The following is a 72,089-nucleotide window of genomic DNA, read 5'->3' as shown; positions in this document are numbered from 1 at the left end:
AAGGTGGCTATTCGTTGTTCCTTAAAGAGAAATTCAGAGAAGAGACACAGAAAGAAATGGCTGATCCTCCAGTAAACATGTCCCAGGTCAGTGGTCATGTCCACTTTATTTCTAGAAATGTTGTATCTTCAACAAACATTACAAACTTTTCATTTTCTCCTGATGATTTGCTTCAACTTGATTATAAAACACATTGAAAACTCTCAAAATCAGATACTAAAATTAACCAGACTGAAGGTCTATAGAACTGAATGAAATAATGTATGGTCACGTTAGTCACTGAGAACTAAACGTCTAGAGACACTCATTTAATAGTTTTAATCTAATAATTTGATGAATTTATAACCACCAAAACCCCAAATCCCATGACAGAACTAGGACTGGGACAGCCATGACCTATCTCTCGTCATAACTGGATGTCATTACCTACATTCAGTTCTTCCTCATTCCCTCATATTTAGCATTGCATGTTTTTTTTCTCCATATTCTACTGTGCTCACATATACACTGTTCCCATATAGATATATTATTGGCTACATTCTGCATATGAGGGAAAGTGTAGTTTCTTCTGACATTGTATGACCTTACTTAATATTACACATTCCAAGCCCACCCAGCCATTTTTTCTACAACTTTTTCCTACATTTTCCTCCTTAGCTGAATAGTATTTTATTTTTCCATTAACTTACACATTTGTTCCCTTTGGATCCCAATTGCTGTTCTGCCTTCTGTTTCCCTCATCACGTAGTCCCTCCCTCCATCTCCCTTCAGTTTCTCTTCCGAGAGGGTAGAAGGCCCCCTGGGTTTTCCCCACCCTGGTAATCAAGTCTCTACAGGGTTTGGCCCATCCACTCCCACTGAGGCCAGACAAGGCAGCCCAGTTAGGCAAATGGAATTCACAGGTAGGCAACTGATTTGCAGATGGTTTCTGTAATTGTTGGAGAACTCACATGAAGACTACGCTGCACATCTACTACATGTGTGCAAGGGGTCTTGGACTCAGACTGTGTATGCTCTTTGGTTGGTGGTTCAGTTTCTGTGATTCCCCCAGGGGTCCAGGTTAGTTGAGTCTATTGGTCTTCTACAGAGTTCCTATTCTCTAAGGGCCCTTCAATCCTTCCCACAACTCTTTCATAAGACTCCCCAAACTTTGTCCAATGTTTGGCTGTGAGTTTCTGCATATATTTCAGTCAACTCCTGGGTGGACCCCCTAAGAAGACATTTATGCTAGGCTCTTGTCTACAGCATAACAGAGTATCATTAATAGGGTCCAGGATTGGTGCTTGGCCATGAGATGTGTCTCAAATTGGGCCAGTTATTAATTGGTGATTTCCTGTTCATTCTTTGTTCTTGAATTTCTTGTGGACAGTATACTTTTTGTGGCTACAGTTCTGTGGGTTCACTAGTATTCTTATGATTCCATCAGAGTTCCTGCCTGCATAGAGGAATGAGGCAATTCAGGTTCCACATCTCCATTGCTAGGAGTCTTAGCTAAGGTTGCTCCCATAGACTCCTGGGAGACTCTCTACATATAGACATCCAGTTAGACCAGCACCATTTCTTAAAGATGTTTTCTTTTTTATTGTGTTCTTTTGGCTCCTTTGTCAAAACTCAAGTGTCCATAGGTATGCGGGTTTACTTCTGGGTCTTCAGTTTGATTCCATTGATCAACCTCTTTGTTTCTATACCAATACCGTGCAGTTTTTATTACTCTTGCTGTGTAGCACAGCTTGAAACCAGGAATAGTGATACCTTCAGAGGTCCTTTATTGTACAGGATTGCTTTAGAGGCCCTGGGTTTTTTATATTTCAATAGGAAGTTGAGAATTGTTTTTTCAAAGTCTGTAAAGTATTATGTTAGTACTTTGATGGGAACTACGCTAAATCTATAGATTGCTTTTGGCAAGATAGCCATTTTTACTGTTAATGTTACTGATTCATGGGCATGGGAGATATTTCTTTTTTTTTTTTTACAACTTTATTTTAAAGAACAAAGATAAATGTACAGATTTTAAGGATTTTTTGCATAAAAGTATATAATACATTTTTTGTCAGTACTTGTTTTTTTTTTTTTTAAAGGTTTGATAGTGTGATCAAGATCCCACCAGTTACAATGAGCAAAAAGTACATGTAAAACAAGATGCAACCTGGGAATAGTCAAAGTTTTCTTGGTGTGTAAAGATTTTTTTTTTAAAAAACAATGAGCAGACAGTACATGTAATACAGGGTACAACCCAGAATTTGTCAATGTGTTCTTGGTGGGTAAGGATTGAGCATGACTTTTTTTTTTGTTTTGTTTTCTTTTTTTCTTGGACTTCATACAGTCTGTGAGTTGTTTCTGGGGCAGTGCGAGCCTCTGGGGTTAGCTTATGGGAGATATTTCTATCTTCTACTATCTTCTTTAATTTCCTTCTTCAGACCCCTGAAGTTCCTGTCGTATAGGTCTTTTATTTGCTTGGTTAGAGTTACACCAACATAATTATACTATCTATGGCTATTGTGAAGAATATTGTTTCTTTGATTTCTCTCTTAACCTTTTTGGAGTCACTTATGTATACTATCATACCATGTTTGAATGGTGATACTTTGACTTCTTTCTTTCCAATTTGTATCCCCTGGATCTCCTTTAGTTGTTTCATTCTTCTAGCTAGAAGTTCATGTACTATATTCAAGAGATCTGGAAAAACGACAGTTTTACTTTTTCCAATTTTAGTGAGTTACTTAAGTTTCTCTCCATTTAATTTGGTGTTATCTCCTGGCTTGCTGTACATTGCCTTCATTGTATTTACGTATGTCCCTTGTACTTCTGGTCAGGCCAAGACTTTTAAAATGAAGAGGTCTTGGGTTTTGTCAGGGGCCTTTTCAACATGTAATGGGATGATCATGTGAAGTTTTTCCTTTCACTTTGTTTATATGGTGCATTACACTGATAGGTTTTTGTATATTGAGCCATCCTTGCCTCCCTGGGATGAAGCGTACTTGACCATGGTGGATGATGTTTTGCTGTGTTCTTGACTCCATTTGCAAGTATTTTGCTGTGTCTTTTTGTATCAGTGTTCATAAGGACATTGATGGATACGATAGGGACATCGATATGAAATCTATTCATGTTTTTTTTTTTTTGTTGTTGTTGTTTTGGGTCTTTCTGTGGTTTAAGTATCAGGGTGACTGTGGCCTCATAGAGTGAGTTTGGCAATGTTCCTTCAGATTATATTTTGTAGAATAGATTCAGGAGTATTGGTACTAGCTCTTTAAAAGCCTGGTAGAATTCTATGCTTAAACCACCTGCCTCTGCCTTTTCTTGGTTGAGAGACTTTTACTGACAGCTTCTGTTTCCTTAGGGGTTATGGGACTGTTTAGAGAGTTTAATTGATCTTGATTTAACTTTATAAAGTGATACCTATCTAGAAAATCGTCCACTTCACTTAGTTTTTCCAGTTTTGTAGTGTACAAAGTTTTGAAGTAAGACATAATAATATTTTTAATTTTCTCAGTGTTTGGTGTTATATCTCCCCATTTCTTTTTAATTTTTATTAATTTTTTATTAATGTGGATACTGTGTCTGTGCCTTTTAGTTAGATTGCACACTGTGAGCCTATGGGACATAAAGTGTACAGAACAGATATAACCATCAAGTGTATGTCTTATTTCGTGGATATGCTTGTGCCACTATTGTGTCATCCTGTTTTTACAGAGGTGAACATTCATTATGGAGTGTGACTGTGTTATCCATTATGTCTTTGTTTGTTACATCACATCTCCTTATTTCCAGAAAAGCACTGTTCCCAGCATCACATGGTCTGTGCATTTTTGTTTCAGGGTCTGTTGACATTCGGGGATGTGGCTGTGGACTTCCCTCAGGAGGAGTGGGAATGCCTGGACTCTTCTCAGAGGGCTTTGTACATTGATGTGATGTTGGAGAATTACAGAAACCTGGTCTCTGTCGGTGAGAACATTTTGCTTTAGGGACTATTAACTCCTCTTTTATACATACTGACTTTATATGTAGTAAGACTCTTTGTAAAAGCTCTTTGGAAACAACATGAGAATAGAGAAAGTTGGCTAGTAAAGAAGAACTCTGCATGGTATTTGACTTTTTCCTTTCCATTTTGTATTGTTTACCTTTTATTGTGTTTCCACAATGCAATCAGTAACTTAGCATTGTACAGTATTTATCTCTATGTCTTAGAGATCCAAATCTATCATTGTAATTATATGATTTTAATTGTGGGAAAAACCCTAAAGCTATGCAAACTGAAATTTCTCTCTCTCTATGCTGAAGACTCTGACAGGAAATAGCAACTGGAAATCCATTCCTGGATTCTTCTCTTTTTTCTTGTCTTTATGTAGTAAGAGAGTACTGTCTAAGACGCCTGTATTCTTTCTAAACATTCTAGCATGGGTCATGGGCTACCTCACAAAACTCGTGGATTATTGTGTGCACTGTAGGCCTGACTACCTCTCTGGAGCACATGAGTTTGCCCTGGAATGTGGAGAGGAGAGAGGAGCCACAAGTAGGGTGGGCCAGTGAGTGGGCAGAACAAGTGGGAAGGATTTAAGTGAAAGAGAAAGCATGAAAGGAAAATACATTTTCTACATTCAGTTCCATTTGAAGCAATTCTCATTCATTTAGCTTATTATAATATCCTGGCCCCAGTTGCATCCAGCATGTTGTAACTGTTAGAAGACGTCGTACCTTACTTCACCTGAATTGTGGCCATGTAGTACAAGTATAAAATGCAATTTTACTTGACTATGCTGATATCAGATTTTTTTTTCTTTACAAAATTGTGAGAGTAGCATGAGTCCATAATGTAGCATTATTCTGCAATTGTCTTTTTTTATATCTTTCACTTGTGTCTCTGGAGAAAAGACAGAAACCCTTCTGCAAGACAATCCCAAGAAACAGTGTACTGTGTAAGCTTAAGAACATCCCTGTAAGAAAAGTTAAGAAACACAGCAGTGTGTGGAGCTCAGACAGTGGAGGAAAGAAACAAGCAACAGCTGCCCGTGACAGCTCGACTTCAAATGTTCTCGACTCCAGGTTCTATATTCTAGAGCCTCTGATATCTGACAAAATACTCTCTCTTGCTTCTATTATTTTTGAAGAATCTAGTGTGGTATTTTTAGAAAAACATTAACCCTTTAAGGTTTTTAAGTAAGCCTTTAATATGAGAAAGACTTGTGTCTTGTGAACTGTACCCTTCACTGAACACAAACACTGCGAACCTGGATTGCATTATACTCTTCTTCATCAATTTCTGAATAGACAGACACATGTATTCTAAATATGATCAGTCAGTGAGCTCCATCCCGAAGGGAATTAGTGACTCCTCAAGTATTTGATCCATCTTGGGCCATCAGACGTTTTTCATGAGATGCCAAATTTATTATATATTACAAACCCTTGAAGGCTGTCAGGCTATGTTCGTGATAATACATAAAATTACAGTGAAAGAAACATGTCTAAGTAGTTGCTGGCTGACTTTCGGGAGATAGTCATTTATCAAATGTTTAATCATAGAATAAGCCCTGTTAATTTGAATTGTATTCGTTTTCAGAGAACTACTGTATATGTGATGCTGTCCATCAGCAAGTGAGGGCTGAAAAGGAGTCTCAGCATTTTACTGAACTTGGTGAAATACTTCCTGAATCCTCCCACAGTGCACTTTGTGAAACAAATGATACAACCGAAACCTACGGTAACCACAGATGCTGTAAGGACAGGGATGCCTCTGCTGACTCGTCAAACCCAGATAGACACACAAGCACACACACCGGAGAAGAACCTTGTGAGTCTAAAGACTGTGAGAAATCTCGAAGTTTGTGTTCTGACATCAGTCAGGATCAGAGACTCTACACAGCAGAAAAGGAGCAGAGACAGGAAGTATACGATGATTATTTCAGCTCTGCATATAGTTTCATGCAACAAACAGTCCACATTAAAGAAAAACCACACCAGTGTGGGAAATGTGGGAAATGCTTCAGTACCTCCTCAAGCCTCACTGTTCATCAGAGAATTCACACCAGAGAGAAACCCTATAAGTGCAATGTTTGTGACAAATCTTTTACCCAGTGCACACATCTTAAAGTACATCAAAGACGTCATACTGGGGAGAAACCTTACAAATGCAAAGAATGTGGAAAGGCATTTGTTCAGTTGTCAGCCCTTAAAAGCCATCAGACATTGCACACTGGAGAGAAGCCTTACAAATGTAAGGAGTGTGACAAATCCTTTGCCCACTATCCCAATTTCAGGACACACCAGAAAATCCATACTTCTGAGGAACACTGTAGTTGTCCAGAATGTGGCAGGGAATTTCGTCAGCTTTCACATTTTAGAAAACATTACAGACTCCACACTGGAGAGAAGCCTTACAAATGCAGTGAGTGTGACAGATCCTTTACCCACTATGCATCACTGAGATGGCATCAGAAAACTCATTCTCCAGAGGTACATTATGAATGCAAAGAGTGTGGTAAGTCCTTCATTGAATTATCACATCTTAAAAGGCATAACAGAATTCATACAGGCGAAAAGCCGTACAAATGTGAGATATGTGATAAATCCTTCACTACAACCACAACCCTTAAGACACATCAGAAAATCCATACTGGAGAGAAACCTTACAAATGTAGGGAATGTGAAAAATCATTTATTCATAGTTCACATCTTCGAAGACATCAGAGTATTCATACTGGAGAGAGACCTTACAGGTGTAAACAATGTGACAAATATTTCCGAGAGAGCTCTAGTCTTAGAGATCATGAGAAAAGTCATTCTGGAGAGAAAACTTACAAATGTGGAGAATGTGACAAATCCTTTAGCCAACGTGCATATCTTAGAAATCATCACAACAGAGTTCATACTGGAGAGAGACCTTATGAATGTAAAGAATGTGGCAAATCTTTTATTACCTGCTCAATTCTTAGAGTACATCAGATAACTCATACAGGAAAGAAACCCTACAAATGTATGGAATGTGAGAAATCCTTTACCCACAATTTATATCTTAGAACACATCAGAAAGTTCATACTGGAGAGAAACCTTACAGATGTAAGGAATGTGACAAATCTTTTACTACCTGTTCAACTCTAAAAGCACATCAGAATATTCATACTGGAGAGAAACCTTACAAATGTATAGAATGTGACAAATCCTTTTCCCAGGCCTCACATCTTAGAACACATCAGAGAGTTCACTCTGGAGAAAGACCTTACAGATGTACAGAATGTGACAAATCTTTTACTAGATGTTCTCACCTTAGAGAACATCAGAAAATTCATAGTGGAGAGAAACCTTACAAATGCAGAGACTGTGACATATCATTTAACCAGATTTCAAATCTCAGGAGACATCAGAAACTTCATACTGGGGAAAAACCTTACAAATGTATGGAATGTGACAAGTCCTTTACTCATAACTCAAATCTTAGAGCACATCAGAGAGTTCATACTGGAGAAAAACCTTATAGATGTACGGAATGTGACAGATCTTTCACTAGGTGCTCCTACCTTAGAGCACATCAGAAAATTCATACAAAAGAGAAACCTTACAAATGCACAGAATATGACAAATCCCAGGACTTACCTCTTAAAAGACAAGAGAGAGTTCATACTGGAGAGAAAAATATACCATTGTAAATAACATAGCATTTATTTGGTATTTTTTCTTCTTGCACATTCTAACTATATTCATAAAAGAAAATTTAATAAACATGGGAAAACTTTTAATAAACCTATAAAGCTCATAAAATAATGCTAAAAGTTAAAGTTTAAATAATGATAAGTTTGCAATATTATTATTTTGGACATAGGCCTGGGTATAGGGAAAGCTGGAAACTTTGGGGAACAATTTTAATTCTTAATTCTTTGTGGGATGTGGTTATTCTTTTGACTTTAATTTGTCAATGATTATACAGTGTCTTTTTTTTCACCTGCTTTTGGAGTATCAATGAAAGACTGAGGCAGTGATTCTTCTCCTAGGGTCCGTCCATAGCCCGTGTCTGAGAGGTTACGCGAGCCACTCCCTTTTCTAGACTGACTTCGGTATTTGTGAAGCTAGTACAGGAAAGGACAGTTCCTGTTGGTTACTGATTACAGTAGTATGTTGTAGAGAATGGTGTGTCATAGCCTTTCCCCTCCTCTTTGCCTTCTTATTTCCTAACCACCTCTTCTTCCTTGGTGTTCCCAGAGCTACTGATGGGATTAGAACCATGTACTTTATTTTCTACACCTAGGAGAGTCATGAGTCTCTGAATCTACCAAAATTCTATTTCATTAAAAAAGCACTTTGTGCATGAATCACAGAGCACTAACTAACTCCTTTCTGAGTTAGTAAAATGACAAGACCAGACCCCTGAGAAACTAAGAAACCTAATTGGAGGTCCAGAGACCTCCCATTTAGAGAATCAGATCCCAAGGTGAGAGAGCTGCTGGGAAATACTGGGCCTATGCCATTCTTTTCTGCCTAAAAGAGATAGTGTTCCCTAGCAACCTTCTCTTTCCTTCAGACTCTTCTGTTGGGAGCTACCTGACCTGACTACATTCTCTCCTGCATACTTTCCCCTCACAACTCTAGCTATGCCTCTTGGGGAACCAGAGGGTGCTAATCACTCCTCTTCTGAAGCAGCTATTAATTAGTGGCCAGATATTCTTGCCCTTAGCAACCATGGTGCCTAAAACGGGCCAATCACTTCTAAAGACAATTTGTCCATTAACTTCTTACCCACTCACGTGATGCCAAGACTTAGAAACCCCTGCTTATGGTTGTTTTTTTTTTTTTTTTTTTTTTTGGTTTTTGGTTTTTGGTTTTTTTTTTCTTTAAGAACCCCTTCCCTCACCTACCCTTCTGTATCAGAGAGGGTCTGTTATCAGAGCTTGAATAAACTCTCCTGTGAATTGCATTGGAGTCGAGTCCTGGTGGTCTTCGGGATTTTTCACCCTTATGTAGTGGTGAAAGCAAAGCATTGTGGGATGGATTCTGCCCGAGGCTGTTCACAATGGCCTGACACACTGACTTTTTGAGACACTTACTTCTTTTCAAAAACCAAGTTTATAAATGTCTCTCCCAAAAATCAAAATTTCAGAATTTGATTTTGGCTTTTGGTGTTTGTGAGGATGGGACTCTGACTTCTAAATTAGCCTCTTATCATTTAGTATGAAGTGTGTGACCCAGAGGCTGGCAGTCAAGCTGAGGTATTAGACTACCTGTCTTTTATCTGAGGGGTTCAGAACTCACTATGGGGTCTGACACCAGGGTGCAGCATCCTACAAGATCCAGTTCTTGTCCAGCCTGGCAGCAAGCAGAGCGGGTTTAGGGCAGCCTGACAGCTGGAGCTGCAGGAGAGGAAGCCTGAGTGAGATTGAACTACAAGGTTTGTTCCTGATTGGAAGGGTGGGCACACCTGTCTGAACAGATACGTTTAGGGGGAAAACTGGTGGGTGTGCTTTTAAATGATTCAAGTAAACAAAAATGGGTGTGTTTGGGGTCCCCTGGGAAAAATAGTGCCTACATGACAGGAAATTCAGCCATTTTCCATAGGACTTCCATATCTGTGTGGTCGAGAAGTGGGTCTGTATTATCCCACCATGTATTTTAGGTGGGTGACTCCCCACCCCCACCAAGTTGCAGGGGCTATTGGAGGACTTACTGGCAGCAGAGCCTCAGCCCAGCATCCCTGAAACCTCCCCAGGTCAGTGTAGCTACTGAGCTGGAAAACAAGCAGAAAGGAACCAGGCTAAACCAAGCTGCAACCAAGTTTTCCCACTGTTCATGGAAAATCCGAAACTGTAATTCTGTTGTGGATATCTTCCACTGGCAATAAATTTTAACTCATATAAACCGAACTCATTGATTTATCGTTCCTGTTTCTGTTGTTATGTCTCCCTTTTCATTTCTGATTTTGTTAATTTGAATACTGTCTCTATGCCTTCTAGTTAATCTGGCTAAGGGTTTATCAACCTTGTTGATTTTCTCAAAGGACCAGTTCCTGGTTTTGTTAATTCTTTGTATAGTTCTTTTTGTTTCTACTTGGTTGATTTCTGATCTCTGTTTGATTATTTCCTACTGTCTACTCCTCTTGGGTGTATCTGCTTTTTTTTGTTCTAGAGCCTTCAGCTGTGCTGTCAAGCTGCTAGTGTATGCTCTCTCCAGTTTCCTTTTGGAAGCACTCAGAGCTATGGGTTTTCCTTTCAGTACTGCTTTCAGTGCATCTCATAGGTTTGGGTATGTTGTTTTTTCATTTTCATTAAATTCTAAAAAGTCCTTAATTTCTTTCTTTATTTCTTCCTTGACCATTGTTGAGTAGCACATTGTTCAGCTTCCATGTGTATATGGGCTTTTTGTTGTCTTTATTTTTATTAAAGACTAGCCTTTAGTCCATGGTGATCTGATAGGATGCATGGGAGTATATTCATCTTCTCATATCTGTTGAGGCTTGTGACCAACTATATGGTCAGTTTTGGAAAATATGTCCTGCGGTGCTGAGAAGAAGGTGTATTCTTTTGTTTTAGGATGAAATGTTCTATAGATTTCTGTTAATTCTAATTGGTTTATAACCTCTGCCAGTTTCACTGTGTCTTTGTTCAGTTTCTGCTTCCATGATCTGTCCATTGGTGAGAATGGGGTGTTGGATTCTTCCACTGTTATTGTGTGTGGTGCAATATATGCTTTGAGCTTTAGTAGGGTTTCTTTTAAGAATGTGGATGCCCTTGTATCTAGAGCATAGATGTTCAGAATTGAGAATTCATCTTGATAGATTTTTCTGGTAATGAGTAAAAAGTGTCCTCCCTTATCTCTTTTGATAACTTTTGGTTGAAAATCTATTTTATTCTATATTAGAATGGCTACTCCAGCTTGTTCCCTTGTTGACCAGGGTCTGTAGAACCATCTGAGGATAGGTCAGAAGGAACAGGTCCAGTAGAAGTGTCTGTGTCTGTGAGAGAAGGCTGAAGCATCTGTAGGTTGCTTCTCTGGAGCTGTTCTAGATGTAATGAGCATCTGGACTTGACGAGATGCTGGAACACACATATGTATACATTATAGTTAGAAATTAAGTACATTTGGTTTGGAAGAGAGAAAAATTTTTCGGGAGCAGTCCTAGTGCTGCCATTCCTCCCCTTTTCTTATTGTAAAAAGGAGAAAAGGGGGAGGGGGAGGCCGATGGTGAAAGGGGAATAGGGACGGTGAGCTTCTCATTGGCTACTTCCTGCTGTCTTGGGGCATCGTAAGGGGGTGCAGCTGGCTTTCACCATCGGGGTCCACTTGGCAAATGTTTTCATCAGGCTCCTCTGTGGACAGTGGCTGGTAGTCCTGTAACAGAAACTAATTAATAGTTTGGTTAGAGAGTTTCTGTGTCTATCATTGAAGTAGACAGAAGATTGATAAGATTTGGAGCAAATTACTATAGAATGTGTCCCGATGTCTTAGAACAGTTTGCCATGCCATGAAGAGGGATAGAGGAATGGTGTGGAGTCATGGCAACGTCAGAGTCGGGGCAGCTGAATGTTGATAGTACTTACTGGGGACCCTGGTTGATTTTTTTTTTACAGTAGAGCTTACCAACAACTCCTGTCTCCCACCTGAGATCACATGGATCTTGTATGTGGAAAAAGAGCTGTGGGCGTCTCGAGAGAATCACCTTAAAAGGGTCCTGGTAGGGTCTCGTAATTGGATGACAACAGAAGAATGATGTCTAGCAACAGACTTGGAGGTCTACCTGAGAAGCCGGTAAAGGAAATATGTTTGTGTTAGTAGGTTGATGGGCTAGAAGGAGCAGAGTGGTTGCTGTTGAGCTTGGGTTCAGGCGAATGGGGGAAGCAAAAGAAATAGAGGCTCCAAACTTAGCTAAAAGATCTCTTTTCCAAAAAGGGGACAGGACATGTTGGCACTACCAAAAGGAATGACTGAGAGGTACACCCCTAAAAATGTAACTAAGTGGTGGGATCTGGTGAGGAAGGTAAGGTTGTCCAATAGGAAAATGGGAGGGAGAAGTGGGTCCCCAAAACTCCGTCAGGACTGAGTAAGTGGCCCCAATGTCCAAGAGGAAGGAGATGGGCTGCCCACATACCATGATAGCTACCCATGGCTCCCTGTTCATGGTGGCAGTGGTCAGGCCAAGGGAGCCTGGGCTTCTTCAGTTGTCCATAGCCAAGCCTAGAAGGCTGGAGGGTTATTGGGGCATGATGTAACCCTGTCTTGCATGACACAGGGCAATCGACAGCCCGGTGTTCCTCTGGATCATACTTAGGACATGGCCCCTTTGGCTTGTGAGGGCTGGAGCAAGCTTTCACCCAATGACCTGTTCACCACATCTGTAACAGGGGCCTGGTGGTGTATCAGTGGCTGGGGCTGGTCGGGAAGCCTTTGCCAGCATATGGTATTTGTGTGCCTTTTTACCTTTCCCATGGTACACTTTAAAGGCCAGCACCAAGACTTCTGCCTGTGGAGTTAGGGTTCCCCTCTCTAGCTTTTAAGCTAGTCTCTTATGTCAGGTTAGCTCTGGGAAAAGAAATAGGTGATTAGAAGTCATTTACCTTCTGGATTTTCAGGGTCTAAGTTAGTGTCTATCTGTTTGATGGATCTTGTCTGCATGCATTTTTTTCTGCTTCCAAACTCGCTGGCTTTCCTCGGGAAGTAAATTATTAGTGAGAATCATGCATAAAGCATGGAACATCAGACTATAAAATTGCGGCGCAGAAGAGGACAAGATAGGGAGGTAAGGGGCATCGGAAGCGGTGCTTGAGGCTGGGTGGTGTGCCCACATCTACATGTGAGTCTGGCCATGGAGGGGAGAGTTTTGAAAAGCTTAGAATAGCATGAGTAGAAGCTGAGGTAGAGGTTTGGATTGTGCGGCGGAGGATGGCTCATTGGCTGGATCGAGAGCTGTGGTATCATCTGCCTTATTGCCTCATTGCTAAAAGGAGGTGGGTGGGGTTACAAGAAGAACACAGAGAGGGATTAGAGCGGAGATAGATAAATGCCTGTACATAGGGAACCTCTTTCCATTTACCAGATCGTTGGCAGTATGAGGGAAGGTCTCAAAAAATTAATGAGTCTAGGGTGCCATTTTGAGTCATTATCTAGTGGATACTGAGTCCAAACCTTGTTGCAGAGGTGTATCAATTTAGATGTCTTTAGCTGAGGTGTCAGTGTTAGAGATTTGAAATTTTCCAAGAGACATCCCAGTGGGGATCCTGGTGACACATTTTGAGACATTGAGTTGTCCATTGGGAAGGTAGAGGGAGGGGCTATGGAGCTATCTAAAGCAACATCCCAGTGAATAAAACTCGGTAGGAAAGTTTCGCCTATGCGCAGGGGTCATGAGTCGTCACTCGGACTCCTGGTGGCTTCGCCAGATCCCGGATCTGGCAGAGAGTGCCCTCGCCAGGCCTGGTCTTCGACTGAGTGAACCGGCTGCTAGAGCCCTGGGGAAGGGATAAAGTGAAGGGCACTCCCGACGGGACCTTCTCAATGGTCAATGTCTGTCTCAAAACTGTGGCTATAGAGAAGTAACCCTCTTTGCCCGAAAAGGCTGGCCAGGCCTTGTTTGGGAAATCGGGGATTCTCTCTGCCAACTGGAGTGACAATCCCTACCAATTTGCCGATGTCTATGTGAGAGCCTTAGCCATGATCTGGTATCAGGAAAAGTGAAATGTTGTGGCATGTGGTTTATCTGTCCCAGTGGTCCATGAGGCAGGAGCTATAGTCATGAAAAGAAAGAAAAATTCTTAGATGTACATTTGAAACCCACATTTGAAATCTAGAGGAATCCCACCCTTTAGAATAAGTAGTGAGCTTTAGGCAGATGTACTTATCTGGGTGGAGTCTTATTTGGTCCATTGGAGGTAGATCTGATTGGGTTTCCTGTAGCTTATAAGTTTATAAAAGAGATAACAACATGAGTTAACAACATAAACATTTTTGAGATGAGCCTTTATGGAGGAGGAGCAAGAATTATATGGAATGGAAAAGGAAGTCTAGCAAGAGGAAACATGAAGCATTAATGGAACCTGAGCTTACATAAGAAAGTAACCATATATCTGAGCTACTCGTTAGAAAATGGAAATCTGTTTCTTTTAGTTTTTAAGCTGCAGTTACCTTAGCTGTCAGTGCAGTCAGAAATCTGGCTCAAAATAAATAAAACTTTAATCTAGCAGGCAGAATAAGATTGAAAATAATAAGGGGAACATGTTTGAGACAGGCACTACTGCACACAGGTGAGAAAGTGCAGTTGGGGCACTGGAGGCACTCATGTACAGCGAGGGGGTTTGATTCTGTGCTAGCAGGGCAAGGCTAGAGGTTCCAGCCAGGGGGTGTGACACCCCGCCCCTTGGTGGGCGGGGAAGTACCAGTGCTGCCCCCAAGGCTGGGGACCATGTGTGTGATCTGCTAGGCAGGTAGCTACTTACTAGGAGGCCTGCTTTTATGGTTTCCCTAGGGACTGACAGCATGGCCAGGGTCCCTGCAGAAACCCAATCGCCACCATCCTCACTGGCTCCCAGGAGTGGCTAGAGCCTGGGGCACTTGGCCCACCCGCAGCTCCTGCACGCACAGTGTCCCAGACCAGATGCCTGCCCATACGCTCCCAGTGGACAGAAAGAGAGAAAGAGAGTCTGGGACAGAGATGGGGGCAGAGAACGCAGAGTCCCAAGCTGAGGCTAGGGGCAGGGCCAGACCCGCTATTCACACAGAACGGATAGCTAGGAAGGGAGTGCAGTTTATTGGTTTCTGTTTACTGTAAATTAAACCAAAGCATTCCAGGAAATAGGGACAAAGGCGGTGAAGACAAGCCCATGGGTGAGGGTAGGGATAGCTGCCATGGGGGCACTAAACTCAGAGGCTGTGCTCCACGGAGGAGGCTGTGCTCCACGGAGGCGGCCCATGAATGAGAGTCAGCAATGCGGTTAAATCGGAGGCTGTGCTCCACAGAGGTGGTGCTCCACGGAGGCGGCCCATGGGTGAGAGTCAGCAATGGGACTGAAGCAGAGGCAGTGCTCCTCGGAGGCGGCCCATGGGTGAGAGTCAGCAATGGGGCTAAATCGGAGGCAGGGCTCCTCGGAGGCGGTGCTCCATGGACGCTGTGCTCCACGGACGCAGCGCTCCACGGAGGCGGCCCATGTGTGAGAGTCAGCAATGGTGCTAAATCAGAGGCAGTGTTCCTCGGAGGCAGTGCTCCAGAATGAGATCCAGGCCTGGCCTGGCTCTAGTAAAAGGAGGAGGAGGATCCCAAGGGCAAAAGTCCTAGAATGAGGGTCAGTAAAAGCACCTGTCCTCAGGGGTAGCTCAGGAACATTTCCCTGGGACCACGTGGATGCTTACTCTGACCAATGTGGGGAGGGAGCTTACCAGGTCTTGGGCTAGTGAGCGTTGGGATGTGAACCTGCATTTTCTTGAGTCGCACAGCACCAACTCAATGTTGTTAAAAGTCACGGAATGAAAGGAAAAAGAGATATCTGGTTGTGAGGAAATTTAATGTCCTCACACAGGGCACCAATGAAAGGAAAAATCACTGAAAGGAAAAGTCACAGGGCACCAATGTTGTGAAAAGATGACGTCCTGGGTTTCAGCACCAATGTTAGGGGAAGGATGAAGAGAGTGGGGGGCATATGGCCCATGGAGGTGCTACGAGGCCTGGGGGCAAGGGAGATGCCTCTGGGGGCCCCTTGTTGGGAATCCCTTCCCCCTGAGGGACCAGCCACACAATGGTACATTTTATTCAGGTTATGGGAGAGTTAAGAGGGTAGTAGAGGCAGAGAGGGAGAAGAATAGAGGAGTAGAGTCCAGCCATGAGCACATGGGGGGGAGAGGGGAAGAGGAGGGATAGGGCAGAGAGCAAGAGAGCCAGAAGGCAAGAGAGGCCAAGAGAGCAGGATGATATTTTCTAGTTCTATGCATTTGCCTAAGAATTTCATAAAATCATTCTTTTTAATAGCTGAGTAGTATTCTAATGTGTAACTGTACCATATTTTCTGTTCTGTTCCTCTTTTGAAGGACATCTGGGTTCTTTTCAGCTTCTGGTTATTGTAAATAAGGCTGCTATGAACATAGTGGAGCATGTGTCCTTATTATATGTTGGAGCATCTTTGAGGTATATGCCCAGGAGTGGAGTGGCTGGGTTTTCAGGTAGTACTATGTCCAATTTTCTGAGTAACTACCAAGCTCAGTTTCTCGAGTAGTTGTACAAGATTGCAATCCCACCAACAATGGAAGAATATTTCTTTTTCTTCACATCCTCACCATCATCTGCTGTCACCTGAGTTTTTGATCATAGTCATTCTGACTGGTGTGAGGTGGAATTTCAGGGTTGTTTTGATTTGCATTTCTTGGATGAGTAGGGATGTTGAGCATTTCTTTAGGTGCTTCTCAGCCATTTGATATTCCTCAGTTGAGAATTCTTTGTTTAGCTCTGTACCCATTGTTTAACAGGATTATTTTATTCTCTGGAGTTTAACTTCTTGAGTTCTTTGTATATATTTAGGTATTAGCCCTCTATCAGATGTAGGATTGGTAAAGATCTTTTCCAAATCTTTTGGTTGCCATTTTGTCCTATTAACAGTGTCCTTTGCCTTACAGAAACTTTGCAATTTTATGAGGTCCCATATCTCAGTTCTTGCTCCTAGAGCAGAAGCCATTGGTGTTCTGTTCAAGAAAATGTTTTCTGTGCCTATGCATTCTAAGCTTTTCTTAACCTTCTCTTTTATTAGTTTCAGTGTACCTGGCTTTATGTGGAGTTCTTTGATCCACTGGGACTTGAGCTTTGTACAAGGAGATAAGAATGGATCAATTTGCATTTTTCTACATACTGACTGCCAGTTGAACCAGCACCATTTGTTGAAGATTGCTGTCTTTTTTCCATTGAATGTTCTTTGCCAAAGATCAAGTGACCATAAGTGTGTAGGTTCATTTCTGAGTCTTCAGTTTTATTTCATTGATCTACTTACCTGTCTCCGTACCAATACCATGAAGTTTTTTATCACTGTTGATCTGTAATATAGCTTAAGGTCAGGAATGGTGATTCCCCCAGAAGTTTTTTTTTTTTTATTGTTGGGCATAGTTTTCTCTATCCTGGATTTTTTGTTATCCAAATGAATTTGAAAATTGCTCTTTCTAATTCTGAAGAATTGAGTTAGAATTTTTTAATTAAAGATTTATTTATTATATATTAAGTATGCTGTAGTTGTCTTCAAACACAGCAGAAGAGGGCATCAGATCCCATTACAGATGGTTGTGAGCCACCATGTGGTTGCTGGGAACTTCTAGAAGAGCAAACAGTGCTCTGAACCATTGAGCCATCGCTCCAGCTCCCTTGAGTTAGAATTTTAATGGCAATTGGATTGAATCTGTAGATTGGTTTTGGCAAGATGGCCACTTTTACTCTATTAATCCTGCCAATCCATGAGCATGGGAGATTTTTCTATCTTTGGAGATCTTCCTCAATTTCTTTCTTCAGAGATTTGAAGTTCTTGTCACATAGATCTTTTACTTGCTTGGTTAGAATCACACCAGGGTATTTTATATTATTTATGACTATTGTAAAGTGTGTTATCTCCCTAATTTCTTTCTCAGCCCATTTAACCTTTGAGTAGATGAAGGCTACTGATTTGTTTGAGTTAATTTTATATCCAGCCACTTCGCTAAAGTTGTTTGTCAGCTGTAGGAGTTCTCTGGTGGAATTTTTTGGGTTGCTTAAGTATCCTATCATGTCATTTGCAAATAGTGCTATTTTGACTTCTTTCTTTCTGATTTCTATCCCTTTGACCTCTTTTTGTTGTCTAATTGCTCTGGGTAGGACTTACAGTGCTATATTGAATAGATAGGAGAAGAGTGGGCAGCTGTGTCTAGTCCCTGATTTTAGTGGGATTGCTTCATGTTTCTCTTCGTTTAGTTTGCTGTTCAGGTTTGAGAGTTCATCTTGATAGATGTTTCCTTTGATGAATAAAAAATGTCTTTCCTTACCTTTTTTGATAACTTTTCATTGAAAGTCGATTTTATTCTATATTAGAATGGTTATTTAAGCTTGTTTCTTAGGACCATTTGCTTGGAATTTTTTTCCCAGCTTTTCACTCTGAGGTAGTGTCTGTCTTTGTCACTGAGATGAGTTTCCTGTATGTATCGACATGCTGGGTACTCCTTATGTGCCCAGTCTCTTAGTCTGTGTCTTTTTATTGAGGACTTGAGTCTACTGATGTTGAGAGATATTAAGGAATAGGGATTATTGTTTCCTGTTATTTTTTTGGAAGTAGAATTATGTTTGTGTGGCTGTCTTATTTTGGTTTTGTTGCAAAAAGATTACTTTCTTGCTCTTTTCAGGGTATAGTTTCTCTCCTAGAGTTTGATTTTTTCATCTATCATCCTTTGTAGGGCTAGATTTTTTGACAGATATTGTGTAAGGTTTTTTTTCCCCCCATGGAATATCTTGGTTTCTCCATCTGTAATTGAGAGTTTTGTGGCTATAGTAGCCTGGGTGGCATTTGTGTTTTCTTAGGGTCTGAATGACATCTGTTCAGATCTTCTAGCTTTCATAGTCTCTGTTGAGAAGTCTGGTATAATATTGATAGGCCTGCCTTTATATGTTACTTGACATTTCCCCTTACTGCTTTTAATATTTTTATTTTGTTTTGTGCGGTTGGTGTTTTGACTATTATGTGTAGGGAGGAAGTTCCTTTCTGGCCCATTCTATTTGGAGTTCAGTAGCCTTCTGGTATGTTCATGGACATCACTTTCTGTAGTTTAGAGAAGATTTCTTCTATAATTTTGTTGAAGATATTTTCTGGGCCTTTTAGTTGGGAGTCTTCACCCTCTTCTACACTTATTACTTTATTGGTCTTCTCACTGTGTCCTGAATCTCCTGGGTGTTTGGGGATAGAAGCTTTTTGCTGGGTGCTCAGCTCTCTGCAGGCAGGTTGTGGTTCCCAATGTCAATGGGATGTCCCTAAGTCTGGGCACAGATGGAGACCGAAAGGCTCATTGATTATTTAATTGGTCTTCTAATTTCCAACCTTTTTAAAAATTAGAATACTCTAGTAGATTATTTGAATTTATCTATTGATATTTGTGAACTAGTTATCTTTTTTGAGGTGGACAGCTCTTCAAATTTGCTTTCATCCATACTAAATCCTGTGTTATACCCAGTATTAGCATTAAAGCAGCTTTCCAGCCTCTTAATCCAACAGTGGCATCATCACTAGGCAACAAGGACCCTCTTGCATCTGTTGCTATGGAAACCACCACACACTTGCTTACACCTCACTTGTGAGCATCATTCATTACCTGACATCTACATCATGGCCCAAATAAAAGACTGAGACCCCTTACCCCTTTTTCTCTTTTTCCTCTTCTTCATCCCCCTTCCCCTATCCAGTCTTTTTCTGGAAATGTACTGGCCTGGTGTGATCTGTCCAGAAATGAGCAGCCTTCTAACTAACAGCCAGTAACTTACTTGGTGATTGATTTGGCATCCTCAAAGAACTTTTAGATAATAGTCATGAAAGGAGAGGTGAAAAACATGATTTCATTAGAAAGTATATATTTTTTCGAGTTCTATAGGTATGGTGTTATTATGCCCAGATTGCAAGACCCCACAAGAGACCAGACCACAACTCCAATTTAAGCACACAAGAATCTATTCGAGTTCAGACTCAGGTCACAAACTCTTCTGATAGAACAGGTTAGGGAAGTGACACTGGGTCTAGGGGCTTAGAGTTTATATAAGAAAAACTGCAAGCACAGGCTTTCAGGTCTTGGCATTACATGACTGGGCAAATGGGTGAAGGAATGTTAACCTTTAAACTCATTGGTGCATAGCATTTGTTCAAACCACAGGAAGAGAACAGACATCTAAAAGGGGCATCTTGACCTAGAAATGATTCATGTTTTCTTAATTCATTCTGTTGTTGTGACCAGTTTTTCCTGTTATTACTGGCTGTCCACAGCTGTTATGTCTATTTTCAACTGCTGAGAATGCTTTATGATCTCTTTTCCAGAGTTTAAGGGTAGGGGGTCATATCACTCTAAGGACAAGCAACTTAAAATGGAGTTTGGAGGCTAGATTCAGTTTGTCCTGTTGCTTTGGCTTCTTTAGTGTAAACATTGACCCTTGAAAGTAAACTTTTTATCTACCATTGATTTTTCATCTGTATATAAATACAGTGTTCTAATGGAAATATACCAAGCTTGTTGCACATACCTTTAATCTCAACATATGGAGAGGCAGGTAGATATAAGGAAATTGGATGCCATCTTGGTTTACATGCAGAGTTTAGGGTAGTCAGTTCTACATGGTGAGCCACTGTCTTTTTTCAAAAAAAGAAGGAAAGAAAGAACAAAAGTGTCTTTTTGTGCTGACATCCTATGCGATTTGAGAATATCAGGTCACAGCATTTTCACAGTAGGACATTATAAGCTAGGTGATGTTGGCACAGGCCTTTATCTCTACATTTGGAAAACAGGCACATAGATCTAGGAGTTGCTTGCTATTCTCGTATACAGAAATAGTTTTAAGGTAAGCCAGAGCCATACAGACAAATCCTGTGGGAGGTAGGAAGGAAAATAAATAAAAGGAAAAGACATTATTGTATATAGTGCTATAAAGCATCTTATAAATAATACTATAACATTTCTACACCAGAAAAATATCAGCACTAGTGTTTTGTCTGCAAAAATAAAGAAAACTACTCTGTTCATGGACACACTAACTGTTATTTTTAGTTCTTGTGTATGCTGAATTTTAGACTTGAACCAATTGTGTTGCTCTGTCTGGCTTGAATTAAAGGTGTGCACCAGGGCAGCTATTTCAACAGTTCTTTTGTGTTTTCTGGTCAGTTCACAGCCACTGATGTGATTGTGACCTTTCCCAGAAAAAAATGGATATTGTCAGGACCCTGCTGGGGATGCTTTGTACAGAGACTGAATATTGCAAAATTACAGCACTTTGGCTTGTGTAGGTTTGCTTCCAGCCTCCCTTGCTCCTCCTCGGTGTTTCATGTCATGAGTTCCTTTGGGAGTAATAGGCTTTCATCACTTTTAGTCTGTGATTAATTCAGCACCTCACTAGTGTATAATATTCTCATTCCAATCACTCAGTTCCATTTCTTCCCCTGAAATTTGACTGAATTGTGATTGGAAGTGAGTTTTAAGCTATAGTAACTGAAAATGCTTTATAAATACATTCACCGTTTTCACACTACTGGTGGGAATCCCTGTAGATTCCTCTCTTTATCTCCTGTGATATAATCATCTAGGTACTTGCTGAAGAATCTATTTTGGGAGCAGGACTCACTGATCTCCCAGATCTGCTCACCTGTGGAGGAGAGCAAAGAGCCTGGAAAGATGGAGAGACATGAGACAGTGGCTGAGGATCCAAGTGTGTTGGGGGAGTGGTGAAGGGATGACAAGGGGTTCGAGTGACTGTGGAAATCAGTTCTGCCACATCTGTCTCACTGGAAATAATTGTGGAGACTTCCACTGAGAAAAATCTCACAACTATCCTATTGAAGTTCTGAAGAAAAATAGGTATGCGGAAATGAAAGTTTCTACAAAAGAATTGATATTAGGAGGCAATAATCTTTTACTTGACTTTGCATGTGAGCGATACTTTCCTTATTCTGTGCATATACCAATATTAAATGATTTTTATTTTAGTGATTTTAATGTATTATGAAATGATGAAAGTTATTACCTTTCTGAATTTTGGGGGTTTTGGTATTCTAACATGTTCTTTACCTTCCATGTTAATTTCTCCAGCCCTGAAAATAATGCCAACAAAATTTTTGATAAGATCAGGAACTATATTTGCTGTCAGGTAAAGTCTGTCTATCCTGTCTTCCCAGGGATACCTCCTATTATCTGTTGCCATGACAATTCCAAGTAGTTTCCATTGTTGTGATTGTGATATACTGTGAGATCACCTCTAGGTGTGATCCTCTTAGTGTTTTCTGGCTCTGTGCTGTGTTTTGGATTTTAGTAGGAATTGGCTAGCATCTTAGAGAAGACAAACCTTCTAGGTTGTCTTCTTATGTTTGGAAAGTATGTGAGACAGTGGTCCGGTTTTCACATGTTTTATGTTTCACTCTGCTTTCTGTCAGCTGTGATATCTGTGTTCCAGGTTTAATGAAATGTGCCCATCAAAGAACTTTCTATTTAATGGGCCATTTTATCATTTTCGAATACTATTTACTTTGCATTTTGGCAGTTTTGCTTGCTTCTTCTATCACTCTTATAACTATGGTCACCAGACTTCTTTACTGCAGTTCCTAGTCAGGGTATTTTTAAACATTTTCATTGTTTTCTCACTCTCTTGTATCCTTAGCAATGAGATGTAGAGAACATGTTTTACTCTCAGCTGTCATTTTTGGGTATTTTGGATTTTTTTTTGGTTTGTGTATGTGTGTGTGTTTGTGTGTGTGTGTGTGTTTGTGTGTGTGTGTGTTTGTGTGTGTGTGTGTGTGTGTGTGTGTGTGTGTGTGTGTGTGTGCTATAGTCTCTTTACATCTTTACCTTACAAAATATTATCCATTTACAGTTCACAAAATCCCTAGAAAAAATGCATTTGCTATTCCTGGGACTTTCAGTGTGAACACTGACTATGCAAAATTGAAATTGTATATTTGCCTTGTCCTTTGATCAAAAATGTATAGCTTCCTGCTTCCTAGTATGTGTATGTGTGTGTATATATATATATATATATATATATATATATATATATATATATGACATATGTTAATATAATATACTAGATATTTCATCTATTCTTGACAATGGTAGGTTCAATTCATTTACTTATTTCTGATTATATTACCATTTTCTTTTTTAAAAAAAGATTTATTTTTTATTATATATAAGTACACTGTAGCTGTCTTCAAACATGCCAGAAGAGGGCATCTGATCTTATTACAGGTGGTTGTGAGCCACGATGTGGTTGCTGGGATTTGAACTCAGGACCTCCAGAAGAGCTGTTGGGATTCTGTAAACCCCACCGCTCAGTTACCTAGCAACAGCCAAGTATACCTCACCCCTCAATTACCTGGCAGTAGCCAGGTATGCTCCGCCCCAGTGACCTGACACTATAAAAGGGGCTGCTTGACCCCTCCTCTCTCTCTTGGCCTCTCTTGCCCTTGTGCTCTTGCAGCCTTGCTCCCCCCTTTCCCTTCCCCCCTCTGTCCCATGTGCTCAAGGCCGGCCTCTACTCCTCTACTTTCTCTCTCTCTCTCTCTCTCTCTCTCTCTCTCTGCCTCTACCACCCTCTTAACTCTCCCATGACCTGAATAAACTCTATTCCATACTATACTGTTGTGTGGCTGGTCCCTCAGGGAAGGGATTCCCAACATGGACCCCCCAGAGGCATCTCCCTTGCCCCCAGGCCTCGCAGCACCTCCATGGGCCATATACCCCCCACTCTCTTCATCCTTCCCCTAACAAGAGCAGTCAGTGCTTTTAACTGCTGAGCCACCTCTCCAGCCCATTTATATATTTTTATTTGTAATTTCTATAGGTTCTGTGTTTTAATCCATTGTACTATAAATAGATAGCCAATGAATCTATATATGGTGTATTCTGTCTCTTCATACTTTTCTTTATCATTATTTCTCCAGATGCTTTTATTTTTTAAGCTGTAGATTTTTATTAGACACTCTGTATTTACAGATGTTATCCTTTACCCTGCCTGCTCCCATCCCCACTCCCCCTCCATTTGCCTTCACAAAGGTGCACTCCCTCTGATCCCCCTCTAAACCTCATTGCCTTGGCATTCCCCTACATTGGGAAAACATGCCCTCTGTGGAACAAAAGTCTCTTCCACATTGATGCTAGACACTGCTATCTTCAGGTACATACAGAACTGGTTTAATAAGTCTCTCAACATGCCCACAAAAGTTGGTGTCTTACTCCATGGGAGTTTTAGAGGGTTTTTAGCTCCTTTGTCAAATATCAAATGACCTTAGGTGTGTGGGTTCATTTTTGGGTCCTCAATTCTGTTCCATTGATCTACCTGCCTGTCCTGTACCAATACTGTGCAGTTTTTATCAAAATTGATCTGTAATATATAGCTTGAGATCAGGGATGGTGATTTTCCCCAAAGTGTTTTTATTCTTGAAAATAGATTTTGCTGTTCTGGGTGTTTTGTTATTCCTGATGAATTTGCAAATTGTTTTTTCCACCTCTATGAAGAATTGAGTTGGAATTTTAATAGGGATTGCATTGAATCTGTAGATTGCTTTTGGCAAGATGATCATTTTTACTATGTTGATCCTGCCAATTCATGAGCATCGGAGACCTCTCTATCTTTTGAGATCTTCAATTTTCTTCTTCAGAGTCTTGACGTTCTTGTCATACAGATTCTTCACTTACTTGGTAAGGGTCACCCCAAGGTATTTTATAGTCTTTGTGACTACTGTGAAGGGTGTCAATTCCCTAATTTCTTTCTCAGCCTGTTTATCCAGTTTGTAGAGGAAGGTGATTGATTTGTTTGAGTTAATTTTATAATTTTACTGAAGTTGTTTATTAGTTGTAAAAGTTCTCTGGTGGAATTTTTGGGGGTCACTTAAGTATATGATCATATCATCTGCAAATATTGATATTTTGACTTTTTCCTTTCCAATGTGAATCCCTTTGATTTCTTTTTTATGTCTAATTGCTCTGGCCAGGACTTCCAGTACTATATTGAATAGGTAGGGAGACAGTGGGCAGCCTTGTCTAGTTCCTGATTTTAATGGGATTGCTTCAAGTTTCTCTCCATTTAGTTTGATGTTGGCTACTGGTTTGCTGTATATTGCTTTTACTATGTTAAGGTATGGGCCTTGAATTCCTGATCTTTCCAAAACTTTTATCATGAAGGGGTGTTGAATTTTGTCAAATGCTTTCTTAGCATCTAGTGAGAGGATCCTGTGGGTTTTTTTCTTTGAGTTTGTTTATATGGTGGATTACGTTCATGGATTTTCGTATGTTCAACTATCCCTGGGGATCCATCAAATATTCAGTCACCAAATCCAAGCACTATAGCTGGTCCAAAAAAGTACTTCTGGCAGGAACCAGACAGAGATGCCCCCTCAGGGATTATGCTAGACTCATATAGATACAGCTAAACATGTTTGCAGCTAACCATCGGTCTGAACTCTGGGATCCCAATGAAGTTGCTAAAGAAAGGACTTAAGGAGCTGAAAGAGGTTGCAACCTCAATGGAACAACATTATCAACCAACCAAACCCTCAAAAACCAAACACCAAAGTCTGTGGGCACTTTGAGAGACCTATTATTTAGTTGTTTGTAGATAAAGATAGCAGTGTCTGGCATCAAAGTGAGAAGAGGCTTTTATTCCAGAGAGGATAGTTGTCCCAATGCAGGGGAATGCCAAGGCAATGGGGTGGAGAGGGGGATCAGGAGGGAGTGCACCTTTGTGAAGGCAACTGGAGGGGAGGGAGGATGGGAGCAGGGTGGGGTAAAGGATAACCTCTCAAATGTAAATACAGAGAATCTAATAAAAAAAGAAAACATTGTTCCTATTGTACCTGGACTATGGTGAATTAATACTAGTTTAAGATGAATTTTATTTGACTATGCTGACATCAGATTGGAAATTATTTTTTTAAAAATTTTAAGTTGAACATGAGTTGATGAAGTAGCATTTTTCTCTAATTGCCCTCCTTATATGTAGGGATTCATGTTACATCATTTTCTTCTCAGTGGAGGTTACACAGATACCCTTCTGACAAATAATATCAGAAGTCATTTTTATAGAGCGTATAAGAAACCAGCAGTGTGTGGAGCTCAGACATTTGGAGAAATAAAATAAGCCATAGCTTCCCATTGCAGACATGCCTCAAATCATCCAAAACCTCTGCCATCTGGCAGAATATTTGCTTTACATCAATGACTTTGGAAGAATCTAGTGATTACTACTCTTTTGCTCTCTCTCTCTCTCTCTCTCTCTCTCTCTCTCTCTCTCTCTCTCTCTCTCTCTCTCTCTCTCTCCTCCCTCTCTCTCTTCTCTCTCCCCCCTCTCTCTCAGAAAGAAAACAAAACAGGCATTTGGTGCTTTAAACAGATCCTTTAATTTTTCAAAAATTTCATTTAATCTTGCTTTGTTTCCAACTCCAGACCTTACCCCCCTCTCGGTCCACCCTCTGATTGTCCGGCATCCCATACTCCTCCCCGCCCCCATCAGATCTTTTACAAAGCCTGATCACAAGAAGAGTAATTGTCATTTACAGTACATTAGTACACATGTATTGTGAACTGAGTTGCATTAAATTCATTTTCATCAATTTCTGAGAAAAAAATATTTAAAAATAGAAACACATACTCTGAATACAATCAATCACTAAGCTGCAACCTAAAGCTGATTACTGATTCTTGATTATTCGTTTCATCTTTCTAGAATACTGTCATTCTGTTATTTTTGAAAATTCATGCAATTATAATGTAAGATGTTACCTTGCCAGAGTTCTGCTTACAAATCACAACAGTGTAAGTAATAAAAATATAAATTTAAGAAACTTACAATTTTTTAAAGATTTATTTATTTATTATATATTAGTACACTGTAGCTGTTTTCAGACACAACAGAAGAGGGCATCAGATCCCATTATAGATGGTTGTGAGCCACCATGTGGTTGCTGGGATTTGAACTCAGGACCTCTGGAAGAATAGTCGGTGCTCTTAACCACTGAGCCATCTCTCCAGCCCAGAAACTTACAATTTTTTAAGAATAATTATTTATTTATTATATATAAGTACACTGTATGTATCTTCAGACACATCAGGAGAAGGCATCAGATCTCATTACAGATGGTTGTGAGTCACCATATGATTGCTGGGATTTGAACTCAGGATCTCTGGAAGAGCAGTCAGTGCTCTTAACCACGGAGCCATCTCTCCAGCCCACAGAAGTTTATAATGAAGTTTAATTCTTAGTTTAAATCTCAGTTTATACTAAATTAAAATACTGCAAAAGTAACTGAGACCATTGATGAGGTGCACTGACAAAAGGTGGGTAAGAGTGTTCAATGGCTTCCATCTTTGTAAGTTTGCAAGATGCTACTGATACAGTGGAAGCTGTTTAGTAGTTTTCTTTATTTTGAGTCGGAAGACTTTGTTCAAAATTCCTGAAAGGTCTCTCCCCAAATCAAAATTGCAGTATATGTATTTGGCTTCTCACTTTTGTGTTTTAGTAGATGGTGCTTTGGCATCTGTATTTAGCCTGTTGCTCTTTGGTATAGAATATATGGTCCAGAGGCTGATAGTCTAATGGAGGTGTTGAGCTGCATATTTTGCATCTGAAGGGTTCAGAACTCATTATGGGGGTCAGATACCGGAGGTGCTGCTTCCTATCAGCTCCGGTTCTGGTCTAGCTGGCATCAAGCATGTGGGCAGGCTGTGCAGAGCGAGTTCCAGGCAGGCTGACCGCTGGAGCAGCACGGAAGGGAGCCCTAAATGAGTAGGAGAGACCGGTTTCCGTGGGGCGGGGCCACTCACCGGAAACAGGATGGGAGGGTGTTACGTATTGAATGGCTGTAGAGGAAGGGTGTGGAGTGGGCGGGTTTAGAGGAGTGACAAGCAGGGATGCTGGGATGCAGTTTCCGGCGTAGGAGCTGTACTTGCAGTCTCATGGTGCATACTTGCCCGCAGAGCACGTGGTCGGGGTCTTGCGGGACTTGTGAACTCCCCTAAGCCGCAAGTGCCAGGCAGGGCGTCCTGGGAGAGTCGGCAGCTCAGCGACCGGAACCGCAGCACTGAGGCACTTGGAACCTCCCAGGTCAGAGTAAGTGCTGGGCTATTGGTGTCTCCACTAATAATGATTACAGCTCTCAAGACTGTGCTGTGGATGTCTTACCCTCTTCGATAAAATTTCAATAATATTAACTGGATAATGCTATTTTTAAGTGACATTCTAGCCTCCAGATATTCTGCTAAGAATAATTTAGTGGAGCATTTAAATTTAACTGTTGATATTTGCAAACGCAGTTCTGTTTGCTATGGTGGAAAGGACAAAGCTCACGAAATTACGATTGTTCATGCTAACTTCCGTATTCTACCACTCCCCTATTCAAGACAGTGGAATGTGGACCTAGGGGCTTGAAATCTCCAAGAGTTTTTAGATATTAGTCATGAAAAGAACACCTGCAAATTTAATTGAGAGGGCAATTTGTGTGAGTTCCCCAAGTATGGATGTAAACATTCACTTTTAGAAGTCAACGGTTTATCCATCATTAATTTTCCATAGAAAATTGTGGGTGCACTCGGTGATGTAAATGTAGCATTGTGAAAACTGTGCCGCTTTTTTCTCAGCACTCAGGAGACAAAGGCAGGTGGATCTCAGGGAGTTAGTTGTAGGCCAGCCTGTTCTACATAGTGAGTTCCAGGACTACCACGGCTATACTGTGAGAGCCTGTCCTCAAAAAACTTAAATATGAATTCAACAAGAAAAACAAGGAAGGATAAGAGAGAGGAAAGTATGGGGGGAAAGGAAGGAAGGAAGGAGGCAGGTGAGACAAGAAAAAGAAAAAAATTGTCTTCTTATTCTGAATTCTTAATTTTACAAATTAAAGCCTGGGAAAATCACAGTATGTTGTTTGAGGGAATCAGGTCTCAGGATTTTCAGGTAGCCAGGGCATTATAAACCAGCTTGAGGTGGTGACACACACCTTTAATCCCAACACTCCAGAGGCAGAGGCAGGAGTTCTTTGCCAGCCTGGTCTACAGAGTGAGTTTAAGGACAGCCAGGGCTACACAGAGAAACCCTGTTTTGCAGCAGAGGGGGGGGGGAGAGGGAGAAAGGGGGAGAGAGAGAGAGAGAGAGAGAGAGAGAGAGAGAGAGAGAGAGAGAGAGAGAGAGAGAGAGAGAATGAAACAAAATTAAAAGGCACTACTTGTAAGTATAGGATAATATTAGAAATGGTCTTGTAATAACCATGATGACTCGTCTACATCAGAAAAAGATCTGCAGTCCTCTTATTGGTCAAGAAAAGCATTCTGCCCCTGGATACATGACCAAACTAATGTAGAAGTCACCATGTAGACCAGGTGGACTGGGATTCTTGAATTTCCACACACCTCTGTCTCCTAGGGTGTGGTTTTCCTCCTTGTGCTGGAGTTTTCTTTTTATTATCTTTTGTAGGGCTGGATTCGTGGAAAGATGTTATGTAAGTTTGGTTTTGTCATGGAATATCTTGGTTTTTCCATCTTTGCTAATTGAGAGTTTTTAAGGGATATTGTGGGCTAGGTTGGCATTTGTGTTCTCTTAGCTTCTGTATGACATGTGTCCATGATCTTCTATCTTTCATAGTCTCTGTTGAGAAGTCCTGTCTGATGCTGATAGGTCTGCTGCTATATGTTACTTAACCTTTTTTTTTTTTTTTTGACTGCTATTAATATTTTTTATTTGATTTGTGCATTTGCTGTTTTGGCTATTATGTGACAGGAGGAATTTCTTTTCTGGTCCAATCTATTTGGAGTTCTGTAGGCTTCTTGTATGTTAATGGGCATCTATTTTGTTAGGTTAGGGAAATTTTCTTCTATAATTTTGTTGAAGATATTTACTGGCACTTTAAGCTGGAAGTCTTCACTCTCTTCTATGCCTGTTATCCTCAGGTTTGGTCTTCTCATTGTGTCCTGAATTTCCTGGATGCTTTGGGTTAGGAGCTTTTTGCATTTTGCATTTTCTTTGACTGTTGTGTCAATGTTTTCTATGGTTTCTATTGTCCCTGAAATTCTCTTGTATTCTGTTGGTGATGCTTTCATCTATGACTCCAGATCTCTTTCCTAGCTTTTCTATCTCCAGGGTTGTCTCCCTTGGCGATTTCTTTATTGTTTCTACTTCCATGTTTAGATCCTGAATGGTTTTGTTCAATTCGCTTACTTGTTTGGTTGATTTTTGTATTTCCTCTTTAAGGGCTTCTACTTGTTTATGTGTGTTTTTCTGTATTTCTTTAAGGGAGTTAGTTATTTCTGACCTTCTTAAAATCCTCTAACATCATCATGAGTTGTGATTTTAAATCAGAATCTTGCTTTTCCTGAGTGTTGGGGTATCTAGAACTGGCTGTGGTGGGGGAACTGGGTTCTGATGATGTCAAGTGGCCTTGATTTCTGTTGTTTAGTTTTTGGATTTGCCTTTTGCCATCTGGTTATCTCTGGTGTTAGCTGATCTTGCTGATTCTGACAGTGGTTTGACCCTCCTGTAAACCTGTGTGTCAGCACTACTGGGGACCAGCTCTCTCCCAGCAGGGTCTGGGTAGAGAAAGCTGTGGCACAGGGTCAGCCCATTATGTAGACAGATACCTGAAGGATTTCTGTCCCAGACTACTCCTTTGTTCCCGTGTTCTGACAGTTCTTGACAGGACCCTCAGAGCAGAAGTGTTGGTCTTATCTGTGCTCTCAGGTGTTTCAGCACTTCTGGGGGACCGGCTCTCTCCCAGCAGAATCTGGGTATAGAGAGCTGTAGCACATGAGTGTATTGGGTTTTATGTGGAGGTCCTTGATCCACTTGGCCTTGAGCTCTGTACAGGGCAACAAGAATGGATCAATTTTCATTCTTCTACATCCTGACCACCAGTTGAAACAGCACCATTTGTTGAAAATGCTGTTTTAACTCCTTTGTCAAAGATCAAGTGACCATAGGTGTGTGGGTTTATTTCTGGGTGTTGAGTTCTACTCCACCGATCTACATGCTGTCTCCGTACCAACACAATACAGATTTTTTATCATGATTGCTCTGTTATGCAGCTTGAGGTTGAGGATTATGAGTCCCCCAGAAGTTCTTTTATTGTTGAGAATACTTTTTGCTATCCTAGGGTTTTTTTTTTTTTTTTTTTTTTTTTTTTTTATCCAAATGAATTTGCAGATTGCTCTTTCCAATTCTATGAAGAATTGAGTTGGAATTTTGATGGGGATTGTATTGAATCTGTAAATTCTACCTCACACCAGTCAGAATGGGTAAGATAAAAAAATCAGGTACAGCAGAGAATGTGGAGAAAGTGAAACACTCCTCCATTGTTGGTTAGATTGCAAGCTGGTACAACCACTCTGTAAATCAATCTACAGAGTAAGTTGCAGGACAGCCATGGCTACACAGAGAAGCCCTGTCTTGAAAATATATATATATTATTATTCAGTATCTTGTATCTTTAGATATAAAATGTTTTTTGGTAGAAAATATGTATTTTAATTTCAGCTGTCAATTTTTTTGAATACTGTGCTCTGTTTACATTTTTAGTGAATATTATCCATTTACATTTCAAGAAATTGCTGAAAAGATACACTTGTTACTGTTTAGAAACATGACTGTGTACACTGACTAGACAGAATTAGAATCTCTGTATGTTGAAATTACATATCTTATGACTATAATGTAGAGCTTTCTAATATGTACATATTGGCCACCGAAACTGCTGTAGAGCATGGAAGGTTCAATTTATTTGCTTGTTTATTGATTATATTATCATTCATTTGCTTTCTAATGTTCGGATTGATTCTAGATTCTTATCCATTGTTTTGTAAATAGATCACTAATGAGTGTGTCTACAGTGTCTCTTTATACTTTTACTTATTGTTATTTCCTGGAATTTTACAAAATACTGTTTGTCAGTTGCTGTTCTTACATCAAGTGTTTTCCCCGTTTTATTACTCTGCAATAATCACTGTTTCAGATCATACACAAAGATCTGTGATTCTATGAGAGACTTAGACCCACGTTCATGTTTTTATATATGGGTAGATAGATACTTTTCCCAGTGCCACTGTTTGAAGAGGCTGTCTAATCTGCAACCCGGTTTGAGGTATTTTGGTTGTAGCCGCACGGTCATTGCTATTGGAGAGATACAAGGTCTGCTGCTCCACTGCATTGGCTGATCTGGAATCACTGGGATAGCTAAAGCATTGCAATGCATTCCTGAAGTTGATCTGTACCCAGGAGATTTCTGGGTCAATATAAATTTTTGATTTTTCTTTCCTAATTCTCTGAAGGTTATTGTGGGAAATTTAAATGTAATCCTGTTTCAACCAAAGATGTAAATCACTTTCACACATACAGTAAATTTCACAATAATATACCCCATTCTTCTTCTTTAATTAATTGATTTACTTTACAACTTAATATCAGCCCCTGTCCTCTAAGTACCCCTTACACAGGGGGTACTCCTTTCCCCATTCTGCCCTCACCTTCTCCTCTGATAAGGGGGAGCCTCCTCCCCATTACCACCCCATGGTACATCAAGTCTCTGGTTGTTTGAATATGGTTGGCCCAAGGAGCAGCACTATTAAAAGGCCTTGTTGTGTAGGTGTGGCCTTCTTGGAGGAAGTGTGTCACTGTGGGCATGGGTTTTAAGACCCTGGGACTAGGTTTGAATGGCTGTGAGTGGGGTCCGGCTGGGAATCCGAAGGAGGCTCTGAGGGCTTAGGCGCTGTGGTACCATGAGGCGCAGGCACTTAAGAGATTATGGCATTTGATATGCACCATAGTAAGACGGAACTTCTCTAATAGTATTGATCTTCCTAGGAAGAGGATCTCCAATTTCACCTGTAAGAACACAAAGGAGGTTAAGAAATCTCCAAAACATTTGGCTGCCTACATAAGTAGAACAGTTGGACAAGCAGTGAAAAGCCCAGATAAGCTACCACAGAAAGTTAGTTCATCATTCCTTCCCAAATCCTTGTTACAGAATTAAGCAGTCCCCTAAAAGTGGGGGCTATGACATGACAAATAAAGAAAATGAACTGGCTTGTGCAGGCCATCTACCTGAAAATTTACGCCACGACAGTTGGACATTTGTCATTAACACCAGTGATTCTGCGTCTTAACAGACAGAAAATACATCATCAAATATAGTGTTTTTTTTTTTTTTTTTTTTTTTTTTCCCTAGAGGTTTCTCAGGAAACAATGGCACAATTTCTATTCAGCAGGAATTTGAGATTGATTGTAGCTTTGACTTTCTGGAGAAAGAAGTATAAGTGAGCTTGTAGCTTATTTAGTGAGGATAGAAGACCTTGTAGTTGTGATAGATTGTCTTCCTGTTCTAACCAATAATTTACAGGAAGAAAAGCAATATATCACACTTGGCTGCTCTGTAGACTTACTGCCTCTAGTAAAGTCTTTAAAGCAGATTTGAAGAATATGCAATTGTTGGTTTAAACTGGCTTCAAGGAGTAATAAAAAGGTGGTGGTCAGAACTCCCATCTAAATCAGAAATTATAAGTGTTGGAAATATTAAGATTTTAAAGCATCAGTTGAATGGATTATGGGAAAAGGAAAACCATCTTACTTTGGTTCCAGGATATACTGGTAATATAGCTAAGGACGTAGATGCTTATTTATTGCAGCTGCATTGAGAGATTTCATCTTCTAAAGAGTATTTAGTTATTCAGACAGCGCTGGATTATATGATTTCCAAAAGTAGGTCTCTCCTGAGATCCAAGAACTGTGGAAGAAATAAAATCATTTTTTTTTTCCTTTTAAAAAGCAACATAATTAAACCACTAATGAAATCATAACAATCTACTTTACATTGAAGTGGAAATATCCAGAAGGAGCAGCTTCAACTTCAATGAGGTGAAAGTGCACTATGAAGACAGTTTGCCTTTGCTGCACCCAGAGTGTATATGGCCATTTGGTAATGTTGTTTAAGAACTACTGGGTCTTAACTCAATACTGCATCTGACTTGTAGTATGCAACAGTTAGACAAGACTTATTACCAGGAACTATAAAGGCCAATCATTAAATTTTTATTGTGTTTTATGAAGAAACACCTAAATGTGTGCAGCTATTTTCTTCTGTTGAAAAGACTTCAAAAGTTTAAAATATTATAATAAATAATATTAAATTTTTTGTCCACACTGATACTGCATACAAATGCCTTAATTATTGATAAGCCAATGTGTTATAATACCTATATCTCTTTTTTAAAAAAATTAAAAGTAACCATATTTCTGGCATGATAAAATCATGGAATTAAATCAGGGGTTTACATTCATGTAGAATGTTGTTGAAATGTATTTGACACCATTTTTTTTAACTTGAGAAATTTTTAGCATCTCTGATTTTTTTTTGCAAAAATTTTCATGTTATGCTTGTATGTATGTGTTATTCTTACATAAAGTAAAAAGGTGAATATGTATTTGTATGAATGTTTAACTGGAAATGTCCATGGAGTTGGCTAATTTATATTCACTTGTTATTGTATATAGAGTTCTAATATTTTTCATTTCTGTAACATTTAAACTTTCTTTGAGTAAATTTACTAAATATTTCTATTTTTGCTTTTTTAATTCTAATTTCATATGAAATCTAATTAATTCCTTGTCACTAAATGTGTTCTAAGAAGTTCAATGTTTCAGAATTGTTTACAGTTAATGCTGACATTGTACTTTAAGTTCCATCACAGTGTATCACTACCTCCTCTAATGGTTAGTATGAAATCCCAGAAAACTATATGCAAGCGCTTTTGTGTTTTGTGGTTTTAAAATGACCTTTGAAACATCAGTGCACTCAGTTCTGGAATGTCTTACCAGTTTGAATCATACCTGTCTTAGATAGAAGTGTACTTGAATACCACTCCTGCTGGCCCATTCACCATCTTTCTTTAATAAGGCTTGCAAGCTTTCAGAAAAGATAAATTGACTTCCTCTTTCTATTCCAATGTACATTTTGAACTTAAACAGTGACTACTGAGAAGCCTCCCCACTGTGGAGATGTGTAAAGTGTTACTTTTCGCTGAGCTCTGTTCTGTATAGCTATTATTCCAGGGATCTGTGTATACCTCAGAATGGACATCAGTTGTAGGAACTGACTATTAAGTCCTCAGATTAGAGTCATTCCAGATGACTGCAGTTTTGTGAGTGAGGGGTGATGTATTTAAGAAGTCATTTTTCGGGGTATGGGAATTTTGTAAACCTCCATCATCCTGAAACCTTAACATGAGAACTACAGCCTTCCTTCCTTCTTAGTCCTTTAGTTTTCCCTGTTTATTGAACCATTGGGGCAGGCTAATGTGGTTTGGTTGGAGTATGATGCTAATTAGACTAAGGATTTGAGTCTGATCCTTTTAAATTCATTAACTTCTCACATGCACAAAGAAATTCCATGGTTTCTGATTGCATATTCCCTTCCGTATCCACCTAATAAATTCAATTTGTGATCACACACATACACACACACACACACACACACAAACACACACACAAAGACCCTCGGACTAGCTGCCCGGAAGCCAGTCTTCTCCTAGCGGCCTTTAGATGAAAATGTAGAATTCTCAACTCTTCCTACACCATGCTTGCATGGATGCTCCCATGCTTCTGTCTTGATGATCATGGACTGAACCTCTGAACCTGTAAGCCAGCCCCATTTAAATGTTGTCCTTATAAGAGTTGCCTTGGTCATGGTGTCTCTTCACATCAGTAAAACCCTAACTAATACAGAGGTTGGTGCCAGGAACTGGGGTACTATTGTGATAGGCCTGACCATGTTATTATTTGGAGGAATATAGATATTGGAATTTTGGATTTAGAAAGCAGTAGAGTGCTTTAAGTGGAGCTAAATGGACTAGCAGGAATATGGAAGACTTTGTTGCTGGGAGTGACTTAAACTGTTCAGACCTGGCCCAAGAGGTTTCAGTGGAGAAGAATTTCAGTATATAATCTACAGACTCTTTTTTGTGATATTTTGGTAACGAATATAGTAATCAAAATGGCATGTTATTGGTACAGAATCAGAATGGTTAATCAATGGAATCAATAATAGAATCAATAGAATCAAAAGGAGGACACAGAAATAAACCCTCATACCTATGGACACTTGATTTTTGATCAATAAACCCAAACCATATGCCATAGTTAGGGTTCTACTGCTGTGAACAGATACCACAATCAACACAACTTTTATAAAGGACAACAAATAATTGGAGCTGGCTTACAGGTTCAAAGGTTCAGTCTACTATCATCAAGGTGGGAGCATGGCAGTATCTAGGTAGGCACAGTGCAGGAGTAGCTGAGAGTGCTGCATATTCATCTGAAGGCCACTAAAAGGCTAGCTTCCATGCAGCTAGGTCCTAAAGTCCATGCCCACAGTGACACATTTCTTCAAACAAAACCAAACCTCCTATAGTGCCACTCCCTGGGCCAAGCATATTCAAACCATAACATTCCACTCCCTGGCCCCTATAGGCTTGTTCAAATACATGAGTCTGTGGGGGCTATACCTAGCTATAGCATAATAAAAAATACATTTAGTGCAACTTCCAAAGTCCCCATGGTCTATAGCAGTCTCAGCAATGTTAAAAGTCCAAAGTTCAAACTCTCTTCTGAGATTCATCCAATCACTTAACTGTAATCTTCAAAGGAAGACAGAAAAACATCTTGGCAAATTCCAAACTCTGCATCTCCATGTCCGATGTCAAAACACTCTTCAGTTCTCCAACTACTTTTTCATATATGTTGATAGTGACAAAATTCTTTCTCCTGGGTTGGTTCCACTCCCTGTTTGCACCTTTCTCTAGCAGATAACCCAATGCTCTGGCATCTTGAACATCTTGGGGTCTCTAAGGCAACTTCAACTTCACAGCTCCTTGTTTCAATGTCTGGGATTCACATATGATCTTCTGAGCTCTTCCAATGAGCTTGGGTGACGACTCCAACTCTGCCCTCTGTAGCACCATAGACTCTGTATGACTCCATTCCACTGCTTTGTTGTTCCTGGTACTGGTAGCTCCAAAACACTCAGGTCTTTCACTACAACTAGACTTCACCAATAGACTCTCATAGGCTCTTTTTATGGTGCAAAGCCTCAACTTCTTTGTATGACCCCTTCAGTCTAGGGCTGTAAACTGCAACTGAAGCTGCACCTTCACCAATGGCCTTCCTTGACCTCTCACTGTGCAAAGCCTCAACTGCTCTCCATGACCCCTTCATACCTTCAAAACCAGTACCATTTGAGAGATTCTTACACATTACCAAGTTCATCTGCAGCACAAGGTACAACAATGGCTATCTCTGGAACATAGTTTCTTTGTACTCTCAGAATATACTTCGCAGAAGATATATTCTTTACCTCAGTGAGGCTGGTCTATTCTTAATCACCATTAATTTCTTAGCTCCAGCTAACCAGCACCAATTGTCCCAAAAGTCCTTTCTATTCTTAACTCTAAAGCCAGAGCCACATGGCCGAATCTGCCGAGTTCTGCTTGCTGGGGCTGGAACATGGCCCCCTTATTCCATTACCAACTTTCTGTTTTCCACCTCCCTCACTGCCTAAGATTGGTTGTCCTGAAACTTGCTCTGTAGGTTGACCTTGAACTCAGAGATCTGCAAGACTTTGTCTCCTGGATGCAGAGATCAAAGGCATGTACCACCAGGCCTGAACTTAAGCTGTTCTCTACTTGGAACTTGTTCCATACCAGGCTGGCCTCTAATTTGGAAATCTGCTTCCCTTTGGGTTCATGTGTGTACCACCATGCGTGGACCTAAGCTTTTCATGGCCAATGTTCCTAAGATCTCAATACAAAGCCTGTGTCTTCCAGCCTCATTAACTGGATCACAAGTGTGTACTCCATTTCGGGATTAGAGTTCATTCTAGATTAAAAGTACAAACTATTCCTTGTTCAACCGCAAACACAAACAATAAGCTTTTAGCTGGGTGGGATCATGCCCTGAGAACACCACTCCCTTCATTTCTTTATCTCCTTAAACATAGGATTTGGCGCCATTTTACTTGCTGGTGCCTCTTTATTACTTGAACCATACAGTGTATATTTTTCCCTTCTCAATTTGCTCCTTTTTATTAAAATACTCTTCATAAGTCCCAGAGAGTATCAATCTTGTTGATTTTCTCAAAAAGAAAAAAATAAAAACAGCTCTTGGTTTTGTTGATTCTTTATATAGTTCTTTTTGTATCTATTTGGTTGATTTCTGCTCTGAGTTTGATTATATCCTGCTGTCTACTCCTCTCCGGTGTATCTGCTTCTTTTTGTTCTAGAGCTTTCAGCTGTGCTGTCAAGTTGCTAGTGTATGCTCTCTCCAGTTTCTTTTTGGGGGCACTGAGCTATGAGTTTTCCTCTCAGTAGTACTTTCATTGCATCCCATTAGTTTGGGTATGTAGTGGTGTCATTTTCGTTAAATTCTAAAACATCCTTCATTTCTTTCTTTCTTTCTTTCTTGACCAAGCTATCATTGAGCCGAGCATTTTACAGCTTCCATATGTATGTGGAGTTTTTGGTTTTATGTTGTTGTTATTAAAGACTAGCCTTAGTCCATGGTGATCTGGTAGGACGCATGGGAGTATTTCGATCTTCTTGTATCTGTTGAGGCTTGTATTGTAACCAAGTATATGGTCAATTTTGGAGGAGGTACCATGAGTTGCTGAGAAGAAAGTATATTCTTTTGTTTTTGGATGAAATGACCTGTTAATTACAGTTGGTGCATAACCTCTGCTAGTTTTGCTGTGTCTTTGTTTAGTTTTTGTCTCCATGATCTGTCCATTGATGAGAGTGGAGTACTGAAGTCTCCTATTATTATTGTGTGTGGTGTAATATGTGCTCTGAACTTTAGTGGGGTTTCTCTTATAAATGTGGGTACCCTTGTATTTGGATCATAGATGTTCAAGATTGAGAGTTCATCTTGATAGATTTTTTCTGTAATGAGTAAAAAGTGTTCTTCCTTATCTTTTTTGATAACTTTTGGTTGAAAATCAATTTTATTTTATATTAGAATAGCTACTCCAGCTTGTTTCCTGGGCCTATTTGCTTGGAAGGTTTTTTCTTAGCCCTTTACTCTGAGGTAGTGTCTGTCTTTGTCTCTGAGATAAGTTTTCTGTATGCATTAAAATGCTGGATCCTGTTTACATATCCAGTCTGATAGTCTATGTCCTTTAATGCAGAATTGAGTCCATTGATATTAAGAGAAATTATGGAATAGTCATATTCTGTTTACTGTTATTTTTGTTATTAGAGTTAGACTTATGTTTGTGTACTTTTCTGTTTTTTTGGGTTTTTCTTTTATTTTTTGTGATTATTTTTTGCTTTTCCTTGGGTGTAGTTCCCTTCATTGTGTTGATTTTTCCATTTATCATCCTTTGTAGGGCTGTATTTATGGACAGATATTATGTAAATTTGGTTTTGTCCTGGAATATCTTGGTTTCTCCATCTATGGTGATTGTGAGTTTTGCTGGATGTAGTAACCTGGGCTGGCATTTGTGTTCTCTTTGAGTCTGTATGATTTCTGTCCAGGATCTTCTAGCTTTCATAGTCTCTGTTGAGAAGTATGGTGTAATTATGATTGGTCTGCCTTTATATGTTACTTGTCCCTTTTTTCTTACAGCTTTTAGGATTCTTTCTTTGTTTTGAATATTCAGTGTTTTGACTTTTATGTGTTGGGGGAGTTTCTTTTCTGGTCCAATCTATTTGGAGTTCTGTAGGCTTCTTGTATGTTTATGGTCATTTTGTTCTTAAGGGCAGGAAAGCTTTCTTCTATGAAATTGTTGAAGATATTTACTGTGCCTTTTAGTTGATATTCTTTGCCCTCTTCTACACCTATTAGCCTTAGGTTTGGTCTTCTCATTGTGTCCTGGAACTCCTGGACATTTTTGGTTTGGAGCCTTTTGGTGTTTGCATGTTTTCTCACTGTTTTGTTTATGTTTTCTATATTGTTTTCAGCCCCTGAGATCCTCTCTTCTTGTAGTCTTTGGTGCTGCTTGCTTCTGTAACTCTTGATTTCTTTTTTTGGTTTTCCATCTCCAGGGTTGTCTCTTTTTGTGTTTTCTTTATTGTTTCTATTTCCGTTTGCAATTTATCAGTTTTGTTGTGTTTTCCTGTAGTTCTTTGAGTGATTTTTTTTCTGGTACTCCTATAATTGTTTAAGGCAGTTATTTATGTGCTTCTCCAAGATCTCCATCATCATCATCATGTACAATTTCAAGTCTGAGTCTTGTTTTTCTGGTGTGTTTGGCATTCCACTACTTTCTGTTCTGATGTTGCCAGGTTGTCTTGGTTTTCATTGCTTAGTTTCTTTCTCTTTCCTCTTGCTATCTTGTTATTTGTTATTATAGGTGATCTTGTTGTCTCTGTGTGGAGCCTGTCTCTCCTGTGGATCCTTCCGCTTAGGATGGAAAGTGTTCTTACTGCTTTCTGAGCTCCCAGGAACCCGGGAGTGGGCAGGCCGCCCTTCCAGATGCAGCTGGGCTGGGTCTGGCCTTGGGATGGAAGTGTGCACCCCCCGTTTAGTTCTACTGCTTGAACTACGAGGTAGAACGTGGGTAAAAGAAGTGGACTCACCTTTTTCCTTAGGATGGAAAGCGTTGCTGGTGCTCTTCCTAGCTCCCAGGGACCAATGTCTCAGTTCTGAACATGTGTGTCCCAAATATAAAGGCACCCACATTCATAAGATAAACATCACTGAAGCTTAAAACACACATCGAACTTCCCTGTCACCATCTGACAGGTCACAGAGGCAGATAATAAATAGAGAAATAATGAAAATAAAAGAGGTTATGAGACAAATTGACCTAAAAAATATCTACAGAATATTTCACCGAAATGCAAAATATCTATCTTCTTCACAATGCCTCACGAAACATTCTCCAAAATTGACCATATACTCAATGACAAAGAAAGTCTCAACCAATACGAGAAAATGAAGATAACTCCTTATACCCTATCATCACCATGCAATAAAGCTGGACTTCAACAACAGCATAAATAACAAAAGGCCTAAAAAATCATAGAAACTGAATAACTCTTTAATCAATGACCACTGAGTCAAAGAAGAAATAAAGAAACAAATAAAATACTATATAAAATTCAATGAAAATATAGCCAAACTTAAGGGACACAATGAAAGCAGAGACAAAAGTGATGTTCATACTAAGTACTTTCTAAAGAAATTGTGGTGGAGTTTTTATACTAACAATTTGGCAGTATACCTGAAGTCTCTAGGGGAAAAAAAAGAGCTAACACAGTAAGAGCAGTAGATGGCAGGGAGTGATCAAACTGGGTGTGAATATCAATCTTCTAGAAACAAAGAAATCAATACAAACCATCTAGGAAATCAAGAGGTGGGTCTTTGAGACAATAAGGTAGACAAACCCTTAGCCAAACTAACTAAAAGGCACAGAGACAGTATCCCAATTAATAAATCAAAAGTAAAAAGGGAAACATAGAAATAGACACTGAGGAAATTCATAGAATCATTAGGTATTACTTCAAAAGCCTGAACTCTAAAAAATCTAAAATTGGAAAATCTAAATAAAATCAATAAATTTCTTGTCAGATACCACTTACCAAACTTAAATAAAGATCAGGTAAACTGTTTAAATAGTCCTATAACCAATAAGAAAATAAAAGCAGTCACCAAAAGTTTTCCTTTAAAAAGGAAACAAACAAAACACAAAAACCCCAGGGCCAGATGATTTTAGTGCAGTATTCTACCAGACAGCTTCAAAGAACAGCTAATGCCAATACTCCTCAAAGTATTCTGCTAAACAGAAACAGGAGGAACATTGCCAGATTCATTTTCAGCACTCTGTCACTCTGATATCTAAACCCACAAAGACTCAACAAAGAAAAACAATTTCAGACCAATCTCCTTTATGAACATTAACGTGACCTAGTTCACAGCGAGGATCTCCTGCAGCCCTGCAGAGCCAGTGTGCACACGGGATCTGGCCTTGAGGGTCCCGATGGCTTTCTGGTCTTTAACTGTATGTAACTCTCACATTCGGTCCCAACCTCAGGACTCCCTCTGCCTTTGTTTTAATGGTGAACTCTGAACACCCTCCACTTGGGAGTCAGCCCCCACCCTCCCCCGTGCCTCTGCAGGAAGAACTCACTTGAACTCTGAGCACCCTCCACTCGGGAGTCAGCCCTCCCCTTCCCCCGTGCCTCTGCAGGAAGAACTCACTTGCATGGCACATCTCAGCTCTTCCTTTGGGCTGATTTTCTCTTCTAAAAAACCTGGACTCCATCTACTCTACTCTTTCTTAAATCTATGTCCAGAGCCTCTAGCCCAGGAACAAGCTTGAATAACCTCTAGTTTCTCTTCTGCCATCCTCCTGCTCTTCTGTCTAGGAGTGTAACCTGGGTCTCTACAAGAACAGTGGGAGCTCATAACAATTGAGCCATCTAACTCACCACCTGTTGAGTGTTACTTATGTTAATAGCAATAACTCAAAATGGTATAAAACCATTTTGGTCATTTTTATGTAGATAATGCAAAATCATAAGCATTTATTATTTTTAATAGCTTCTTATTTTATTGTTATTGTATGTTGATATGAATTCCTAAACATAAAAGTACATCCTACGTAACTGTATGTTTTCAGGGATGAACATTTGTTATTGAATAACCATATGATATACTATTCTCTAGGGAAGACTGTTCCTCCAGTTCTCAGGATTAGTGTTTGATGAGGGTTGAGGTCTAGTAAGCTTCTTTTCTATGTTAGCATGTCTCTTGGTGTTGTCCTTCCTCTGCTCATTTATAGGCCACCGTGATTGTAAGGTCTTATGCATATAGCTTCTCTAACATTTTTAGGAGATAGATACACTGCCACAGAAGACCCTCTGTTCCTCTGGCTCTTAAAATAACCTGTTCCTTCTTGCTCAGTAATGCCTGAGCCTTAGATGTACTGTGTCAACTCTGCATTTTGAAGATTGTGGTTTTCTGTAAACTCCATCTGCTGCATAAAAATAAATTTAAAAAAATTAAAAATCAAATTTCTTGATGAGGGATGAGTATTACATTTATCTGTCAGAATTAGGATATTTATACTTCAATTAGGGTTTATTCTGATTTAGTAAAGTAGTGGTTGTAGCTTCTACTCCAAAATTTGTGATTTTACTTACTAGCCTTGGGGAAACTGGCTAGATTTCCAGTACCAGGTATGATTTCCATCTTGTTGGGGGGAGATCTTAAGTCAATTAGAAAGCTGTTGTTTTCCACCAAGGCATGGTTGCCACCCTTGCACCCTAAGGGTTATTGTGCAGTGGAGACTGTTCTAGTTCATGCATGTTTTAGCTGGATAGAATAGTTGTGGTTGGCTCCCTTCTTGATAATCTTGCATGTTGCCTTCTGGTACCAAGTAATTTATTACCTTGGGAGGAGGCTTTAGTGTCAGATCCATCTCTTGAGTCCCCTGGGATCTGTGTCCCAAGTACATGGCTTCTCAAAAATAGGGACTCTCTTTCTTTGTCTAAGAGACAACCATGGACAACAGCAATAGTGTGTAATGTACTGGGTGTCTCTTGGACGGCTGTAACAGCAACTTCAAAGCCAGCCTCCTATCGGTGGTTTTGATAGAGAGCATTATCAGCCCAATGGGAAGTTTTCCTTCACACTCCAAGTGTATGTGCGTTCACAGGCTTATATGTCTGGTAGGCCTTTTATGATAAATGGATAGTATTATTATACCTTATGACAGCTTGCACATCTTTCCTGTTACTTTACTGTCCTTCTAAGATTATATCTATCCAAGAGACTCCCAATACATTTCAGTTTTACCCTTAAGATCACATGTTCCCTGTTATCTCCTATTACTCCTCCACATCCCACCATGGTTCTGTTTATAGGCTTTGGTTATTGTAGTTACTCCAAGTCGAGAACTCACATCTGAAGATTTGGCGCTAAGAACTTCATTTGAGGGTGAACATTCAATGTCTGTCATTCTGGGTCTGGGTTACTTCACTCAGTAAGTAACTTTTCTAGGTCCAACCACTTACCTGCAAATATAATTTCAGTTTTCTATACAGCTGAATAATATTCCATATTTATATGTACATTGTAATTTGTCAGTTGAAGGACATTTACATTGTTTCTGTGTTGCACCTGTTATGAAGTTGTGGAGTGGGAGGTTGAGTCCTTTGAGCATATGCCAAGGAGTGGAACAGCCGTGTCATGTGCTAGATTTATGTAGATTTGTTTATTTAATTGACAATTCTCTCTATATTTTGATTTCCAGAGTAGCTATCTGTTTTTGTTCATAGTGTTTTTATTCCCTATGATTATGGCCTTTTTCTTATGTTGTTGATGGTCGGATTATTTATGGAATTCTTCTGTCTTTACTATGTGAAAGAATGGTTTGCTGTCTTGAGCTTGGGTGATTACTTTCCAGTTTCCTGTATTTATCTATTCTTCACTTGTTCTGACAGATAATTCCTCCAATTCCCCTGCATTTGTCTTACCTCTAATATATGATGTGCTATGCTGTTTAGTAAAATAAATTGTGTTAATATGTGACTGTCTTCAAATGCAGTTATGTCACCATCAATTTTGAGGCAGTATTTTTCTGAGTGCTACAGTATGTTAGTGGTGATTTTTTTTCTCCAATTTAAAATGTCTTTCCATGCTCTCCTGGCTTTGGGATCACTGACACAGATAGAATTCTGTTACTTGGGCCTTTTCATGTGTTTTCACATTGTTCTTTAACAACATTCAGTATTAATTTTACTTTTCCTGTTTGACCTCTTGATATTAAAGGGCCACTAGCTGACTATTTATTCTTCTTCAAAGAGAAAAATCAAAGAAGAGACACAGAAAGAAATGGCTGATCCTCCAGTAAACATGTCCCAGGTCAGTGGTCATGTCCAGTGTATTTCTAAGAATGTTATAATCTGATACATTGCAAACCTCTAACTTTTTGCTCCTGATAATGTTTTAAGTTTTATTTTGAAATTGTAGCAAACAGACAAACAAAATCACATTGCACTTTATCGAACTCAGAGACTAGCCAAGTGAATGCATTATCATTGGCTCAGGAGTCCCACCTTTGATTGTATGTTTTAACTATCAAATATATCTTTATGAACTGATCTACCACCAAAAACCAATACCTATGTCAGGATTAGAGCTAGAAAATTTCTTTATTCTTTTATGTTTTTTTTATCCTTTCTATAAGTAGTAATTGTCACCTGCATTCAGTCCTAATTGAACGCCTGGTATGGAACCTTTCAAGTTCTCTTTTCTCTGTGTTCTACGGTAACCCCCAGTGTTGGCTTTTTTTCCATCTATACATATCAGAAGTGGACATTTCTGCTTTCTTTGGGAAGAAATTATGTTATATGATGCTTTTCTGTTTCAGATGTCCCATTTTGTGCATGTCTTTCTGCTCTTCTGCATGTGTCCTTTGATGGACAGAAACTTCATATTCACGTTCTGTCAGCTGTTGATACTGGGGTTGGTCCTGTGCTGTTGGTGTTCTATCTGTTCCACAAGTTCTTTCCTGTCCCAATATCTTGATGGGTATTCCCTATGTTTTCTCAGCTTCGAGTGCGCGTGCACGTGTGTGTGTGTGTGTGTGTGTGTGTGTGTGTGTGTGTGTGTGTCCTGTTTTAAATAAGGTATTTGGTCCATTTTCAATGAATTTTGCACAAAGTAGAAATAAGAATTTTATTTTATTTTACTACTGGATCTAGATTTGGCAGCACATTTTATTGAGAAAACCATATTTTTGAGATGTATGTAATTTTGGTTTTGGGTTATTTCTTCTATTTTGTCATACTTCTTTCGTATTTGATAACTACACCAGGCTGTCTTTATGACATTTTTATTATAGCTACAGTAAACTACCAAATGTCCACACCCATAGCATTTTCTCCATTCTTCTGCCCAAGATTTTATTTTTGAGGACAAGTATTCTACATGAACTAATTACTTGTAATTTTAAAATATATCCACTTTGACACATTAACAAAAACTATGTTGATATCCATTTGGTGTAGTTGGTGGACTATATTATTGAGCAAGCGCTATGTGCCATGTAGGTTTCATTTGTGGGATCTGTCATATTTTCTTGAATCATGGTCCAAAACATGCATATTAGAACACATGGGATAGATGGCACAATGTATTAGCAATGTGTGGAATTAAAAAAGACTTACATCTTGATCCTTAATCATAAATAAACTTGGATCCTACTAGTAAAGATTTAATCACACTGTAGAATACTGAAAATGGCAGGCTTATGTGTCTTAATCATGCTATGCAACTTATGTTCTTGAGTGTAGGCTGAGACTGTAATCTCCTTGTATCTCTCTTTGGGGTTTAATATCATAATGGTGGTGATGTGTCCATGTGTTTATTGGCACCTCATACCTGTTTGTCTTAAGAGAATCACTCACTTGGTTAGGAAACTCATGGGTAACTTTCCAATGTAGAGAGATCAGTATTTTTACTATGATTTTTTTTTTTTTTTCACAAACAACATCTCATTGCGCAGAGAACTTAGGCTTGGATTGATTATGTAGAATTATGTGGAATGCATCAATACAGATGTCTTGTGGACATCGACTGACAAGTGCATAAGCTGTTACATTTGATGCAGAGACTGTCCCTCATGATGGTCTTGATCTAGACACTGTTTGAATGTCAGTGGTCCATACCTACCCTGCAGCTGCAGTTTTGAAGTTGTTATTTGTCTATAGTGGCTCTTGTATATTCTTAGGAAAAGTTTAGATTATTTTAATATTTCTGATACAGAATTTTCCCCCTGCATATTATTAGTGGCCCAACTATTTTTTAAAAGCTAAGTGAGAAAACTGCTGATTTGTATATGCTACAGTTAAAAAAGTCAGTACGTAGTGTTACTACAATCCTTGCTACTAAGGAAAGAAAAACTCTTTCCCCAAAAGTCATTCCAATACCCCTTTGTATTTAATGGTGTGGCACTATACCTAGAGTTTAAAAATCATACCTGAGCTGTTAGAGTAGAGTTAGGTAAGACCCAGGATTGACTCACTGTCTGTATTCTAGGCTTATGTTCAGGCAAAGCATTAAAAGCACATGTCCTCATCTCCAATTGTTCTTCTGAGGTATGTTTACTGTGTGCATAACAGATAGACAACCAAGTACAAACCTTAAATATGAATCCCGTTTCATGTAGACTGCTTGTAAAATTATTGTGACGTTTTGTTTTTACAGTGAGAAAATTCATTATAGGGGGCTGGAGAGATGGCTCAGAGGTTCTTAGCACTGTTTGCTCTTCCAGAGGTCCTGAGTTTAAATCCTAGTAACAACATGGTGGCTCACAACCATCTGTAAATCTGGCTCCCTGTTCTGGTGTGTCTGAAGACATACATACATATATATATGGAGAAAGTATTTGGAAAAAGACAACAAATAAATTAATTGTAGAATATGGCTATATTGAGAGTCATCTTCTTGAGGTTTTTTTTTTTTTTTTTTTTTTTTTCTGATGATGTGTGATGATAATGGTCTTCACTTAGCAACAGCTCGTCTCATATCCAGGAAAATATCCTGGATGTGAGTAACACAACATATCCTTAACCACAAGTATATATATATATATAATTTTTTTTTCAGCATCTGTTGACATTTGGGGATGTGGCTGTGGACTTCCCTCAGGAGGAGTGGGAATGTCTGGACTCTACTCAGAGGGCTTTGTACATTGATGTGATGTTGGAGAATTACAGCAACCTGGTCTCTGTCGGTGAGAACATTCTTGTACAATTCCTAACTCTTTCTTTGTAAGTACTAACTTTATAGGTTGAAAACTCTATTACACTGTCATGGGAAAAAAAGACAGACTATTTTTGTAGTAAAAAATAAAATTTCCAGGATGTCTGTCAGCCTTTTTGGGCAGAAGACAGCCAAAGGGCAACATTAGTATGAGCAAGTACATGGTAGAGAGACTGGAACAAAGAGAACCACAGTGTGGTTTGTGGATTATGCAGAAGCAGGGGAACAAGACTACAGTGAGGAGCAGCCAGATGTGGGAGGCCTGCACTGCCACCTAAGGCCACAGTGATGTCTGGTCTATGTTGTCACCCATGACCATGTTGGGTCCGTGTCCCTATTGGCAGCAGGGGTCTATGTCAATGACTGTGGCCCATGTTACCAGCAAATTCTGTGCAGATGTCCGTTGTCTGTGCTGCTGCCTGAGTCCGTTTTGCTGACTGAGGAAGTCCCTGAGCTGGCCCACCCCTCATCAGCCACCACATGGTAGAGTAGGCTGTAACTTGGGCATGGAGAAGCTGACCCCCTATTCCTTAGGCAGCACTGAAGAGATAGCCCTGTTGGCATGGGTGCAGTAAATGTGGTAGGCAGACCAACTCGGCTATCACCAAGGCTCAGTTCCAGGACTTGGAGTTAACTAACCCCAAAATGTAAACCATCTGTGAACTGCTGGAGCACATGAAGGGGCCAGGCTCAGTGAAGCAAAGCTTCAGGATCTTCATGACACATTGCAACAGCAGTATATCCAAAAACAATCTAGGCCAGGGTCTCGTACTGGTTGTATAAGAGAAGCCAGAGGCCTGGAACCAGAACTCATTGCAGCAAACATTTCTAATTAAAACTGTTTGGGTAAAAGGGTATATGGTGTGGCAAACCACAGATTCCAGTGCCGCTGTGACAAATGTGTGTTGGAAGAGTGGACTTGTGTGTACAGCAAGACTGGTGCCAGAATAATGCTTCCAGCTGTGAGACAAGGCAGCAGGTGATACGAGGGCACGTAGTTTTCCATAAGGGTTAAGCAGAATTTTTTAACTTAATTTTTTTTTTCTTTTCTTTTGAGGGGTATGTTACAAGGGTAGAAGGCAGATATGGAAGGACTGGGATATCAGTGGAATTAACTGCATGATGCAAAATTGACAAAGAATCGGTAAAAAATATATGGCAGGGAGACAAAAGAACATTTTTATGGTATTTAGTATTTTTCTTTTCATTTTTGTATTTTAAAGGTGCCATGTATATACACTTAATTCTGGCTCCGAGATGCACTCAAATTTAGTAGTATATACTGTTTCCACCCATGTCTTACAGCTCTATACCTATCATTGCAGTCCACACTGTTTTTAACTGTAAGGAAAACTCAAGATGTGCAAACTAAAAATATTCCCAGAATATGCTGGAGATGCTGACTGGAAATAGTAATTGGGAATTTATTCCTAGATTTCTCTATTCAGTGTTCTTCTCTTATACTGAGCACAGCACATCTATATTGTTTCCCAAATTTCTAGCATTGGTCATAGGTTTCCTCACAGAAAACACGGATGATTGTGTGCAGAGCAGGCCTGGTCACTGGCCTGGGCAAATGAGATTGCCCTGATAGATGGATAATTGCAGTAGCCAAGACCAGGGAGTGCTAGTAAAGGATCAGGACAGTGGTGAAGGAGAAAGCAAGAACAGGAATTGCCTTTGCTGTTCAGTTCTCTTTGAAAGGATTCCTGAACCTTGAACTTATTACAGTCACCTGTCCTCAAGATGCATCCTTGTGACGTATTAGACTTGTAGACCTCTATGGGAACTTAATACTAGTACAATGTGCAATTTTTCTTGACTGGGCAGCCATAAGATTGGAATAATTTTATAAGTTACAAGTATAATGTGAGTCCATGAAGTAGGATTATTCGGCAAATGTGTTGCTTGCTTGTATGTCTTCATATTATGTGTTTCATTTTCATTCCAGTGAAGATACAGAGACATCCTTCTAAAAAGAAAATAATCTTAAGAGTTTGCATAGATTAGGGCTTAAGAATAACCACACAAGGGAAGTTAGGGAACACAGCAGTGTGTGGAGCTCAGACAATAGAGGGAATAGAGGGACGTTATGAGCAATAGCTGCCTGTGAAAGCTCTGCCTCAAACGACCTAGAGATTTGGATATCTAGCCAAATATCTGCTTGGCAACCATTACTTTTGAAGAATCTAATACTACCTCTTAAAAAAAAGAAGAAACAGACTCTTTTATAATTTTCAATAAGTCTTTATCTTAAAAGGAAATGAGTCTCCTGAACAGTAATCTTCATTGCCATACATTAGGAGGTACAAACACTGTTAGCCTTGGATTGGATTAAAGTCTTCATATTTATGAGAAAGAAATAAAAAATTTAGAAATGTTTTTAATCATTGACTGAGCTCCATTCCACAGCTAATTATGTACCTAGAATTGTTTGTTCCATCTTGTATCAAGTTAGACATTTTCAATAAAGATGATATTTGTATTAGAAATCACTGACCTTCAAGGCTGCCAAGCTGTTTTTGTAAGGATCCATACAGCTACAGTGGAAAAGTGTCAGCTCCTGGGATATCTATTTTAAATAGTTACAGGTTGACTTATTTTTATAGAAAACTTACAAAGACAGTCATTTATTACATGTGCCATCTGGTACAATTCCCATTAATCTGAATTTTACTCATTTTTAGAGAACTTTTACAAATGTGAAACTGTCCATCAGCACTTGAGGACTGAACAGGAGTCTTGTCAGCTTGGTGAACTGCTTCATGATCCCTCCAGCTGTGCCCTTTATAAAAGAGGGGACGCTACAGAAACCTCCAATCACCACAGATGCTGTAAGGACGGGGATGCCTCTGCTGACTCGTCAAACCCAGATACACACACAAGCACACACACCGGAGAAGAACCTTGTGAGTCTGAAGACTGTGAGAAATCTCTAAGTTTGTGTTCCAGCATTGCTCAAGATCAGAGACGCTACACTAAAGAGATGGAGCACAGGCAGAGAGACTATGACGATGATTTCAGCTCTGCATACTGTCTCATGCAACAAACAGTCCACATTAAAGAAAAACCACACCAGTGTGGGAAATGCAGGAAATGGTTCAGTACCGCCTCAAGCCTCACTATACACAAGAGAATTCACACTGGAAAGAAACCCTACAAGTGCAATGTTTGTGACAAATCCTTTACCCAGTGCACAAATCTTAAAACTCATCAAAGATGTCATACTGGGGAGAAGCCCTATAAATGCAGAGAATGTGGAAAGGCATTTTCTAAGTTGTCAGTCCTTACAAGCCATCAGACATTGCACACTGGAGAGAAGCCTTACAAATGTAAGGAGTGTGACAGATCCTTTGCTCACTGTTCCAGTTTGAGGAGACATCAGAAAACTCATAGTGCTGAGGAATATTCTTGTCAACAATGTGGCAAAGTCTTACATCAGCTTTCACACCTTAGAAGTCATTACAGGCTCCACACTGTAGAGAACCTTTACAAATGTAAGGAATGTGACAGATCCTTTACCCACTGTGCATCATACAGAGCGCATCAGAAAACTCATTCTCCAGAGGTACATTATGAATGCAAAGAGTGTGGTAAGTCCTTTCTTGACTTATCACATCTTAAAAGGCATAACAGAATCCACACTGGTGAAAAGCCTTACAGATGTGAGGTATGTGATAAATCCTTTGCTGTGAATTTTTCTCTTAAAACTCACCAGAAAATCCATACTGGAGAGAAACCTTACAAATGTATGAAATGCAACAAATCCTTTACCCAGCTCTCACATCTTAAAGCACATTACAGAGTTCATACTGGAGAGAGACCTTACATTTGTAAGGAATGTGGCAAAACTTTTGCTAGGTGTTCATCTCTTAGAGAACATCAGAGAGTTCATACTAGAGAGAAACCTTACAAATGCAAAGACTGTGACATATCCTTTATCCAGATTTCAGATCTGAAAAGACATCAGAGAGTTCATACTGGAGAGAAACATATCATTGTTACTATTGTTACATAGCATTTATCTGGTATTCCCTGCTTACAAATCACAACAGTATAAGTAATAGAAGTATAAAAATGACGAGCTTCTGAAAGTCTTTAATGAAGATGTAAATCTTTAAAATAAACAAGAGTTTATATTGACATAAAATTCTGTGGGAATAGTTTTCTTTTTGTTAATTTTTCATCTGTATGTTTGCCAGGCCTGCAAGTATATTCTGTGCACTATGGGTATGCTTGGTGCGGGTCAAAGCCAGAAGAGAGCAACAGATGCCCTAAGTTGGCAGTACACTTAGTCGTGTGTAGCTATTTATGTGTTGGGAATTGAAATTCCATTCTCTCTAAGAGCATCAGTGCTCTTTTGTTTATTTATTTTTAGCTTCTCATACAGGTTTATATATTTTATTCTCAGTCCACAAACCTTCTATTTAATAAGATTACATCCAATAGACAAAAATACAGACTGCTCTTCTGTATGAGATAAAAGATCCATAAAATCCTTAAAATGTTCATAGCTACCTAACGCCAATTAAGCCCACCTGAATCCAGCTCATCCTTCCCGAGCTTCATCTTTATCCTTCCAACCAGTGTTCTTAACCAGTGAGTTTTTTCTCCCACCCCTGGGAAACCTGTAACAAAACATCTTATTTAACATCTAAACATTCATAATGCCAAGTAACATGATATGTGCTTTTAATCGCCACACTTAGAAGACACAGCCTATCAGATCACTGTGAGACCTTGTCTACATAGAGAGTTCTAGTACTGTCAGGACTACATAGGCCCTGTCTCAAAAACCAAACAAACAAACAAAAAACAATGTTAGATAAGAACAACATATAATAACATAAAACTTTGGCAAAGACATGTAATTAAAGTGTACATCACAAAGTTCATAGTTCTGAGAAACCATGTTAAAGTGTACCCTATATAATTCTCATGTCTATGGAAATTATATCACCCACGATTGTTTGGAATTTGACAAATGCTTTACAAAACAGTGCTAACTTTGCAGAGCTAGAAGGAAATTCATCATGAAAATAAATGCTCTAATTATCATCTTTCATTCACTTTCAAAACTTTAATAATAGAGTTAATCCTTACAAGTATCAAGAAAGAGACAGACTGTGATGAGATAGGCTGTGTGTGTGATATAATTGGAAAGCTGACATACAGCTTAGAAATACTCCAAGGCTAAGATGTGATGATGCCCACTTGTCATCTCAGTGCTTTGGACACAGAGGTAATGCATCTATGTGAATTCACACACATCTTGGATAGTGAATCCATACTGTAGGATACATGGTTCCTGGTAAGACCACGACATCATTTCTCTGCCAGCAGCCTGCACTAGACCTTGCAATGCTACAAAAGCTGGCCAGTTATGAGAGTTTCCTGGTAAGTTCAAGACTGTTTCCTATTGTGAAACCAAAGTTTTTTCTGTCATCAAGAACACCATGTGCTTAGGATGGCCATGGAAGAGAACTGACAATGACATTTTTGTTTAGGGCGGGTTTGTGGCTTCCTAAGCAGATACCAGTATCTGGTACAGAGAGATTCATTTAATAGCCCTGGCATGTGGGAGCAGCATTATTTAACCATGTGTGACACCACTGCTTGCTGGCTTTAAAATCATATTTCTTATATAACTGGTAAGCCTTATTTTGGACAGCTCTTCCTCCCATCCCCATCTCAAGTTAAACACGTTACACAATGTCCAGCACCCCATTCCTTTGTAGCACACGTGTTCTGCTATCCCCTCCTATTAACGTTTTTACTTGGGATGTCATTCTCAGACATCGCATTTGAGTTGTGCTTTAGCGCCCCCTTTCTTCCCCATTACTCCATTACATGTTTGAATCATTGTGTACCCAGCATTCCTAGTCTATTTTCTTATCACCTATATTCTAATGTCCACCCTGTCCTCCGCTCTCTTCCTGCATCTCTCCACTACAAAGTGCATTTCTAGCATCCTGGCTTCTGCTGTAGTCTCACTAGAACACACAAAACAAAACATTTGAAGCTAAGATCGACATGAGTGGAAACATGATGTTTGACTATTGGGGCCTAGACAACAGCACTCATCATAATTTTCAGTAACTTACTTTTATTTCCAGATTTCCCATTTCCTTCTTGTTGATACCTGAACAATACACCTTTTTACATAAGTATCACAGTTTCACTTATGCGTGTTTTGGTTGAGATGATCGAGTTTATTTCATTGCCTAGATACTATGAATAAAGGTGTAATGAACATGTGATGAGCAAGTGTTCCTTGATAAGGATGGAGGTCATGCCCAGGAGCTTCTACTGAGATAAAACCTTCTGATATGGAGGAAGTTCCTTAAAATATAGACTATTAAAGTAGGTAAATAGACTAATGTTCTAATGGAAGATCATACATTCTCTCCGACAAAGAATCACCGGACGCTCAGGGCAATAGAGATGACTTAATAGCTTCAGGAAGTCCGAGAAACTGGCAAAATTCACCGGTACCCTCCTACCTGAAACTATATATAAATGGTATGGACTCTGACAGTATCAGACAAAATGAGCTTCCCAGAAGATGTTCAGACTATCTATGAAGCAGTTACCAGTCAAGTAGCCTGAATCAGACAAGACAGGTCAAGCTGGCTGGAGGAGGTAGTGAGTGACTTACTTGATAGACAAACTTCCCACCTCAGGTGAGCTGCCTGCAAGCTGTTCCATGATCCCCAGGTTTTCAGCTTCATGAGCCACCACCCTCACAGGGTGAAGCAACTGTCATTCTGTCCTTTGTGTTTTTATCAGTAGCTACTTAGCCACACTCTTGTAAATCACTCAAGTATACTCACTGGTCTACTGGCATTTAGGAGATGGCCCAGTGGTTAAGAGCACTGTCTGCTCTTTCAAAAGACTCACTTTGAATTCTCATCACCCTCACATGAGTATTCAATCTGTAACCTCAACTCCATGGCATCTAGTGCTCTTTTCTGAATCCTGCAAGCACCAGGGACACACACGTTCACTGACACACATGCAGATGAAATATCAGTAATAAAGAAACTACACTGGTGCACGAAATTCAACTCTGTTGGTTCCCAACATTGATTTGTCATTGGTTCTTCATCTGGAATAAGTATATATGTGTTTTTGTTTCCACATGAGTGGCCAGATTTCCTTCTTGGAGAATTTAATACACCAATTTTTCAAAGTTGGTTCTCTAGTTTTCACTCCCCCAGCAGTATTTGGCCTCCTTCCCCCATGTTTATGCCAAAAGCAATAACATTGCTGTTCCTAAGGATGGACATTGTAGCCAGGGCAGCACGTTAGCGTAAAGCAATTCTTGTCTGCATTTCACTGATAAGTTTACAAACATTTTTGGTTTTGTTTGGGTTTCTTGTCGTATTTGCTTTATTTTTGTTCTGCTTTTTTGTACTGTAAAATTTTTAAATAATAGTGCAGCTACAACATGTTTCATTTCCTGTTCCTACTTCCAAATTCTCACATGAATGCTTCTCTGTTTTCTTTTAAATTCATGGCTTGTCGTTTCACTGTTATTGTATGTATAATGTGTATGTGTGTATATAATATATATATATATATATATATATATATATAATTGATATACATACATATTCCTAAATCTAACCTCATCTGCCTATATCATGGTACTTGTGTATATGTTTCCAAGGCTGACCATTTGGTCATCAGTAACTAGGTGGTGTGGCTCATTCCTGAAGGAGACTCCTGCTCTGAGCATTGTGCAGTTGCCTTGGATACACTCTGCAAGAATGGAGGCTTTGTGGACTTTTCCTCATCCACTTTGCATGTCCACTGTTGTACTTGTTCATCTCCTGTTTGTGGGTCATGTGTTTGAGATTTTGTGGATATAGCTTCTGGCATTCTCAGTAGGAACAATCTCACAGTATTCTAAGTAGAAAAATATCTCACAGCAAACCACTTGATCTTCTGCCACTTGAATATTAATAGCCCCCCTTCAAAAATATTCCTTGAGCCTTAGGTGCATGAGTGTTTTATAGATGTATCCATTAGGTATGGGCTCAACAACTCTACATTTTGATCAGTTCTAGAATTTTTTTGTAGTGGTCTCTCTGTTGAAGGAGAAGTTTCCTTGCTGAAGGAAGAAGACTAAATTTATTTGTGGGTACGCAAAAAAAATTGAATTTTATTAGGAACTAATATGAATTAGTAAATTGGTGGTGATTGGTTCTCCTCCAAGATTCATAAGTTTCTGAGCAGTAAGAAGTTAGCTTGGTTTCCAGTCCCAGTCATAGTTACCCTGTTGTTAAGAGTATTTTAAGTCCAATTCAAGAGCTGTTGGTTTTCACCAGGTGAGCTTGCCATTACTGAACCTTTAGAGTTATCCTGACAAGATGATCATCGATGTGGTTTATTGGCATCATAGCTGGGTAGGACTGTTCATGGATTCTTCCTTTCGAGCCTTGCATGCCTATTCTGGAATCATACAAGCTAATTCTCTGAGAGAACGTTGCTCTGTTTTCACATAGGATCTATCTGTGTATTGCTAGCTGACCTAGATTCTGTATGTAGACCAGACTAGTCTTGAACACAGACTTCCCTGTTTCTGCTTCCTGAGTTCTAGGTTTGAAAGCTTACATGACTTTGGCCAATGAAATATAACTTGCTCTGATACCTTTGTTTATAAAGGCAGGATGTACCCATGGCTGACCTGAAACTCACAGAGATCTCCTGAGTCCTTGGGATTAAAGGCTTGCACAACCACTGCCCAGCTCTTAATGTCCTGACAGTTCCCCCAAGGTAAAGAAAGGCACAACCTATTTGATAGAAATGAGTGAACAAGTTCTTCTTAATTCTACTGACCTTAAGTACTTCTGTTGTACAAAACTGCTAACTTGAAATAGATAAGCTTCCAGGGGCATATAAACAACATGAAATAAATAGTAAAAACAAGACCAAAAGTTTCAATGTGACTTAAGCAATTATAAAATACAACCCTAAAATAAACCCCACAATTAGATCAACAGGATTCTGTCGGAACTGCAAATCAGAACTAACCGCAAAGCTACTTAACATTTAATACTTGAAACACAAAAACAAGACTCCCTGACTCTAACTATTCCTGACATTACACCAGATAATGATCCTGTTGTGGTGGAGTGTCTCCCTCATGGACAGGAACACCAATTAGTTATCAAACAAACAAACATCCCACCAGATACTGGTGTAACAACAAACAAACAAACCCACACATTCATATAGTCATTTCAAAGCAATTTCAGCTGATCATGGTATCACATACTTTTAAACACAGGGTTACACAGAAAACACTGTCCATAGTCAATGAATGAATGACTCCCTTTTTATTATTAGCTGTTTTATACTCTTATGTATATATACACAGAATGTATGTGTCCGTTTGTGTGTGCACATCAAACGCTGCCCACTCTCACTCCTGCCTCTGCACTATCGGGGTCCACAATTCCAGCAGTCACTCTACTGTGTTCATATGTATTCATGTTGCCTGGACCCTCTGAGGTGAACCAGAGCCCTTTGTGAGACTGTGGCTTTGACGCTATGTGCCGGAGCCGGACGTGCTCATCCGAGGATAACAACTAAAGAAGTGGTTCTACAATCTATCCATAGCTGATGTCTGAGAGGTAACGTGAGCCCCTCCCTTTCCTGGACTGACCCAAGTACACTGCCTGCTCTTCCAGAGGTCCTGAGTTCAAATCCCAGCAACTACGTGGTGGCTCACAACCATTACCATTTGTAATGGGATCTGATGCCCTCTTCTGGTGTCTGAAGTGTACAGTGTACTTAATATGTAATAAATAAGGAAATCTTTAAAAAAGAAACAAAGAAACAAAGCAAAAAAAAAAAAAAAAAAGAAAGAAAGAAAGAAAAAGAAAAAGAAAAAAGAAAGAAAGAAAGAAATATGTAGCCAGAGGTTGGTAAACCAGTGATGTTAGGCTGTTTGCCTTTATCATTATTATTGTTATTATTATCATCATCATTATTCACTTTACAACCTAGTATCAGTCCTCCCTACCTTGCAGCTTTTCCCCACCCCTTCCCATTGTCTTCTGAGAAGGGAGATTCCCAGCACAACTGTATTCACTCCGCTCTCCCTGCCCTGACCCCAGCTCCAACTCCCAGCACATAAGTCACTGCAGGACTAAGCACATTCTCTCTAGGGCCAAGCAAGGCTGTCGGGTTAGGGGAAAGAGTCCCCAGGCACTCAACTAATTCAGGGAGAGCCCCTGCTCCAGTTTTGATACTGCTGTTTATCTGAAGGGTTTAGAACCCAGGGTGAGGCTCAGATATCGCTGTGCAGCGTCCAACTAAGTCCTGTTGTGATCTGGGCTCCCAGCAAGAGTGTGTGTGGGGAGGCGGTGCAGAGCGGGGGCAGGCTGACCGCTGGAGCTGTGTTGAGACTAAGTGGTCGGGACCAGTCTCTAATCTGGAGCAGATGCTCACCCGGAAACAGATTTGGAGATCCGGAAGCATATTGGGAAGATATTGGACTTTGCGGGGATGTGTACAGTAACTGTAGAGTGTGAGAAATTAGAGGAAAGACTTGTGTGGAGGCTGGGACGCTAAGTTACTGAAGTTAGGGAAGTTTTACATAGAGCCAAACCCAGAAGTAACGTTGATAGGTTTCCCCCGAGCTCGCGGACCTGTACCGAGTGATGTAGACCTGGTGTAGACCTGGGGTCGGAGGACTGCCGCGAATGCGGCGCGGCGAATCCTGGGAGAGTCAGCAAATCCGCAGCGCTGCCGCTACCGCAGGACTACTGGAGCTGCGGAGCTGAGAAACCAGCAGGAGCAGGGCAAGGTCAGTTTCTCTACTGCTCATAAGAAAGCTGGCTCTGCAATTCTGCTGTGGATGTCTTCCCTTGTGGATAAATTTTAGCTCATATAAAGTAGACTATGTCCCTCCTCCCCTTTTTCGATATTCTGATCACCAAAACATTCTTACTAGAATACTCTAGGAGAATATCAGTTCTTGTTAAGGTGAAACGAACCAAGTTCTTGGAATTGACATTAATCCACACTAACTCCCCTGTTATACCTGTAGCACCCTTAGATATTGGTCATGTCTGAAAAGCACTTGATGCAGGCTACCCGTTTTTAGGTTTCTGTTTTCTGTCTGGATTTTGTGAATGCACCCATCGTTATCAAGAACTTTTTAACCTAACAGACTATTTTACCGTTCACTAATACTCTTTATTTTGTATTTCAATACTTTTGACTTTTCTGTCGCTACTATAGTTGTGATCACTAGCCATCCTCATTACCCTCCATATTCATGGAGTATTTAAAAATTTTAAATAGTATTTAAAAATCCCTTTTTCTCGGTATTTTTTATCTTTAGATATCAAATCTTTTGTAGAAAATGTTTTAATATCTGCTGTCATTTTTCTTTTTTCGAATGTGTAGTCTGTTTATATGTTTAGTATAGAGAATAATAATTGAAATAAATCCATTTGTTATTGTGTAGGAACTTGAGGGTGAACACTGACTGGAAAGAACTGGAACCTCTGTACTTATATATTTTTATATTTTATGAACTACACTGCAGAGCCTTTATTAAAGATGTGCACACTGTGCCTTCCAGATGTTTAGCAAAGTAAGTAAGTAGAATATATTTAGTCATTGCTTATAGCATGATTTGCTCACTTTGTAACTTTTTCAATGGATTCTGGTCTCTTGTCCACTGTAAACAGATAACATAAATACATCTGCTAGATAGGCGAGATCTTCATACTTTTAATTTAAAATTTTACATCGTATATTTTGTCAGCCACTGCTCTTGTATCAAGTGTCGTCTATTTCAGTTACTCTACAGGATTCACTGCCTCTGTTCACACATGAAAGTCTGTATTGTTTGGTAGGAGAGACTTAGACCCAGGCTCATATTTTATATGCACATAGACTCTTTCCGCAGTAGCACTGTTTGAAGAGGCTGTCTAGTCTGCAGCACGTGTTGGTGGTGTTTTGGTTGCATTCACATGGCCATTGCTCTTGGGCAGGTTCACTTCTGTACTGAGCTGATGTGAAATCACACTGGAATAACATGAGCATTCTAACATTTTCTTGAGGTTGTTCTGTACCTCAGGAATTTGTGCATCCATGCGGGTTCTGGATTCTCTTTCCTGTATCTGTGATATATTGAGGACAGTATCATGGAGTTTGAACTGGTCCTATAAACCACTTCCATACATTCTGCAAATTTCCCAATATTATGTCCTATTAGGTCAGTGTGAAATGTCTTTTCATGCTCTAGCTAGTGTCATTCATTTCCTTCCATGATTCATAGTTTTCATTGTACAGACCTTTCAAAAGCTTGGTTAGTTCATTCATGGATTTTAAATTTTGTTTGTTTATTCATCCTGCCCTGTCTATCTCTCTCCCCCTCCCTTTACTAATTTTTATATTCTGTTCCAGTTTTGTTAAAATGTCTCTAAAAGAGTAACATCTCTCTAGCACCCTATTAAGTTTAATTTTTTTAACAGTGTTAGAAAATGACATAAAGCCATTCTCGACAGGTTTTATATTCCAGTTTTTTTTATTTAGATGATCAAAACCCTTGACCTTACATAGGCATTTACTATTTCTTAATAAGTTTTCCTTTTTTATTACTGTTGTGGATTTCTAAATATAAAATTGCAACCTACTCAGTCTGAATGTTTTCAGGGATGAACATTTGCTATTGTATAACCCATATGGTGTACTTTTCTTAAGACTGTTTCTACAGCTCCCAAACTTCCATGATGTTTGTGTAGGGTTGAGACAGAGGGAGTTTCCTTTCTTCTGCGTTAGCGTGTGTCTTGCAGTTGCCCTTGTTCAGCTCCTGTTTGGGCAACTACGTTTGTAAGATTTCATGCACGTAGCCTCTCTGACGTTTCTAAAAAACACAATATCACAGCCTACTTCTGCTCTCCTGGCTTTAACAGTGTTCCTACCCCACCCCCTTTCTCAGTGATCCTTGAGCCTTAGTGCAGGAGTTGCGTTGCTTATATTTCATTTTGATCGACCATCACAACCCTGCGTTTTGATTGATAGTCATTTTCTATAATAATCTTCTAGGGAAGCTGGTTAGTTTTCCAGTATCAAGCATGATTTCCCTCTGTCGAAAGGGTCTTATGTCCAGTTAGAAGCTGTTGGTTGCCACCAACGTATGTGTGCCACTTTGGTACCATTAGGGGTTAACCTGCAGTGATGATTATTGTTTTGGTTAAAGGTGCCATGGCTGGGTAGGACCGTTGGTTGGCTCTCTCCTTTGGAAGCTTTCATGTTGCCTTCTGGTACCATGAAAATTCGCCTCCAGGAAGGATGCTTTAAGATCAAGTTCATCTTGATGTCTCTGGGTTCTGTATCTGTAGTGCTTGGCTTCCTCAACAATAAAGACTCACCTTCTGCCCCTAGGAGGCAACCATAGGCAACAGCAATAGCCTGTAATGTATTGGAAGTCTCTTGGACACCTATAGCCAACAACTTCAAAGCAGGTGTCTCATGTGTGCATTGATGTAAAAGTGGTGGTTTTGTTAGAAATTCCATGCTCCTGTGAGGAATTTGATCAGTCCTGATGCAAAGCTTTTATTTACAGCTCAATAAGCAATATTTCATAGTGTGTTTGTACCTCATTTTTATCTGTTGCAGGATACTTAGGTTGTTCCCATTTTGTGGCTGTTGTAAACACAGCAATAATGAACATGTTTTAGCACATATCTGTGGAGTGGGAGGTTGAGTCCTTTGAGCATATGCTAAGGAGTGGAACAGCTGTGTCATGTGCTAGATTTAGTTAACGTGAGGATTTATTGGATTGAGGATTCTTCATATTGATATCTAGAGTAGCTAGATTTTTGTTGTTGTTCATGGGTCCCCCCCAATCCTTTTGTTTTTCATGTTGTTTCTGGCTGTACTATTGGTAGTATACTTCTTGCTTCTCTGTACATATTAGTGTTTTCTTGTCTTGCCATGATTACTTTTCAGTTTTTCTGGATTTATCTATTTTCACAGGAAGTTTATTAGTTCCTATATTGCCATAGGTAATTCCTCCTGTGTACATTTTGCCTCTACTTCATTATGAACTATGCTGTTTTAGTGATATGAAATTGTCTGAGTTTGTGATTATGTTCAAATGAGCTTATGTCTCTATCAGTTTAAAGAGATTATATTTCTCGGTGTAAGAATATCATTGGTAGTGATTTTTCTCCAAGTTTCAAATGTGGTTCTGTGGTATCATTGACAGAATTCCTGGTAGTATTCTTCAGTTAGCGTGTCCCGGGTACGCAGTCCCGTTCTCTTTTTCTTTGTAAAAATGTGCACTTTCAGGCATCACAAGCCTTTAATTTTCTGTTCCTGATAATTTTTTTAACTTTATTATAAGGCATGTTGGAAATAAACAAAATCACACACTGAAATTAACTAGACCAAAGCCTATCCAAGTACACATAGAGCAGTCACTGGGGAGCATAAGCTCTGGAGCCCCACATTTGCTTTTCTGTTTTCACTGCCAAGCATACTTTTATAATTTATCCACCACCCAAACAGACATACAAAAATCCTGTGGCAGTATTAGAACTAGAAAGGGAGTTCTATAAAAGCTTTCTACTCCTTCCATTACCTGCATTCAGTCCTACCTCCACCCCTAATTTTAACCTTGTTTTCTTTTCTCCATGTTCTACTGCGCTGTATGTACATTGTGCCCATATAGATATATCGGCCAGATACTGCATATAGTGGAAAACGTAGTTTCTTCTTCCTGACACTCTTTGACCTCACTTGATATTATGAATTCTAAGTCCATCCATTTTCCTAAAAATGATTAATTACACTTTTTTTTACCTGATTATATTTCTATTTTATGGACATACCATTTTCTTTATACATTCATGGATTATTCCAATAAATTTCTCTGGTGAATAGAGTATCAGAAACAGGGTATAAATATCCTTAGAGTGATATATGGAGTTTTCTGAGTATGTTCTCAAGAGTGAAATTTCAGGCTCATACATTTTTCTTTAATTTTTAATAATCTTCAAACTGATTTCAACTTGCTTTCATTAATTTGCACATACACATTGATACCAGTGATGAATAAGTTTCCTTATCTCTACATCTTCTCTACTATTTGTTGTCAAATTGGTTAATACCAGCCATTTTTTTCTGTAGTGGACACTGTTCTGAAGTAGTCGAAACTTGTACACTCTCTGATGCTGTTTAGAGATCCTGAACACTGTTTGCAGTATTTGTTGGCCATTTGTATTTCCATCTTCTCAAGGTATCTGTCCAGTTCATTTCCTCATTTGTTGATTGGCAGTTTTATTTCCTTGGCATTTAATTTCTGTAATTCTTAGTGAATTCTAGATACAAGCCCCTATCCAGAGTGTTGCTGGTGCAGATTCTCTCCTTTCTGGGTGTGTGTGTCCTTTGATGGACAGAAACTTCATATTCACGTTCTGTCAGCTGTTGATACTGGGGTTGGTCCTGTGCTGTTGGTGTTCTATCTGTTCCACAAGTTCTTTCCTGTCCCAATATCCTGACAGGTATTCCCTATGTTTTCTAGGTTTTTGTTTTTAAATGAGGTATTTGATCAGTTTTGAATAGATTTTTGTGTAAGTTGAAAGATAATCTAATTTTATTTTTCTGCTGGATCCAGTTTTACCAGTATCATTTGCTGAAGATGTCAAACTTTGTAATATATCTTTTTGCCTCCTTTGTATTAAGTAAGCATAACTCCACAGTCTCTTTCTGTGTCCTCTGTCATATGATGTTCTACTCCACTCTATTGTTTATGCCCATGGCAAGCTGTTCTTATAACTCCAGCTCTCTATATAAATTCACACTTACACAATTTTCTCCACTCTGTTCTTCCCAGATTATTCTTTTCCCTAGGGCAAATATCTTACAAGTGTTTACACATGGGCTCATAAAGAAAAACATGTTGAGGCCTAATTGCTATAGAAGATAGACTATATCTTTATATATTACTGAGTGTGGGCTCCTTCGCCCTGTGGATTCATATTTCCTTCAATCATAGTTATAGAAAGAGAATATTGAAACACAAAGAACAGTTGCCACAATATCTGAGCAATGTGTGTAATTAAAACAAACATATCTTGTTTTTTTTTTTTTAATCTAAATAACACTAGGATACTTGAAGATTGTTCTGAAGCTGTTTATATTTTAATGTTAATTTCACTTCCCCTAAAAGGGCTGCCTAGTCAGTAGACTCCAACTGAACCTTCCGATTTTAATTAATAAAATAAAGGAAAGCCAGTGACTGGGCGGGGCAAGGGAGGTGGAGAGGGCGGAGAGGTCTGAGGCAGTCAGAGGACTGAGGGTGAAGGTCACGGCAAGATGGAGGTTCCCAAGGACCAGCTAGACCCAGGTGATATTAATTGGTGTTAAGTAGCTATGAACATTCAGGATTTTATAGGTCTAGTATCTCCTATAGAAGGGTAGTTTGTATCTTTGTCTATTTGATGTGATCTTGTGTAGATTTGGGAGTTGAACACATAAACCTGTATGAAAAGCTGTCGGGCTGTAGAGTTTGTTTGTGTTGTGTTTTGGGGTAAACAAACACCCGAGACGGACGGAGGTTGAAGGCAGTCGGGGGAAGACTGCCAAGGGAATGGAGTTGTGTGGACGGGGTTGGGCCATGGGGGTGACTCTGACCGGGTGGCTTGGGCCGAGCGACTAAGGTGCGCATGGCTCCGTATCAGGGTTGGGCCTGAGGAGTGAGACCTCAGGGCCGGTAAAGAGATAAACCGTTTTTATTTTTTAATATTTACTGCAACAGACACTCATACTAAATATTTAACCACACTATAAAGTACTGAACATGGCAGGCCTATCTGGCTTGATCTTGCTACTGTATGATGTTCTTATGTGTAGATTTTACCCTACTTGTATTTTTCTTTGATTTTTAATTTCACACAGTGATGATGTACCCATGTTTGGTGTCACCTCATATCTGTCTCAGGAGAATTGTTCCTCATATCATTCACTTGGTTAGGATGCTCAGTGGTAACCTCTCAAACTAGAGACATCAGTATATTTCACTTTTCTTTTTGCTTAACAGGATACAATAATGCAGCTCTTTCTGACAGAGACTCCTTCTGTGGAATAGCATTATGTAGAATGTATCAGTTAAAATGTCTTGAGTGCATTGACTGATTGGTGTACATAAGCCATCACATTTTAAGCAGAGAGAACATTCCTCATGGTTGTTTTGTTCTCGTCAGATTCTGTGAGAGTGACAGCTCTACTTCCCGGAAGCTGCAGTGTGGTAAACTGAAGACTCTGGAAATGGATTCTGGCCTGCAGGTTTACATTTGTGCCTCTCACTCATGGCATAGTCAGAATATGTCACCACATCTTTGTATTTTCAGAGAAAGAAAATGAATAATCATAAACACCACTAATCTAAACTCCCATCAGACAGTACACCATACCTACCAAAAAGAACACATTAAGAACTATAAAATTCAGACACAGTAGCTCAGATTTTCTCCTGAAACATTTTTCTGAGCTATATCATATTTGAAAAACAGAGAAGCTAGTATAATTCTCACACAATTGGTGACTATATTAGCATATTAGTTTACTCCCAGGAAATCTGTGTCACTCCTCAGTGCATCCACAATTATAGCAACCTAAACATTACTTGGTGTTTTGGGGCTTCCCTCAATTTTTTATAACTCTTTGGGAATGAAATATTTTTCAAATCTTATGAAATTGTTATTTATCTAAGTTGGTTCATACCTATATTTTTTGGAAAATTTTGGATTATACCAAATGTGGCTGATATGGATTATTTATCTGCTTGGAAGTGTCCCACCCAATATTCTCATAAAATTAATTTCATGGACTACTTGATCTTACATGTTAATGTTAAATTTCCAGTATGCAGTGTTGTGCTCCTTGATACTGTGGAAAACAAGCTGCTGCCTATAGAGTCAGTCACACAGTTTGCCTTTCCCATCCACCCCTTTGTCACACAGTCTGCCTTTCCCATCCACCCCTTTGTCACACAGTCTGCCTTTCCATCCACCCCTTTGTCACACAGTCTGCCTTTCCCATTCACCCCTTTGCTGTGCGATGGTATAGATTTGACCTAGAGTTTAAACATCCAGCTCAGCTTGGTGGCATAGCCACGTAAGGCCAAAGAACAGACAGGATTGACTAAGAGTCCATTATTTTAGCATGATCTTCAGGTACAGCATTTCAAAGCACATTTTCTTACCATAAAGTTGACTTCTGAGACACGTACACCATGGCTCTGTGAGACATAAACACAAGCATATCTAACAGATAGTAGTGTGCAGACCTTATATGTGTATCTTTTCTTTTTGATGGATATGCCTAGGAGACTATTGTGACATCCTGTTTTCACAGAGGCAGAACATTCATTACAGAGTGTGACTGCATTAGAAATAATCTTTTTGAATAATTGTCTTCACTCATCTACATCCCATCTCTTCATATTGAGAAAAGCACTGCCCTGTAGAACAAAGTCAAATTACATATTTTTGTTTCAGTGTCTGTTGACATTCGGGGATGTGGCCGTGGAATTTTCCAGGAGGAGTGGGAATGCCTGGACTCTGCTCAGAGGGCTTTGTATATTGATGTGAAGTTGGAGAATTATAGCAACCTGGTCTGTCAGTAAGTACATTTTGTTTGTAGAAGTTCCACCTCCTCTTTCTATATATTGATTTTATGGTAGTAAACTCTGTTAAGCTGTTTGAAAACACCATGAGACTAGTTAAAGTTTGATAGTAGAAAAGAACGTTTTCATGGTATATGATTTATTTATTCAATTTTCCATTCTAGAGGTATCATGTAGCCTTTATTTGGTTTTCACGGTGAATTTATAACATACTATCATATAATATTTAACCCATGTCTTACAGCTTCTTGTCCATCATGTAATTACATGATTAACTGTGAGAAGAAACTTCAACATATAAACATTGAAAATTCTCCCCAAGAACGCTTAAGATTCTGACAGGAAATAGCAAGGGAAATCATTCCTAGATGTTTCTCCTTACTTTCATGTACTTGATTGTGCTGTGTTAGACATCAGTATTTTTTCTAAAAATCATTGCATGGGTCATGGGCTACCTCACAGAATATGTGGATTTTTGTATACAAGGTTGACCTGGTCACCTGTTGGGACCAGTTGAATTTACCATGAAATGTGGAAAGGAGAGAGAGTAGATTCATCTGGCTCACAACCAGAATGAACTAGTGAATGAATGGGACAACCCTTAAATGTTTCAGGTGAAAGAGAAACCAAGACCTGAAAATGCATTTCCTATATTGAATTTCATTGGATTTGTGGGGCGCTGCCTGCACATTCTCCATTACAAGATGGTGCTGACATCCAGCTGGAGTTAGCAGTAAACAAGTCATGTGCGCACGCGCTGGGTAACTTTCCACTCCTTGAGGTCTGCCTCTCCCGTGGCGTCATAGGGCCTGATGAGTTTCAACCAATCAGGGGGCTCCACGTCCAAGGCGAGGACTGATCCTTTTATAAGGGGATGGGCTAGATAGTTCGGGGTCTTCGTCTTCACGTGTTGCAAGCTTATGCTCTGCCTCTCGAGATACATTAAAGCTTTACCGCAGAAGAATCCTATTCTGTGTGCCGCGTCGTTCTTGCTGGCGAGACGGTTGCATGGGACTTTGATTCCCACCCATTTAGTTTAATATCATGCCTCCACGATGCATCCTGCCTGTTTTAACTTGTTGAAGATATTGTGCCTTATTGCACCTGAATTATTGACTTAATAATTGTACAAAATGCACTTTTCCTTGATTATGATGATATCAGATTGGAATAGTTTACAAAATTATGAGTCTAACGAATCCATGAGGTAACCTTCTTCTGTAATAACCTTTTTTTTTATGTATATGAGTGTGTACACACACACATTTGTCATCAGACACACTAGAAGAGGGCATCAGATCCCATTACAGATGGTTGTGAGCCACCATGTGGTTGCTAAGAATTGAACTCAGGACCTTTAGAACATAAGTCAGTGCTGTTAACCACTGAGCCATCTCTCTAACACCCAAAATTATCTTCTTTGTACATATGTCTTCATATTGCATCCTTCACTTTCTTCCCAGGGGAGAGTACATAGACAGGGTAGACTTAAGAACAATTAAAGGAAGTAAGGAAGTGCAGCAACATATGTGACTCAGTGTAGGAGAGAAATAAGCCACCACTGTGCCTGACGCCTCCCTTAAATGATCTATTCTCTGTATGCTAAAGCCTCTGGTACCTGAAAAACACTTGCTTTGCTTCTATTGCCTTTCAATAATATAGTGTAATTTTTTTAAAGAAAAAACAAACAAGAGTGTTGATGCTTTTAGTAAGTATTAGGTTTGGGTTTCTTGGACAGTACTCTTTGAAGCTGTATATTATTGAGTACAATATATTATTGAGTACCAGGAACCTAGAATTTCATTAAGCTTATCACTCGTTTCTGAATAGAAGCACATATTTTAAGTATAATCAGTGAGTGAACTCCGCCCCAAAACTAATTACTAAACTCCTTGGTTATTTGATTTATCTTGAGCTATTATACATTTTTTTTTATAATGATGAGATATCTGTTGTAAATCACAGACCTTGAAGGCTGTCAGGCCATCTTTGTGGGAATACATAAAATTACAGTGAAAGAAACACACCTAAGTAGTTTCTCGTTGACTTACAATAAAGAACTTTTGAAAACAATCATTTATCAAATATTTAACTTTGGAATAAACCCTATTAATCTAACTTGTACTCATTTTCAGGAACTTGTACATATGAAACTGTCCATCAGCATGTGAGGACTGAACAGGAGTCTTGTCAGCTTGGTGAACTGCTTCATGATCCCTCCAGCTGTGCCCTTTATAAAAGAGGGGATGCTACAGAAACCTCCAATCACCACAGATGCTGTAAGGACGGGGATGCCTCTGCTGACTCGTCAAACCCAGATAGACACACAAGCACACACACCGGAGAAGAACCTTGTGAGTCTAAAGACTGTGAGAAATCTCGAAGTTTGTGTTCCAGCATTGCTCAAGATCAGAGACGCTACACTAAAGAGATGGAGCACAGGCAGAGAGACTATGACGATGATTTCAGCTCTGCATACCGTCCCATGCAACAAACAGTCCACAATGGAGAGACACCACACCAGTGTGGGAAATGCAGGAAATGTTTCAGTACCGCCTCAAGCCTCACTATACACCAGAGAATTCACACTGGAAAGAAACCCTACAAGTGCAATGTTTGTGACAAATCCTTTACCCAGTGCACAAATCTTAAAACTCATCAAAGACGTCATACTGGGGAGAAACCTTATAAGTGCAGAGAATGTAGAAAGTCATTTTCTCAGATGTCAGCACTTACAAGCCATCAGAAAATGCACACTGGAGAGAAGCCTAAGAATGCAATGAGTGTGACATAGCCTATAGCCACTATGCATCATGTAGAAGGCATCAGAAAAGTCTTTCCCTAGAAAACTTGTATGAATGCAAAGAATGTGGTAAGTCCTTTCTTGAATTATCACATCTTAAAAGGCATGACAAAATATATATTGGTGAGAAGCCTTACAAATGTGAGGTATGCAATGAATCCTTGCAAAATTGTACGGGTTCCATGTAGGTTCCTCATGGACATCTTATTGGGTTGGCTTTTAGTAGCCCCTTCCCCGCACTACTCCACCACATCCTTGAACCATTCTGCTCCCACATTCCAACTGTCCAGTTTCGTATCGTATGCATTCTACTATCTAGCCTCTCTTTCTGCACCTGCCCTCTAACGGACAATCTAAGTTCCTGGCTTCTGCATGCAGTCTTCAACAAACCCAGTCATTGAAGCTGACAACAGTCACCATATTTTCCAGTTGCCTACATTTACATCTAGATTTCAAACACTTTTACTTTTATTTATAACTAAGTAATATGCCAGGTTCTCTAGGTACAGATTACATTTTCATTTTCTTGTGTGTCAGTTGATAGGTATCTGAGTTGATTCCATTGCCTAAACACTGAATAAAGGAAAAAAAACATGCTGGGCAAGTGCTCATTAGCAAAATGAAAGTCCTTGGATTTCATGCCCAAGAGTGGTTACTGGGTATCAGAGTTCTCTGAGGTTTAACCCTTTCATGCTAAAGGAAGCTCCTCCAAAATATAGGGTGTCCAAGAAAAGGGAAATTAATTGGATGCCTTAATGGTAGGGGATTGGAGGGGCCATAAACAGTCTATCCAATAGAGACTCTCCCAAAGTTTAGAAATAGAAAATGTAATAGCTTCAGGAAGTTCAAGAAACTGGCAAGATTCACTATAGCTTTCATGCTTCAAGCATACATAATTGGCAAGGACTGCTGACACTGTCAGACTGGATGACCTTTGCAAAAGATGCTCAGACCGGCCATGAAGCAGACACCAGTCAAGCTGCCAGGAACAGAGAACACAAGGCAAACTCCTGAAGGAGATACTGAGTAGCTTGAAAGGCAAACATCCCAACTCAGGTGAGCTGCCTGGAACTGCACTGATCCCCTGATTTCCACCTTCTTTAGCCATCACCCTCACACGGTGATGCAACTGTTGTTCAGTCCATTGTGCTTCTATCAGAAGCCCCGTGTTTACACACTTGTAAGTCACCCCAGTTAAACTTACTGGTCCACTGGGCTTTATAGATTACCTGGTAGGTAGTGTTCTGTCTGCTGTTTCAGAAGACTCATCTTTAAATTCAAGACCCTCAAATGGGCACTCAATCTATAACCTCACTCCAAGGGCATGCTGTGACTTCTTCCAGCCTAGGAGAGGACCAGGAATACAAGTGGCGGACAAGTATACATGCAGAGAAAATATCCCTAAAAAACAAACCATTTCCTTTTACTAAGTGTGACTTTGTTGTTTCCCAAACATTTGTCTGTCACTGGTTCATTATTTGGGATAAGTAGATGTTTGTCTTTGTTTCCACAAAAATAGTCACATATCAATGTGTCACACAGAAGTTGTCTTGATTTTGTTTATCTCACATTTGAGAGGTCATGTTGGTAAGATTATAATACGTAGCTTCTGGCATTCCTGGGTTTGATGGCTATTCTTGGATGTTGACTACATCTGGAAGGAACTACAATCTATAAATTAATCTATGAGCGATATTTGTTTGAACTGAGTCCAGACTGTGGAGGTAGGAAGAGACATACGTTTGATCCAGACCTAGTACCCGAGTGATCCACCTTTATTCTGGCCATTTGATCCAGACCTAGTACCTGAGTGATCCACCTTTATTCTGGCCGTTTGATCCAGACCTAGTACCCGAGTGATCCACCTTTATTCTGGCTGTTTGATCCAGACCTAGTACCCGAGTGATCCACCTTTATTCTGGCCGTTTGATCCAGACCTAGTACCCGAGTGATCCACCTTTATTCTCGCTGGACCTTGCCAGAGCCCTATATAAGCCCATGGGAAGAGGAAGCTTTCCCATTGCTTGCTTGACCTTGTCTTGCTTGCACAGCCATTCCTTCCCTGGCTTTGGATCCTCCTTCTTTGGGATTCCAGCATATACTGAGCCCACTGGAGACATCCAGCCTTGTGAACTGAACAACGACTAATTTTTCCTACTTTTTGGTCATAGCCAGCCATTGTTGCATTTGCTAAATTGTAGTAGGGAGTTTTCTGTAAGCATTTGTTTTTCTTCCCAGCCCCAAACCCCTGAGAATAACAGACTCTGAGACTCAATTATATTTACAAAATCCCAGGGCATATAGCTAGGCATGTTTTCTGACAGGTTTATAGTTCAATAATCCTATTAAGTTCTGCCCCATGGATGTTTACTTGGTACTTAGTTACATGAGACCATCTTCTTACATGTCTGAGCCCCAATCCTCCCACACTTGACTATTCAGAATCTTTCTGCCTACCAGAAGTCCCACTCTCTGTTCTGCCATTTTCTATATGCCATGTTTTTGTTGTTGTTTTTAATATTTATTTATTATATATAAGTACACTATAGCTGCCTTCAGACATACCATAAGAAGGCATCAGATCACCTTACAGATGGTTGTGAGCCACTATGTGGTTGCTGGGTTTTGAACTCTGGACCTCTGGAAGAGCAGTCAATGCTATTAACAGCTGAGCCATCTCTCCAGCCCCATTTTTGTTGTTTTGTTGTTTTTTTTTGGGGGGGGGAGTTGAAAAGTGATGTAACCATACAGTCAGTACATAGGAGATTTTCTCTACAATTCCCCCTTTTGGTCCAATAAAAGGTTCTTTCTCTTACATCTATAAACTATATCCAGTGGTAACTGATATAAAAAATCATTAAAACTATTTGGTAAGATTTACATTCACAATGTCCAGTCCATATGTATTTGGCCACTTAGGAGAAAGTATTACATTATGAATCCTATCTTGGTGAATTTAGAGCTCTGTACCTAAATCATTTTCTACCATAACTTGCATTACGAACCTTAAAACTTCTACTTAAATCGTACATAACTTAAATTTACATGTGAGGCTATAACTATATAGTCATCAGAGGCCCGAGAAGGAGTGTCACCAGAGAATGCAGGACATGCAGGCACACTTCCAAAACTGCAGAAATGACAGGGAAAGTTGGCCACCTGAACAGTCCCCTAAAATTTCTCT

At 39.6% G+C, this 72,089-nt stretch overlaps 1 protein-coding gene and 1 pseudogene across 2 annotated transcripts; both read left to right on the top strand.

The window, feature by feature from the left end:
* The first annotated feature begins 27,650 nt into the window (after nt 1–27,650).
* Nucleotides 27,651–51,520, top strand: LOC308413890 (uncharacterized protein). The gene is made up of 4 exons (XM_080909029.1): nt 27,651–27,749; nt 44,445–44,537; nt 47,286–47,412; nt 50,129–51,520. The coding sequence occupies exons 2-4, from the start codon at nt 44,508–44,510 to the stop codon at nt 51,457–51,459; spliced, it is 1,488 nt and encodes a 495-aa protein (XP_080765155.1). The 5' UTR covers nt 27,651–27,749; nt 44,445–44,507; the 3' UTR covers nt 51,460–51,520.
* On the top strand, nt 32,427–33,316 carry LOC308413500 (KATNB1-like protein 1; annotated as a pseudogene). Its single transcript has one exon. The product of its transcript is annotated as a KATNB1-like protein 1 (transcript).
* Nucleotides 51,521–72,089: the final 20,569 nt, after the last annotated feature.

Source organism: Micromys minutus, assembly GCF_963924665.1.
Source record: "Micromys minutus genome assembly, chromosome: 32".
Lineage (NCBI taxonomy): Eukaryota > Metazoa > Chordata > Mammalia > Rodentia > Muridae > Micromys > Micromys minutus.
The sequence above is the reverse complement of the archived record's forward strand: the minus strand, read 5'-3'. Positions and strand labels throughout refer to the sequence as shown.

Coding starts and splice junctions, on each gene's coding strand:
- LOC308413890 (XM_080909029.1), top strand. CDS start 44,508: ATGGCTGATCCTCCAGTAAACATGTCCCAG. Junction 44,538..47,285: donor CTCCAGTAAACATGTCCCAG/GTCAGTGGTCAT, acceptor TTTTTTTTTCAG/CATCTGTTGACATTTGGGGA. Junction 47,413..50,128: donor CAGCAACCTGGTCTCTGTCG/GTGAGAACATTC, acceptor ACTCATTTTTAG/AGAACTTTTACAAATGTGAA.